Below are 72,089 nucleotides of genomic sequence, written 5' to 3' on the forward strand. Positions count from 1 at the left end.
GTTTTGTAATTCAAATGGTATTAGCCATAATTTTTCAGCACCTAGAACTCCTCAACAAAATGGAGTTGTTGAGAGGAAAAATCGTACATTAAAAGAAATGGCTAGAACCATACTTTGTGAAAACAATTTGCCAAAATATTTTTGGGCGGAAGCCACAAATACCGCTTGTTATGTTATTAATCGAGTAATGATTAGGCCTATTTTGAAGAAAACTCCATATTAACTTTTTAAAAATAAAAAGCCTAACATTAGCTATTTTCATCCTTTTGGATGTAAATGTTTTGTTTTAAACAACGGTAAAGAAAATCTTGGCAAATTTGATGCTAAAAGTGATGAAGGAATTTTTCTGGGTTATTCCTTAAATTCTTAAGCTTATCGAGTATTTAATAAAAGAACTTTAGTTGTATAAGAGTCTATACATGTTGTTTTCGATGATAATCTCCTTCTGAGGAAGGTTTCTTGTGTGAATGATGATGTAGGCATTATAAATATAACTGACGGTGGACATGACATTGGAGAACCATCATCAAAGGAAGAAACAAAAGATGAGGAAACTCATGATCCTCTCGAGAATCCAACCATTGAAGAAAGGGAAGCATCTTATCCGAGAGAGTACAACTATGTCAAGGATGGTGAAATTATAGGTGATCCATCCAAAGGGGTAACTACTCGATCTTCTCTTAGAAATATTTGTAATTATGTTGCATTTATTTCATTCATAGAGCCTAAGAACATCAAAGAAGCATTAAAAGATGAACATTGTATTATGGCTATGCAAGAAGAATTAAATCAATTTTAGAGAAGTAAAGTATGAACATTAGTTGAAAGACCTAGTAATAAATCTACTGTAGGTACTAGATGGGTATTTAGAAACCAGCTTGATGAAAGTGGTAATATTGTGAGGAACAAGGCTAGACTTGTTGCTCAAGGGTATACTCAAGAAGAAGGATTAGATTATGATGAAACATATGCTCTCGTAGATAGGATGGAAGCAATTAGAATGTTATTAGCATTTGCATGTTTCAATGAATTTAAATTATATCAAATGGATGTTAAAAGTGCATTTTTAAATGGTTTTATAAAAGAAGAAGTGTATGTGGAACAACCTCCAGGTTTTGAAGATTCAAAATTTCTGGATCATGTTTTCAAATTGACAAAAGCTCTTTATGGTTTAAAACAAGCTCCTAGAGCTTGGTATGAAAGATTGTCAAATTTTTTAAAAGAAAAAGGTTTTTCAAAAGGGAAGGTTGACACTACATTGTTTTTAAAGAGAAAAGGTAAAGATTTATTAGTAGTTAAAATTTATGTTGATGATATAATATTTGGTTCTACTAATGATGTTCTTTTCCAAGAATTTTCTAAGCTAATGCAAGGTGAGTTCAAGATGAGCATGATGAGGGAGCTCTCATATTTCTTGGGACTCCAAATCAAGTAAAGAAAAGATGGCATCTCCATCAATCAAGCTAAGTACGTCAAGGATATGCTTAAGAAGTTTGGATTGGAAAATGGGAAACCTCATGCCACTCCAATGAGTTCTTCTACAAAGCTTGAAATATATGAAAGAGGTAAATGTGTGGATGTTAAATTATATAGGTCAATGATTGGTTCTTTGCTCTATCTAACTACAAGTAGACCTAAAATTATGTTCATTGTTTGCTTATATGCTAGATTTCAATCATGCCCTAAGGAATCACATTTACTAGCTGTTAAGAGAATCTTTAGATACCTTAAGGACACTCCTAGTTTAGGACTTTGGTATCCTAAAGACTCTAGCTTTAGATTGCATGCCTTTTCTGATGCAGATTATGGAGGATGCAAATTAGATAGGAAAAGCACCTCCGGTACTTGCCAATTCCTTGGAAATATGATGATTTCTTGGTTTTCAAAGAAACAAAATTGTGTTGCATTTTCTACTACTGAAGCCGAATATATTTCAACTGGTAGTTGTTGTGCACAAGTTTTATGGATGAAACAACAACTTTTTGATTATGGAATTGAAGTATGTACCATTCCTACTAAGTGTGACAATACTAGTGCTATTTGTCTCACTAAAAATCCCATCCAACACTCTAGAACTAAGCACATTGAAATAAGACATCACTTCATTAGAGACCATGTCACTAAGGAAGATGTAGTTCTAGAATTTGTTGATACTTTGCATCAATTAGTGGATTTCTTTACAAAGCGGGTATCTTTACAAAGCCTTTAGACAAGGAACGTTTTTGGACACTTAGGAGAGAAATAGGTTTAACTAACCTATCTTCACTTAGTGCTTAAAATAATTTTAGAACTTTTAAGAATAAATGAAAAATGAATATAATAGTAATTTTTTATTGCATTCATTGCTTTTAGTTAGGAGGAGTTTATGATTCTTGGTGAAAATTAACTTTATGTTCAAATAATTTTTAATGATAAATTTGTTTGATTGAACATGATTAATTTTCAATATATGAGTTGCCAATACCACTAGAGAAAATTAATTTAGCTTTTTGAGTGTTTAAAATCAGATTTTATCAGTTTTGGTGTAGATGGAATCGATACCCCCTTGAAGGGGAACCGATTCCCCCTTTGAAGGGGAACCGATTCCCCCTACAGGGGGAATCGATACCCCATGGGGTTCTGGTTTTTAACACGGGCAGAACACCCCAAACTCTCAAACCCTCTCTTCTTCTCTCTTAGCCGTTTTTCCTCTCTATTCTCACCCTATCTCCATATTTCATCAAAACAACATTTCTAATCGAAATTCTCTTTAAATATCATCTCCTAAACCTATTAGAATCATAAAAAACGTGCAAACTTCATCTAATCTCACTCAAATCCGAAATTCTTCAAGGTATTTTTCTAAAACTTATATTTCATCAATTTTTGAACATAAAACTAGTTTTAATTAGTTCTAGGTTGAACTTTAGATCGGGCATTGATTGTTTAGTGATTAGAAACTAGATTCTATAACTAATTTCATCAAAAACACAAGAATTTTCAAAGATTTTGAAAATTTTTGAAATTTTTAAAATTTAAAAAAAAATTATATTTTCAAATTGTTGTGTTTTGATTTAATTATGTTTTTATTATAAAAACTATATGTATATTGATTCTCAAAACCTTATTTTTCAATAGTTTTCAAAAACTTTGCCCATTAGGATTGGTATAGAGAATCTTGAAATATTGAGGACTCAATTGAGTTTTGGGATTGATTATTTTGCATACATGTGTTTTAAAATTGCAGGTTATTCTTTCCATTCCGATTATCTTAAATCATATCTCATAAACGTTCTAGTGCTTCCTCTAGTCGTTCTAGCCAACCTCCAAACTCACCTCCAAATCCTCCACCTATCCAACAAATTCCTAATCTTAATCCCGATGATCCAAACATGACCATTCGCAATTCTTGTTTTAATGAACCCGGTCGAAAACAAAATCTCTACTTTAGGTTTTTTCAATACTTTGAGTCCTACAAAATCCGGGAAGAAAGAATCTCGTCTCTTCAAGCCATGTTAAACATAAATTTTCGTCATCTTCCTACTTTTCAAGAGTGGAAATTTGATAAACTCTTCGAGCTTGAACCTACAGTTTACCACCAACTCGTTCGTATCTTCTACTCTAATGTATTTTGCATTCAAAACCGAGATAAAACCTTAACCATAGGAATCCGATCCTATCTTCTAGGACGATTCCTTCATCTTGACTCGGAATACATAGCCAAAGCATTAGGATTAGATAATGACGGGTTAGACAATGAAAAACTAACGGTAGGATCTTAGTATAAATGAAGGGATAGTGCGAGTGTTTTAGATCTTCATGACCGTTTTCTTCACCTTATGATCTCTTGGTGGTTTCGACCATCTGGAGGCCGTTACTCTACTCTTTGAGCCTTAGATTTATTTTGGATACATTGTGTCCAATATAATCTCAAAATCAACCTTCCACATATTATCTTTTCTGAACTTGTCGAAACCGTAAATCTTGTTCCCAATAAAAAATTATGTTCTTCTTTAGTTTACGGTTGTATTCTTAGTAATCTGTTTAAAAAGGTTGGGCTTAGAGTTGGTCTTGATGCTTCCTTTCCCCTCAAAAACCAAATCAATCTATTCTCTTTAACCAAATCGGGATGGAAGTTCAATGAAGATACTGGTCTTTGGGTTCGTACCAGTGAACAACCTCTGGAAGAAGACGACTCCGACAATGAGCCAGAGCAGTACGAGGAACAAGCACCTACAGAGGAACAACCTCGTCCAGAGTATCAAATGCCTCCATACTTCCGATCTTTTATGGAGAACATTGATTTGAGGATTGCATCTATCGATTCAAATCTGACTGCTACCAACGAAATGATGAATCATCACTTTGATTCGTTGGACGAAAGGGTCGATGCACTTTCACGTGATGTGACCAATATTTGGCCACATTTATCTCCTCCTGATGCACCGATGGACGATTAGGCCCTGTTCTTGCTTAGTTTTATTGGATCAAAACTTCAAACTTATTGTTTTAACATTTTGGATATTTTGGAATGTTTGAATTTGTGGATTGTTTGACTTTGAATTTGTTTGAATTTATTGATGTTTGAACTTATATTTCTATATATTTGGTTTGTTTAAATTTATTCATTATTGCATCATTTACATCATGTTAGATATATGATCAATTTCACCATATCACATTGTTTATGAATATTGATTATGAAACTAATGGCTAACGTTTCTCTTGATTGTGATCTTAGCAGCTTAAGCTATATATATTTATCATCAATTGGCTAAATGATTTCAAAACCTTGTTTAAGATCTTTTAAAAGTCTTTTTGATTTAACAAAAAGGGGGAGAAATGTTAACGTGTTTTAAAGGGGAGAAGTGTTAGAGTAAGGGGGAGTAATTTCAAAACTTGATTTCAAAATCTTAAAATTACTAAAATGTTTTGTTATATCAAAAAGGGGGAGATTGTTGAAAACATTTTGATATTTCGATATAACAAATTAAGTTAAATGAATTTTAAGATTTTTCAAAAGATTTTCTAAGTATATTCGATATAATTATTCAAATATCAAAATATTACTCCAAATCTTTCAAATGTCATTTTTAATCCTTACTCAAGTGTAAAATTAAGTTTTAAACTTAAAATAATTTCAAAACAATTTTACAAAATATTTCGAACCATTTCAAAGCTAAAAATTCCAGATTGCTCAGAGGGAACCGATTCCCCCCAAAGGGGTACCGATTCCCCCTGTTCAATGGTCGAAATATTTGAATTTTACACTTAGGGAATCGATTCCCCATGAGGGGGTACCGATTCCCCCCACGCTCCAAGCTGTTTTATTAATTGATTTCACACTAAAACGGCTCTATTGACTCCACTAATCATCCCCAACGTTCATAATCATTTGAAAGTGTATTTAAACAAGCTTAGAAGCCATTGGTCAACAACAAGAAACAACAAACAAGAGAGAATCAAAGAGAAAGCATCAAACCTCAAGTTTGAGCAATTTCAAGCCTATTTTTCATTCAATATTCATTTTGCTTTCAAGAACACTACTTGTACTCAATTGTATTCATTTTTAGTGTTCTTTTCTTTGTTCTAGAATTGTGCAAACACATTTGCCTTGTGAGGTTTTTCATTAAGTTTGCAAATTTGTAATATTCTGTTTGAAAAAGAGTGTTCTCAAGAATTGGGGTATATTCTTGAGGGAGTTGTAAGGGGCATTTATCATTTATGTTTGTCACATATTCACATAGTCATATCACATAGACATATATTCTTATAACTTCTTATCATACCATTCACATCATATGGCTTATCTCTTGTGATCATGTAATCACGTCACTTATTTTCACATAGCTCATAGCACATGGCTTATCTCATAGGCATGTATTCACATACTTTTATAATCACATAGCTGATACCATTTCACACATAGTCACATAGGTCAATATTATTTAGCTTATTTCACTTTTCATATGTTCATATAGTTCTTTATCACATGATTTATACAATAATCACATAACATGCGTTCACACAGATCATATCACATGTACAATAACATATAACACATATACTCATATCAATCACGTGCTTATATTCATGACTTCATGCATTCTAATATAGGAAATAGACTTGTCGCAAGTCTTATTTCCATTAAACATCATATACTAACTAGCATGCACTCACCTTAGCCTCACTAGTCCAAATCGTACGCTTATTTCTTTCTTGCTTGATCTTAACTCGTTGAATCATTAGATACTCGTTTCCGATCAATATCTACACAATAATACAACTTACATGAATGTTGGAATTCGAATTACTCTAAAAGCTTCTTACCAATACAAACTAAATAAAACATTAATTTCTAATTTCCAACTTAAGTAGTATCGGTACTACAAGCACAATATCGATATCTCTATGCTTGTAGTATTGATATCCTCTCACGGTATCGATACCCTTCCTTGATTCTGTAATTTCATCGCAAGAATAGTACCAATACATCCACATTGGTATCGATACCCATGGTATCGATACCCCATGAAGATTTATCCCATTTTTGCCTTATGGTATCGATATTTTTTATGCAGTATCGATACCCTATGCATAATAATCACATATTTTGCCTTGTAGTATAGGTACTTACTCAACCAGTACAGATAATACTAACCCAGAATATACATCTTTAACCCAAAAATTACCAATACTTCACTTAAACTTCCTTTATTTAATTCCCTTCATATTATTAAACTCAACTATACATACTTAAACCATCTTTTAACACTATAACACATCATCATCTTCAATATCTCATTATAATTCTCGAAACCAAGAATCTTACTAAATTTTCAACATGTTCTTAATTCACTTCTATTACTTCTAACTTCTTAATTAGACCCTTGACAAGTAAAAAATGATCTCAAACTTCAATTACTAACTCTCTTCCAATAATTCACTTAAAACTCTTATTACTTAATCTCTTATAACTCATTCATCTTTGAGTTTTAAGCCATCTTAAGCATTCCTTAGGCTTATGTATCACCCAAAGACTAAAACCCAAACTTAAAAATCAAGGAATAACCAGCTTACCAAAAACTCACCTTTAAAATAAAGCTCACAGGAAGAGAAAAAGAGAATCAACACTCCGGACATTTCTTTCACTTCCTCACATCCCCACGTGTCTTATATCCCATAAAAGGAAAATACAAATCTTTCTTATGAAATGACCATTATACCCTCTCATCTTTCAAACTTTTCTACTAAATCCAAAATCAAAATTCTCCAATTAAATCCCTGAACTTTTTAATTTTTTTAAAATTGATCACCAAATTTCAAAAACTTCCATTTTAGTCACTAACCCGGTTTCTGGGATGTTACATTAAAGGACTATAAATACCCATTGGGTAAGCCTGAAAGTATATATCATATTAGCTTGTTTATTTATTTAGTTTTATAAAATTCTTATTTTCGTTTATTTCACTTTCTTTATTTTCAAGTTTTCCTTTAAGTTTTCTTTTAAAATGCTAAAGATGATTTCTATTATGCTTAGCTAAGTTTTCCATAGCCAAAGGTTGAAGCAATGATTCAATTCCGATCGTGAGAATTGAAAAGCACCTAATACTCTTCGGGTTACATTTTGAGTTTTCTGTAAAATTGGATTGACAATTGACATTTCCTTTAAAATAAAAAACACTTTCATATCAAAAAGTGCATGCTGGCTTGATTGTGGTTTTGATTAACAGTTGGGAGGAAGGATCATCTTGTAGCACATTTGATCCTATGAACACACTTAGCGGAATCCGCTAAGGGAAATTGAGATCAAATGAGATTCTCATCGACACACCATAGTCCGAGTCGAGTTTTTCCAAATCTTTTAATTGAGTTGGCACTAGCAACAATTATCGTGGTTATTCCAGAAAAGGAATGAAATCTAGAGATTGATTTTAGATTATCAGTTTACCAGAGAGAAAAATAAGTTACTGGGGTTGGGCCCTGTAGACTATAGCCGACATGAATCTGAAGCTAAAATCTTATTCAATGATTGACGGAATGTGATGAAAAGCGAAAGCCTGTGTGGCTGTTTCAATCATCTTGAATTTTAATCAATTTATTTACTCTATTTAGAATAAATTTTTACTTTTTTTGTAATTTCTCAATAAAATCCCCCTATTTATTTTCTTTAATTTTCTCCCAAATCAAGATCAAAGACATCTTCATCATCAGCTTCCTTAGTCCTTGTGGATTGACCCTTCTTCTCACTATTACTACTTTTTTTATTTCTTTCATTGAGATTAAGGAATTATTTGACAGTAAAACGATGATTGTCAAATTGATGCCTTCATATTGATAATATGATATACGTGGATTCCTATTCTCTTCTTAATTAATTCAAAAGCTTGTATGAAAAAGGAATTCTAAATGATAGATTTTGGAGTAATATAATATTTTTTTGGGCTTGAGGTGAAGCAGGTTGAAGATGACATCTTTGTGTCGCAAAATAAATATGTTGTCGATTTAATTTTAACATGATGAGTTACAAAACTACAACACCTATGTATTTGAATGAAAAGTTGAAGAATAATGATGGTACTAAAGCAACAGATGCAAGGAGCTTTAGAAGTATAGTTTGAGGCTTGATTTACTTGACTAATACACAACCTGACATTTCTTTTGATGTCGGAGCTATTTTTTGGTTCATGCATTGCCCATCAAGGCATCATTTTGGAGCTGCAAAAAGAGTCTTATGGTATATTATCGGAACTCTTGATTTTGGGCTATGGTATGATAATATTTTAGAGTTCCAGTTGAGTGGTTATACAAATAGTGATTGGGTTGGATGTTTGGAGGATAGAAGAAACACATCAGGTTATGCTTTGGTTTTGGATCAACTAATGTTTGTTGGAGTTCCAAAAAAAACAAGCTATGACAGCTCTGTCTTCATCAAAAGCTGAATATAAAGTTGCAACTTCATCATCTTGTCAAGCCCTATGGTTAAGAATGATCCTACCTGATGTTAACATGAAGCATAATGAAGCAATTATATTCTATTGTGACAATCAAACAACGATTTCCAAGTCCAAAAGTCCATGCTTTCATGGAAGAACAAAGCATATAGATATTCGGTTACATTTCATTCGTGATCTTGTGTCTGCTAAATCAATTATTCTGAAATATCCCAACACAAATGAAAAAAAATGTCAAATATTCTAATGAAGTTTCTCCCTAGAGGAAAACATGCTTACTTCAGACTTCAGCTTGGTGTTTGCAACTTTGAATCAAAGGGGTGCTGGAGAATGATTCAAAGCTAGTTTTCTAAATTTATATTTGACTATGTTGTGTTTAGTTTGTTGTTTCCTTATTTTTCTATTTTTTGTTATTACCGTGAATAGTGTTGTACATTTTATATTAGTTTGTTATGGTGTAAAGGGTATTTATAAGCCTATGTTTATTTCATTCAAGGTAACGAATATTACAACAAATTCAATCATTCTGAGTCCATCTTATTTTATTCTTAAAATTTTCAATTTAGTATTTTCCTTGCATACAAGTTATTTGACAATAGTTTTCTGGGACTATTTTTTCCTGCATAAAAAGTTCGAGATATTTGCAAATTGTGGATGCATTAGAAGACCTCTAAGACATAAGTATAAAAACATCACATATTGCAATAGTCATTCCCTGCTACACCCCGAATCAAGGGTTAAAAGCTTCTTTGAAATTTATTCAGTTAATCAGAGGATCAACTTAAACTTTGGAGGACTTAAATGTCCAAAATCCAACATTTAGGGATCCAATTGAAACAATAATGACATGATCAACAAATTGAAGTGAAATCAAAATTTAGAGAACTAAATTGAATAAAAGTATAAATTAGTGACTAAATTAGAAATTTTGAAGACTATTTTTAAACAAAAAATAAAGTTAGAAGCCCATTTCGTGAATCCTATAAAGTTTAAGGTCACGCCTTTATCCACTTTTCCAACTAAAGAGAACCTCAATCGTCATTTTCTTTTCTCTATTATCATCGTCCTCTCTTGCTTTTCTTTTCCTCGATCTATTATGAATAATATTGTGGTTGGTCATTTTTATCGGCAATCATCTTAGTTTGAACCTATCGAAGCAAACAAAGGAACGAAAGAACGAAGCTGCAGAAGCAAAGTAAAGCAAGGTGACGGTTGAGGTATATAGAGGTAAGTGTATTTGCCTTCAGTAACGTTTAGAAATGAATGCAGCTAGTTATAGTCAGTTAGGAAAACTACTAGGGGTGCGTTTGGTTCACGGAATGTAAAATTACCAGTGGGAATAAAAGATTACCAAGTAATAGGATTACTGGGAATGTTACATTACTGTGTTTAGTTAGTTTGGCAGGAATGTAAGATTACAATGTTTGGTTGAAGGAATAAAAGATTACTGGAATATATATTTTACCAAATTATCCTTGTTCTATATTTGTTTTTTTAACAAGTGAAATTCTAAATATTTAAATAAAAATTATTTATATAAAATTCTATTTTTTGATAATATATTACTTAAGTATTTAAATATATCATGTATTATTTTAATTTTAATTAATATTAAATTTTACATAATTTATGTAAAAATATATTAAAATGAGTTTTTGTTATGTAACAAATGAGATAATACTTGAGTAAGAATACAAATGTAAATTAAAATTCAAACTCTGTATCTTTATTTTGAGGAATTATGATTATCAGTTTTTATTTTATTATAACGAGAACCACATTACAAAATGTAGCTAGCTAATTCATTAAAATCTTCTTGAATGACTGTGTAATCCATAAAAGTGTTCACATGAATTTATTCGGTTGAACAAGATGAAAAATACAGTGTAATGAAAGTTCATAATCCTAATCCCACATGAAGATATGTGTTTTTGTTCACTTGATTCTTGGTTTGTTAAAATAAATTTATTTAACTTCCTGAAAGAAGGGAATTACTTTTGTTTTGTTTGTTTTTAGCTTTAGTTAAATGACTAAATATATAATTTACCGTTAAAAAATATACATGAAAATGGGGTGATTATGATTGATTATATTCACCGGGGAATGAAAAACCGAAGCACTCTTACAAATAATGGAACCAACAAAGGCAGCAACTAGTGTTGCTGGGACCATCGCATATCCTTAGGTAGGATAGAGTTTTGACCAATCAATGGCAACGCAAGTTGATCTGGATTAGCTTTTTATGCTTTATCTGGGAGGCATATTATTTAATCAAATCATTTAAGTATTGCTTTATCAACATTATTGAATTGAGAAGCCTGGACTGATTTAGTTTTCTGTCGACTATCGGACGTTTATATTAGTTTGATTTAATTGTTTGTTTGTTTTGAGTTGTGCATAATCAACCCTTCATCTGGTTCTGAGACTCCGCGGTGGCATTATCGAGTCTTCTTTGATGGCGTTGGCTCGGAAGTACAACCAGGACAAGATGATCTGCCGCAAGTATGTCAGCGTGTTATTATTGTCTATATGGTTGCTTGTTTAGTAAATCTTGGATCACGAACATCATTTGAAATTAGTAAATCTTACATTTAGTGTACGTCCCATTTTAAGTTGTTGAGCAGCAGCTTCAAATGCAACAGCATTCTGCATAGATTGCCTTATGATGCTAACAAGCACACCAAGATTTTGTTCCACATATGGGTGTTTAGATTTCAACAATCGACGCAATTTATGAGCAGTTGCAGGCATTTGCTTGGCTTTTAGCGGTAAGAAAAATAACTCAAGTAAAAAAACCAATAAGAAATACAGAAAAAGGAACAATATATCTACTAGAATTTGATAATAAACATGAAAGTTCCTACCGATTTCAAGAAGTGTTTTGTTTGGAAATACATAACCAGTACTTTCATCCTCTATACGGGCAATATTGTCTCGCCATTCGCAAAGCCCCTATATAAGCCAATAGGTGAGACATATAAGCTAAATAAATGGATATCATCTATTTTTGATAGTAAGACTATTGTACATCAAATAAGTTTATCTGAGTTGAAATTAGACATTTCTTATGGTTTAACAACCAATTTGTATGATATTTTAGAAGTAAACAAAGGGCCACAAATAGATATGAAAACAACAAAAACTTACAGCAACAATTGCTAGCTGCTCAGCATTGAAACCAGACACCTGCAACCTATATTAAATAGAAGAATAATTATTTAGTTGAAGTTTACGAAATAAATTTAAATTTTGTAGCCTGGGCAAGTAACAAACCCATATATATGGAGATATGAATTCTCTGTCAGGATCTTTTTCTCATACAGTTGCATACATACGTCAAAACTTTGCTTGTAGACCTGCAAATAAGATAACATTTGCTACTAAGACAATAGTCAAAGATAAATAACAGAAAGCAATCAAGTTCACAGATTCGGACATCCATTTAAACTTATTTTGAAAAAGAAAAATAAAATTTCAACGCAACCTCGACTAAAAGTTATACATTGAAGATGAACAAAATAACATGTCATGAGCTAGCGGAATGTGGAAAAGAAAACAACTCTTACATGAATGTAACTAAATATTAAGACAATCAAAATCTCTTAGCCAGTGTTATTCTAGAAGGGCCAATATATGATATGGGGATATGGCATGCTTTGTCAATGTAGAAAATGTTGTGAACCATGATTTAAAGCATCATACCTCTACCAAGAGAGCATCTAAATGTTCACCTTCCTTGGGCATTGATAGCAATTCGATTCTCATAAAATCATAAATGTACAACAAGTAGTGAGTGTCTTCTCTATCATATATGTCATAAAAACGGTAATAAAAAGGAACACTTAAGAAACAGACAACAATGGAAGTTCCCTCTTCAATAATTGCAATTACAGTAACAGGACCTTGAAACTTTCTTCAAGCTTGGAGAGAGTAGTATTTTACTACACAAAGTACAGTCATAAATAAAGAGCAATGTGTTTTTACCTCATATTGATCTAAAAGTCAAATTTAACTACTATTTACATCTTTTTCTTTGATTGTTTTCTTCTCATAAAAACATAAAATGGCAGTCTAGATTTGATGATTAAGTTTTTTTCCTTTTCCGATAAGTTTGAGAATAGGAAAAAGTAAAGATGTCACAGTTAGTGTAAAATTGTTCAAAAGACAGCAACCTAGAAAACAACAAATGTTTGATGCATAAACAATGTCAAATTCATAGGTGAAGTAATGCTTTGTTTTCTCTCTTTTTTCTTTTTTTTTTCTTTAAAAAAAGTGGGCAATAGCAATCAACCATCTACTTTAATGACAAATGTGAGTGCAACATCAGACATAATTTAACTAGCGAGGGAGTAAGAGAGTTGGCTGAAAAGTGAAAAAGCAATGTTACCTGAGCATTTCATCAGAAAGAGGACGCAATCTCCAATCTGCATTTTGGTACCTGCATTGTGTTGGCTAATTAACTTTAAGGAAGATGGCATAGATGATGATCAAAGAAGAGAGAAGAAGAAAGTAAAAACCATAAAAAATATCAAATTTAGATCAAAACCCACTCTTTGTTGGCTGTAACTCCACAAAAATGTTGCAGAAGATGCTCCAAACTATTTCTTTCCAATTTCAAGACCCTTGAGTCCTGAGAAACATGCAAAATCATAAGGGCAACATATTGACAGAAGTCCAACACAACTTTTAACTTCAAATTCAAAACAATCAATTCATGTGTATAGTAATTGCACCCAAAACTAGTTAACTAGATGCCAACTTTATCAATAAGTTCCTATGAGCTTAGCATCCTTATAATCATCCATAAAACAGTTTAGTTTAATCATCTAAACCATAAGTTAGTTTAATCATCAAAACCACAAGTAAAGTGTGTTCATATATAAACGTTGTACCAAATTCTTTTCCCTTAATTCATTGTCACACTGCTAATTAACCAACAAATAGTTTCATAAAATGTTACCATGGTCCACATAAACTTTTCTTCTTAACATATACCAACAAAATGAAATAAAAAAATTTCTTAAATTAAATCAACAAGTTCATAGAAGTGGGTTGATAGTATAAAACTTGTCCCGTGTCAAAGAGATTGCACACATATATGCCAAAGTCTCGTTGAAGCCACACAATATCCTTGTCTGCTCCGTGCATAGCCTATTTAAATTAAGGATATCAAACAATGAGTGTACCAGTCCATAGAAGAAAAAATTACATTAGACCACTTTTGAAGTTCCACTATCAAAAATAAATTTCTTAAGCTTACACACACACGAGAGAGAGAGAAGCACACAAATGAATTGCTCCTTAGTTTACTCGGGCAGGAGCTTTTTAAATTTTAACCCTTTGCACCTCAGTACAGAAAGATTATGAAATTATCCCACAACATACGAAATTCAACACTAGTTGAATTAACCAAACTAAACAAAAACGGAACATTGCGCGGTCATTCTATAACATAAGTAACCAACTAAAATTAGAAATATCATGTTGGCATTTACAAATCAACTGCAACATATTTCTACCCAAAAAGAGGAAAAAAACATAGAAGACATATTAAACAAGTAAAAACCAACCAGTGGATGAACAAAACGCTGCCCATCCTCGCTCCTCTGCAACCAAACATGTTCAAAAGGCTGATTCGAATTATTGACAAGTGTTATACTCTTCCTGAGGCTTCCGTATCGTTGGTATATGAAATGGAACCTTCGCTTTCCCTGTTGTCCCTATAGCCAACGCCCCTTGCTTCACCTTTACTCCAGAAGAACTCAAACCCCCACCTTCGATCCCACTCACTGACACTCCAGCCGAGTCACTCATTAACCTACCATCCACCTTCTTCTTCTTCTTCCCGTTAACCAGCTGAAACCCAATATTATCCGGATCTGATCCTATGAACCGACCCGATGCCTCTACTTTCTTTCGAATCTTTTGAAACTCGTCCATGGAAACATCGAATCGTTCCCAAATTTCATCGTTGATATCAACGAGCCAATCATAAGCTTCATCATCGACTATACTTTCAATATTGTTAGGCAAATTGATCACCTTGTTAGCGCCCCAGGTTTTAGCCGATGCGCCAATGGATTCAAGAAAAGAATCTGATATTTTAGCGATTTGATCGATCGTAAGCTTGAAATCGTTGAAGTTGTTGAAGAAATGAAAGTCTTGATTGGAAGGGAGGGTTCGAGAAGAGGAAGAGAGTGAAAAAAGAGAGGAAGAGAGAGGACCCGAAGCTAATTTTTGAATAACTTGAGAACTTTTCGAAGGTTGAGATTGGTCTTCCATTGTTATCTAATCGTTGTTGTCGTTCATCGTATTATAGGGTTAGGGTAAAGGATCCATTGTTATCTGATTTTTGAAACTAGACTACCAGGAAAAGAATCAAAAGCAAAGGAAAAGAATCAAAAGTAAAGGAAAAGAATCAAAATCAAAAGCAAAGTAACATTACTGGGAAATTAAAAGAAAATGAGTGGGGGGAAATCTTACCAAGAAAAATTCTCAGCAAAGGAAATTGGACAGAAGCGAGGTCACGGGGAGAAGATGAGAAGAAAGGGTATTTTAGCCTAAATGCTCGGGAATAAATAAATACCTATGTAATTTGCGGGAATGACATTTCAGTGAAAAGGTAAAAGGAAATTATTGTTGGTAATGAGATAATACCCTCAAGTAGGAATCTTTCTCATCCAAACGTGAATATAACAGCCCAGGAAAAGAAAATTCCTACCAATAAACAAGATTTCCATGATCCAAACGTCCCCTAAGAGTTTGTGTGCTGCATCGTTTCAACTGTTGGAGTTTGATAGAACTATTCTGATTAATTAATAGTAGAATAACCAATGTCATATTTTATTGTGATTTTTTAATTCGTAAATAAAAAATAATATAATATTTATTTTTTATTTTATATGAAGAAGAAATACATCAATTATGGTTCTTTAATGTCGTACTCAATCCATTTTTACAACTTTTGACTGACCCACTGTTACAAAGTCCCCAAGCTGTTGAACTCTTGCTTTTATGTGATGCACAAGTCTAGTTTTTCCTCATTCTCATAACAATTTTTTTAAAAAAAAAATTAATTATTATTATTAAAAACGATTATGATTTTAATTTGGAAAATTGATATTTTTAAATTTATTTGGATCAAATTGGATAGAGTCGTCATCGACCTTTGGGTTAGGTAGGTCGAATACCTAAAAACGTCTTTTAAAAACAATTTAAAAAAAATCGTTTTTAAGACAAAAAGTTGGTATGTGTTTACAAAGATTCGATTAAAACGGGTTCGGGAGTCGGTTACGCGTGGAGAAGGATTAGCACCCCACAGCGCCCAAAATTTGTACTGTGTCGCTTACACATCATCGTAAAGGGTGAAAATGATGAATCGAATATAAAGTTAACCTATGACCCGTTTATTGAGATTTAATTAATTTTCCTCAAATTATTTAATTAGGAAAAATTATTTAACTTGAAAAGAAACCTCGAGATTAGCAATCCTCCATCGGGAAAGTTATATCGTCTATTTCTTATCCGTAAAAAATATTCCCTCATCGATAAAAACTTGAATCGAATATATATAAAAAAATCAATGTTTACATATAATAAAATAAATTGATTAAAAAAATGAATCGAATATAAAATGTGAAATGAAATAAATTATTATTTAGAGGCGTTCATTTCAAGTTCATATTTGGTTCTAATGTCATATTGGATTACATCACTTCGATTAAGTGGTGTTTTCCACGCCCATTCTACAAATATTGTTCTCGAAACTATTCAAATAATATTAATATTTAAGGAAATATAATAGAAACAAATACGATATAAAATAAAATATTTACAACATAAAATAATAACATTTATTTAATGTTATACCTAAAAATATACATGTTAAATATATACATTCATAAGGGACTAAAACAAAACAATAAAAAAAGTAAAGGACCAAAATAGGATTAACAAAAACTTGAGGACCAAAATAGCAAAAACAAAAACTTTAAGGATTAAAATAGCAAAAACTAAAACTTAAAGGACTAAAATAGTAAAAATAGAAACCTAAGGGGCTAAATAGTAAATACAGACATTTAAAGGACTAAAATAACAAAAAAGACATTTAAAGGACTTATATAGTAAAAATAGAAACTTAAGGGACTAAAATTGTATTAACATAAACTAAAAGGGCTAAACATTAATTAAAAAATAAACCAGAGCTTAAATCAAAAAATGTTAAATAATACAAGTACCAGAAATGTAAATAACCCATAAATAATGTACATGAATAAAATAAAATAAACCAGAAACCTAAATGGTCAAACAACAATTAAACCAACTACCAAATAGTGACTAAAATACAAGATTTACAAATATCAGGACCAAAATCAAATATCAATAAAAAATATATACATCACATGAAATTAGTGACTAAAATAAACTAATGAAAACATACACAATTTAAGTATAAATAACATTAAAGTACAATAACCTCAACATAAATATATACATACACGTGCTTAAAGGCCAATGAGGACTAACTTGTAACATTTAGAAAACAAGTGTTCAAAATAAAAGAAATAAAATGTTCATCAATGACCATAATGAAATGTTACAAAATCATAAGGACCAAATTTGATATTACCCCTTTGAGCGAAAATACAAAACACGTCCCCCTCAAAACGACGCCGGTTGGTGTCGAATATAAAAGCCCAACTTCATGCCTAAAATATCATCAGCCTTCATTTGCCATCCCCATCGCCCGAATGAGAGAAAGGGGGGAGAGATAGCTCCAGAGAGCTCTCAGAAGCCGGCAAACAAACGTTGTATCGGCCGCCACTGACCGGCGGTGACCGCCGTCCGTCGACGTCGGAGGATAGGGAAGAAGACATCACCTAAAGTGTCTCCTTCTCCTTATCATGAATCCTAGGGTGGATTTTCGAGATAGGGGCTAGATTGGAGCAAATCTAAAGAAAAATACATGTTTTTTCTCCCCTTCTCCTCCTTTCTTTTGTTTTTCTTTCAGTTATTTCCCCCAAATGATTCACGGTTTTTTCTCTCTCTAGAAACTCTTTTTTTCTGTTTGGTTCGAATGGTTTACACTTTTTTCTCCTTTCTTCTACCTTTCACCCAATGCCTCTCGGTTTTCCCCTCTTTCTTCTTTTATTGATGCATGTCTCATGGATCCATTGCCGAGGAGATAGGATAATGATACCCTATCTCTATTGATTGACTAGATAGGATTTTGTTTGGATTTGTTTTCTGATTGTTGTCACTGTTGATGTATAACTGTCACTGTTCGGTGCAGATTTGTCGACGATTGTTAGGAAAGGCTCAACTTGAGCGGCTGGGAAGTTGAAGATTTTTTGGAGGCGGCGATAGCTGAGCTGGTGATTAAGGTCAAACCCTAATCTGGATAAATAAGGAATGTTGTATCTCCATAAGATCCAACGATTGGAAAGGTGTTGGCGCCAGACAGCAACAATGAAACCCTAGTCGGGTCTAAACCCTTGAGCTGGTTCAGGTCTGAAGCCTGTTGGGTTGCTAAACCGGGTAAGTTCGAGTCCAAACTAGGCGGGTCTTGGGCTTTTAATCTGCTGGGCCAGGTGTTTGTTGGGCCATTGGTTGATTTGGGCTTCAATAGAGACTGCAAAAATGTAATATGTAAATTAATAATAATAATAATAATAATAAATAAATAATAAGTGTAACACCCCAACCCGTATCCGACCCGGATACGAATCCGAGGTGTCACATTGACCTTTCAAAACATGTACTTGTATAAAATAGTGAGTAATTTAAAACTTTTATAACATATAAATGACTAATTTATATAAAAGAAAACATTTTCATTATTACAAAATCAATCAGAGCGTGTATATTTCGCTTATTTATTTACATATAACTATTCAAAACATTTATAAAACTGTTCATAGCTTAAACAATGTATTCTGTTGAAAACATGCCAACTAGAACTTTATATACTAAAATACATATTATTCACCTTTTTTCTGATCTGACCTTTAGTAAGGAGAACTGACCTGTCTTGCTCCACATTGCTCTTTACTCTTCTCGAAACCTACGTGTAGAATCGCTTGCACGCTAATTCAAAGACTTAGTGAGGCATATAAAACATATAATGTAAACGGTAACTAATAATCATACATAAACAATTACTATTATCATTTCATACAACTCATACTTTTATATGTAACAAATATATATATATATACATACATATATGTCCTTATCATTCATATATCTTTTCTCATGTTCCTATGATCTCTTATGTCCATATCATATATCTCATAGACTTATTATTATATCATCATTTCAATCAATTATACTCATTCACATATACCTTAACATGTACTCATGTATATCATATAACATATACCATATATACTAGCATGAAACACATACACCCAAGCAATTATATTATCATCTTCATTTTTATTAATATTATTTATTTAATAGCCCATGATACACATGTGAGAACTAAAGATATGTGAGTACATAGAGGTTGTGCACTAATGTTGTCACCACAGCTCGTATAAATGCACCGAAGTGCCACGTAGAATTGCACCGAAGTGCCACGTAGAATTGCACCGTAGTGCCATATAATAATGTCCATAAGGACCACATATCATTCCTTAAGAATCATACACATAGACTAGGGATCAAGTATCTGTCTCACAAGACTTCACACATGTTCCAAAGAATATATATATATATATCCCGAAGGACCACGTAGACCCTCTACCCTTGGCATGCCAACTATACCCCTAGCTATCATGACACATAACATGGGCATTATCATTTATATCCTTTTACATATTCATGTAACTATATTATACATTCATATATGCTCATGGTTTCATTCACATATACATGTAATCACGTAGTTCATGTCAATTCTCATATGAGTTCATATTCATATAAACATAGGATTCACCCTCATGTATCACATATACTTTCTCTTTCATATAGCTCATAACATTTCTCATGTGTTCATATGACATATAAATCATTGTCATCTTATCATGTTATCACATAAACATATAATCTTACAATACATACAAAAACACATCAATACATATATTCACATATATCTATCATTTCATTATCCTTATTATTATTATTCTTATCCTCGCCATTTATCCCTTTTTCTTACCATATTTATATCGATAACACATATACTCATGCACACATACAAATCATAAAAAACACATACTTCTATGAATTCAAGCTTTTCACTATTGGAAATAGACTTATCGCAAGTCTTATTTTCCATTGAACCTCATATACTAAATAATGTGCACTCACCTTAGCCTTGTTTGCTTTGAATCAATCTTAATCCTTAGATTGTTCTGGAACAAGCTTCATTCTATATCTACATCATAATAATACATTGATACAAATCAGTATACTAATTGATATCTTTTAAATTATCACTTCTTACGCTAAAAGAAAGCTATTTTCATCTTTAATGAAGGTATGCATCGATGCACTATACAGTGTATCGATGCATTCCCTATCGGTGCATCGATGCACTACCTGTGCATCGTTGCATAAATGACATTTGATGTTTGTTTAATTGAGAATGCATCGATGCACATTGAAGATGCATCGATGCACACAACCCAGAAATTCCATTGCAAGCACAAAATTCACTCTCTTTTCATCTCAACTCTTCATCTTTCACCTCCTTTAATATATCTAACTCTCATACACATGTTTAAACTCATTTATATTCATTTATCTCATCTTTAACCTTAATATCCTCTCTTCTTTAGGAACTTCAAGAATCATACCTATTTTCCACATGTTTCAAATCCAATTCTAACACTTAATACTTCTTAATTAAGCTGATGACAAGTCAAATTTAACTTCAAGTTTAACTTATCAACTCCATTTCAAGATTTCACTCAAGAACTCCAAATCTTTAATCTTCCCTAACTCATTTATCTTTTGATTTTAAGATAACTTAAGCTTTCCTTAAGCTTAAGTATCACCTAAGAATCATAACCCAACTTTTAATTCAACAAATAACCAACTATTTAAGAAACTCACCTTTGAGCTGAAGCTTCACGCACAAAGAAGAAAGGAGGAGAAGAGAATTCTGGAAACATTGTTTTTGGTTTCCTACACTTCCACGTGTAAATATATATCCCCCACTATCACATTTTTAATTCCTTAAATGATCAAATGACCATTTTACCCTTTAGTTCCTTTAATAATTACTAACAACTTTTAGGAAATACTTTCAAATAAATTATTAAACTAATATATTCTTCTACTTTAGTCACCAAATTCTGAAACTTTACAATTTGGTCACTAACTCATAGTTTGGGATGTTACAATAAGTATAATATTTTTTATACCCGGACAAAAACGGGTGTCTACAACTACTCCTCTTTGCACATTCTTGTGTTAAGAATAATAGGGGAAAGACAAAAAAAACCAGTTTTTGCCCAGTTCTTTTTTGGTTTTTTGAAATTTGATAGTGTATGTTGAGGGACGACACAACTTATACGTGATGAAAAGTTATGGTCGTCTAAGGGTGACATAACTCCTACGTGATGAGGATATCTGGTCGGGGGATGAAACTGCTCATACGTGATGAAGAGTTCTTGGCCATCTTTAGGGAGGGTGATAACACGGTTCCTACGCGATGAGGATGGTTGGTTATCTAGGGGTGATACGGATACTACGTGATGAGGAGGTCTGGTCGGGGGATGACATGGTTTCTACGTGATGAGGATGACAAGTTATCTTTAGGGATGATAACACAATTCCTACGTGATGAGGATGGTTGGTTATCAGGATGACACGACTTCTACGTGATGAGGAGGTCTGGTCAAGGGATGACACGGTTCTTACGTGATGAGGACGGGAGGCAACCTTAGGAAGGGTGATAACACAGTTCCTACATGATGAGGACGGTTGGTTATCAAGGGTGACACAACTCCTACGTGATGAGGAGGTCTGGTTGGGGGATGACACGGTTCCTACGTGATGAGGATAGCATACCATCTTTAGGGATAATTGTTTCAAGGGAAACTAACTTAAATATGATGTTTCAAGATAAACTGTCTCAAGAGAGACAAAATTTGTTTCAAGGGAAACGATCTCAAAGATGGGTTTTATTTCAAGGGAAACAATCTCAAATGTGTTAAATTTTGTTTCCAAAGAAACAGACTCAAAGATTTTTCTAAAAAAACTGTCTTAAGAGAGACAAAAATTTGTTTGCAAAGAAACAAACTCAAAGATTTCTTTAAAAGAAACTGTCTCAAAAGAGACAAAAATTTGTTTCAAGAGAAACAACTCAAAGGATACTGATATTGCTTGTTCCTGCTGGTGGAGGAAATGCCTTCAGAAGATCTGATCGTTCGCATCATGATGTTGAATCTCCAAAGATACCCCAACATTCAGTGTTTCTTGCTTCAGCACTGATTCTAAGCATGAGCTTTGTGTCTGAGATCCACATGTCAAGTAACAAGATCCACTCCAGAGAGATTGTCTTGTTTGAAATATGTTTTTCTTCTTGTATTTTCAAAAAGTCTAAAAATATCAATTAAAAGAGTTTTGAAAAATGTTTAATCAAATATTTGAAAATATTGTCCCTTTTTAGGTTTCACAACTGACAAATCATAAATCAAGAGTTCATTGGATATCAAAGAATTAATTACACTGCTAATCCTTCTAAATTATAGCTATTTGACAAGTGTCAAGATCAATGCTATCTTTTATAAATGTTTAAGTAATGAGAGGATAAAAAAGTCTCAAGTGGATATTTTTGGTCAAAGGTTTGGTATTCTCATTTAATTATTGTTCACTGATCTGATGGAGTAGCTTCTGTACTTATTTATTGGAAATGTTCTCTAACTCCCAACTCTCATGATCTCATTTGGGTTGTGCGATGCCTTATCAAGGGATTTGTACGATCGCCTCTTATGCAATAGTTGCACAGTCTTTATTTTCCAGTAGAGTGTACTCCTGCAAAACTCGACCTGAGACAAGTTGTTTCCTTGCCCCCATCAAATTTTGTCCAAAAAATTAGCTCCCTTTGCCCCAACTTCGATCTTGAGCTTCGGAGAAATATTCGTTGAATTCCAAGATACTTCCGGAGAACTTATCTTGTTTGAAAATGTTTTTCTTCCTTTGGATTTTTAAAATTTTGAAAAATATCAAAAGAGTTTTGAAAAATATTACCTCTTTATATGTTTGTTAATTGAAACAAATCATAAACACGAGTTCATTGGATATCAAAAGAATCAACTTCTCTTTTAATCTTTGATAGCTATAAATCTTTGAAAATATCAAGATCGAATGTTGGTTTTGAGGTTAGCTACCTAAACTCTAAGGTTTGTTTCATAGATTCAGTTACCTTGAAGATCATGACATGCCCCTCTTTCTTTGTTTGGCATTTTGATCGGAGGAGGACAAAATGTCACAACTAGCATGGTCGATTGCTTAGAACACTTTTGTTCCAGTTCTCTGAAATCTTCCATTTGTTCAAGCTTCGTAGACTCACTTAGTCAAGGTAGTGCAGAAATATCGGTCTAAAAATGAGATTTCTAAGTGCTCATGTGAATTTGACTATAACAGGTGTTCCTCAACTCTCTTAGTCCATATTCACCAAAACTCCTTATTTAGTAAATTTGATTTAATTTGCTAATGTTTGGCTAGCTGAATTCAACTTTATTGTGCATATATTTTATAATTGTCTTTATCAGGCTAGCTGAAGGATTTATGTCGTCACAAAGTCTTCGACTTGACAACCACAGTGGACCATACACCAGATTACCAAGTCCCCGATCAATGTCATGGTTTGAATGTAATCTATTCATAAAGTCAGGGCTTTCGATTTTCCTTTATAACCAATTGCTTTAGCGGAATAGCTCAGGTGCTTGTTGAAAGTTAGAAAATCTCATTGTTAGTATTCAATTTCCAAGCAACTGACCTAAACTAGATTTACCTACTTGACCATTCCATCTGAAAAGATTATGATCATCATTGAACGCCATTAACATAAATAAGAACCACTTAGTTATGTAATCTCATGTGCTAGTTGTCTCATTTTGTTGGCTCCTAACATATACCTGAATGCCAAGCCTTTGATTAGATGTACATGCGAGGAGATGATTAGCTCGGTCCCTGCAAGAGAATGATATATAGTCTAGTGTACACTTAGATTAGGATCAAGGGGTCCTTGTTTTTACTGGTGTTCAATCTTGTAATTTGTAAAAGATTTACAACCTCAATTATTAAAAAGCTTTTAATTAAAGTGATATTCAAAGAATTTCAAGATTGAAATTTGTTCATTGTTTATTTCCTAAGAATGAAGCATTTTATTGAAAATGTTCAAAAGTCAAGTGATTTATAAACATTTAAACATAGATAGAAAAACAAGTTCTAATAAGATGACATGCATGAGAATGCAACAAAGCTCGTGATGGATCCCCCAGCCGACTCCTGATCAGAATACCCTCATCACACATTTAACGTTAATGCCCCTGAATCATTCAGATCTTGGACTTTGCACTTCAATGCCCCACAATTCTCAGTGGTGTGCCCTGAGCTCCCAATATGATAGTTACATATGGCGTTAATATCATGGCCTTCAGGATATGGGGCCTCTTTTGGTTTGGATTGAACTGGAGTCACAATGTTCTTTTGAACTAGCGTTGGGAGCAATTCATCATATGTCATCAGATTTGGATTGATGTGAGATGCCCCACAATATTGCTTATTATAGTAGGAAGGTTCATATTCAAGTGAAGATCTTGTACTGAATGTCTTAGGTTTTATTGGTAGAAAAATGTTGGTTTTACGTCTAAGAAGACGATGGTGTGACTTTATTTGCTCAATGAAAGGTATGTGTATGACTTTTAGGTCTCAAAAAAATAAATGTAATATTTCAAGGTCTCAAAGATGGATAATGTCAAAATTTGGTCTTTGGTAGTACTCATGAATTATTTTGGGTAAAAATCGAGAGATTTTATTTTAGGTTTTAGACAGGATAAAAAAGGTCTAGTCTTGCCATTTGTCAAAAATTCATAATTCTTGAAGGATTAAAAGAATATGTAATTCATTTGATATTCGAAGAACTAAAGATTAAAACTCATTCAATTATTTAACCTTAGAAGGTAGCATAAGTTAAATCATTAAGATTAAAAATATTTAAGCACATATTTAAGATAGAACAAAAATGAGTTCAAACAACACAATGCTCTCGGTGCAAATGGTAGATGCAATGCCCATCATTCTTTGATTGTCCATGCTACCAAATCAATTAGGTTCTGGATCTTGCGCTTTAGTGCCTTACAGTTCTCAGTGGAATGTCTGGAGCTTCCTATGTGGTAACAGCACACAGCTTCAATATCAAAAACCTCAAGGATTGGGGACTCTTTCTCAAATCATCCTGGAAGGTTCAACACAACAACTATCCGAACAAGCTCCCATCGTACTGATGTCAGCCTATTGCTTTTATTATCAATGTGGTTAAGACCGCTTCATCGAATCATCCGAGGATTAATTCCATGTTTTTATGCATTATGCATGTGATAATGCTTAAAAAATGAAATACAAATGCAAAGATGCAAATACAGATGCAAAAATATTGATCCCAACGATGAATACCATAGAAAATTTCCACCATAGACAAAAGCCTTCACATTACAAGACATTCCACTTTACAGACATGCCTTCGCTTAGATGGTTGAGTCTGAAGTAGATCATTGCTTCATCTCAAATCTTCGTCCTCGAAAATGATGCCCCTCAATGCTTTGTAACCTAACTCAGTTGATGCCCCTGCGGTGTTGAAGTCACGTGTCACTCCTTGGTAATTAGTGATGAAATGATCACAGATAAGAATCTACTGCTGGATTAATCCTCTAGTTAGTGGATCATTATATCATTCTCGAATGTTGTACGATCTTCGAGCAAGTCTTGTTCTTGTACTCTGAACTTCTTTTAACCCTTGGTGCATGTCCGTATACGCGACTACTTGATTGAAAACTTTCACTTCTTCTTGTGACAATTTTCTCTCGTATATCCCCTTGTGGATCAACACTCTTGCATTATGTTATGACGATGCAATGCAATGCAAAAATGATGAAAAATGATATAAACAAAAGAAAATAAATAAATTAGTGTACACACACAAAAGAAAAGAAATTAGTTAGTACAAGTAAGATAATTGATACAGATAAAATATTATTCAAAGATGAATATAACACCTACACAGTCATGATATCTACCCAAGCATGCTTTAATTAAATAACATTCCTACCCGGACATGCTATCTACCCAAATTTTTTTCAAGAAATGAATTCTAACCGTATGGTATCTAGTTCGCATGACGTTATTCAACAGAATTTAAAACAAAAAGGAAAGGTTCAAAAATGCTCCTCCTTTGTGTACAATTAATTTGGGTACCTACTAACGGACAGAGGTTCGGTATAACTATACCTAGGGTATATGCATGGTTTCGGCTCTAACAGGAAAAGGGTACTCGAATTATCCTTGATGTCGATGCCCCCTTGGGCTGTCAGACCCTCGATCCTTACCCATTATAGGTTTCAAACGGAACGAATTCAATTCGAGTGGATTTACCGCCTTATACCAATACGAGGAATAAATCCCTACGAATGTACAAGGTATGTATCCCATGGGTTATTTGCTAAAACTCATACGAAGAATAAATTCTTACGAGAGTAAAGAATTCACCCCGACTAATTTGGATTGAAGCTCGTGTCTAGAGCTTATGTTATGTAAATGTATGTGATGTGTGTGAGGAAGAACGTACTTACCTTTGACTCAAAAACGAAAAAGACAAAAAAACTCGGCAAAAACTTAGTCAAAGTTGAACAGCAAAAATTAAAATGTTAGTATGACATTTAAAAATGAAGCAATTAAAAAATTCAATAAACGGATCATAAGTTAACTAAAGACTCGAACTCATAATTTAACACCCATAACCCGTATAATTATACCTATACAGATTATAGATGTCAACCAAATTTCAAAACCCATTTACAATTTTAAAAGTGATTAAAATTTATTTGCTTTAAAATGATAATTGATATTATAAAAATATCATTCCATATAATTTATATTTCGTTATAACAAATTTAATTCAAAAGATTTTTTATGAATAGTGATGAACAGTACCATGAACATTAATAAACAGTACTCGTGAACAGTGCATCGATGCACTGCTACAGTGCATCTATGCACTACAGTAACTGCTACAGTACTTTCGAAAATACATATAAATTCATAAAAATTTAACCTTTCATCATATAAAGTTTCCAAATTTAAACAACAAAACAAATTGAATATTATTATTTACATGCCACTATCTAATTCATATTCCATCATAGGATGTCTTACTGATATTGCAATTTACTCCTCGATGCTTGATTTACTTTGAACTCTTTATTCCAATACTGGCTTTTTACCTACGCGTGAAAATCATCACACTCTAAGTATAAACTTAGTGAGGCAATTAAAACATTTTACAGTGCAATACAATTCATGCATAATTTCATTATAAAAATCAAATACCTTAAAATCATATTATCATTATATCCAATATTTTACCATGATCAAAATAATATAACTGAGTATAAAATTCCTTACCAATATACTTGCCATTATTCCCTAACCATATACCATAGACAATAACCATAAACAATAGACAATAGTCCAATGTAAAACCCTGAGGACCCTAAGTACATGAGTCAAATATAAGCACCGTAGTGCTAATCCGTATGACACATAAGGTCGTGTCCACCATCTGTACTAGGTATCCTTAAGTACAGTCCTGTATGGCACATAAGGTCGTACCCACCATATACACTAGGTATCCTTTAGTGTATTCCTGAATATGCAGCCTGCTGCTGGACTCTATGGCATGCCAACTATACTCTGTCCCTCAATGGCTTACTTAGGCATACAATCTATTTTATTTGATCCATCCATGGCAAAGTATATTATCAATATTTAACAATGGGGTAGTTCATACCCGAAATAACATTCATGGTAAAAATCATATATGTTCATGATAACATCATATTCAAAAATCAGTGATCAATGCATTTTAATTTCATAATCTGACATATCAATGTCAATTTATAAAAATGATATAAAATCATGCCGATAAAAACAAGGTCGACTTATCGCAAGTCTTTCTGATGATGTATAAAACATCCATGTATAATTCCATGCATGTATTGCACTCACTTTGACACTTTATAATTTTCCAAATTTGTGCCTCACTATTGTCCACAATAAACTCTTTTTACACTTGACTTGCTTCACTTGCAAATCAATCATAATCTGTATAAATCACAAATTTCATAACAATACATATGTTAGTATTGTACTAACATAAACATATCCCAAAATAACTCCATAATTTACTTAAACTCGTTTTCATCCAAAATACTCAATACTTAATAATTCCTATTAACATTGGAACCAACTTTTCCAATTTACCCAAAATGGTCCTTCACCATTTTACCACTTAAATTCTTAATACCAATAATTCCAGCATAGTACATCAATTATATAACACTTACACATCAACCCATCAATTTTCCAGAATTCAGACAACTGGCACTACCTTTAAAGAATCCGTATATTGTATTGATATACACACTGGAATTCAATTTCGTTTCTTCCATTGAAAACTATACTCGAATATGAATCTATCCATATAAAAAATCCTTCTAATTCATTATGTACAATTTATGGTGAATTTTCAAAGTTGATAAACATAATCTGTTTTGCAGAATTTGCTGTACGATTTTTCTGACTTTTCCTTGGTTAAAAATTCATATCTTTTTTTATACACCTTGAAATTGATCCCCGTTTGTTTTAAAAAGAACTAGATCGATATATGAACACAATATATAAAAATAACCTCGAAATTATTTTTATATAATTTCTGGTGAATTTTCGAACCTACTGCCAGATTCAAAATCCAAACTGTTTTCTTTAATTTCATTCTTAGGTTCTTCATCAATTCTTACAACCAATTCTTTCAAATCACTTAACTCTTAAAAACCCATAAAACACAATAAATCAACCATTTAACATCTCTACAAGAAAATCCTTAATTAACTCTCATCAAAACACAAATTTCTCCAACTTATGATTTGGCCGAATTTTGAAGAAATAATTCTAAGAAGATTGAACATGTTATAACCATCAATCAAACTTGAAAATTAATCTACAACCTCTAAAACATCAAGATTCATCATCAATTTCATGATCCCTTATATGAACACAAACCCTTAGATTTAGGATCTTTGAAATACAGCAAAATTAAAAAGCAGTATTGGTACCAAATGATAGCGTTTTTCGCTTAGATCACTTTCCTATCTCACAACTTAACTCCAATTCCAAAGGAATTAGCTCAAAATTGAAAATGAAATATTTTCTTACCTTCAAGCTTTCTCACGTTCTTGTGCTGGAGAAGATGAACACTTTGGCATGATATGTTTGATTGATATCATGCTTATATCCTTTAATTAATCATTTAATGAATATTAAATTCAGTAAATTGGTTAAATACCAATTTAACCTTAATGAAACTTTATAATTACCAAAGAACCTAGATACTTATTCTTATCTCCTTCCAAATCAGAGAAATATCAGCCTTATCATCTTATAATAGTCAAAGATAAACAAATTAGTCTTCCACTTTACCGTTTTGCCCTTGCAATTTTCAAAAATTGTAATTCAATCACTTTAATCAAACAATTTAAGTTAAACATGAAATTAAACCATTAAATATTATTTTCCAACATTTTAAAAATGTGAAAATAATATTTTTATTTCTTATTTTCGTGACCCATTTGTAATTTTTCCAAAATTACATTTTGGTCCCTAAACTTTCCAAAGTTTATACTTTAATCACCAAACTTTAGCAAATTTATAATTTGGTCATTAAATAAATCCATTTATGAAATAAAATTCTTTTTTGGGAAAAATCACCACTTAATTCCTTAAACTTTTCCCAATTTTCTACTTTGACCATCAAACTTTCAAAATTTGCATTTTGGTCATTTTCTAAATTTTTGGGGTGTTACACATAACTTCCACCACTAAGACAATGTGTAAGCGACTTACAGCCTGACTCTCTAAAAAAATCCACAGTAGAGTCGTCAAGCTGTCATAACCATTTTTTTAAAAAAACAATTAATTATTATTTTTTAAAAATGATTATGACTTTATTTTGGAAAATTGATCGTTTTGAATTGATTTGGATCAAATTGGATAGAGTCGCCATCGACCTTTGGGTTAGGTAGTTCGAATACCTAAAAACGTCTTTTAAAAACAATTTTAAGAAAAATCATTTTTAAGACAAAAAGTTGGTATGCGTTTACAAAGATTCGATTAAAACAGGTTTGGGAGTCGGTTACATGTGGGGAAGGATTAGCACCCCCCACAGCGTCCAAAATTGGTATTGTGTCGCTTACACATCGTCGTAAATGGTGGAAATGATTAATCAAATATAAAGTTAACCTATGACCCATTTATTGATATTTAATTAATTTACCTCGAATTATTAAATTAGGAAAAATTATTTAACTTGAAAAGAAACCTCGAGATTAACAATCCTCCATCGGGAAAGTTATCTCGTCTATTTATTATCCGTAAAAAAATATTCCCTCATCGATAAATATGTGAATCGAATATATATAAAAAATCGATGTTTACATATAATAAAATAAATTGATTAAAAAATGAATCGAATATAAAATGTGAAATGAAATAAATTATTATTTATAGGCATTCATTGCAATGTTCGACTTAAAATGAAATAAATTAATAATTAGCAAAATACAATTGGTTTATTTCAAGTTCGTATTTGGTTTGAATATCATATTGGATTACATCACTTCGATCAAGTGATGCTTTCAACGCCCATTCTACAAATATCGTTCTCGAAACTATTCGAATAATATTAATATTTAAGGAAATATAATAGAAACAAATATGATGTAAAATAAAATATTTATAACATAAAATAAAAACATTTATTTAATGTTATACCTAAAAATATACATGTTAAATATATACATTCATAAGGGATTAAAACAAAATAATAAAAAATTTAAAGGACCAAAATAAGATTAACATAAAATTGAGGACCAAAATAGAAAAAACAAAAACTTAAAGGACTAAAATAGAAAAAATTAAAACTTAAAGGACTAAAATAGTAAAAACAAAAAATGTAAGGGGCTAAATAGAAAATACATACATTTAAAGGACTAAAATAGTAATAATAGAAACTTAAGGGACTAAAATGGTATTAACAAAAACTAAAAGGGCTAAACATTAATTACAAAATAAATCAGAGCTCAAATCGCAAATGTTAAATAATACAAGCACCAGAAATGTAAATAACCTATAAATAATGTACATGAATAAAATAAAATAATCCAGAAACCTAAAGGGTCAAACAGTAATTAAACCAACTACCAAATAGTGACTAAAAACAAGATTTACAAATATCAGGGCCAAAATCAAAATATCAATAAAAATATACAACACATGAAATTAGTGACTAAAATAAACTAATGAAAACATACACAACTTAAGTATAAATAAAATTAAAGTGCAATGACCTCAGTATAAATAAATAAATAAATAAATAAATATATATATATATATATATATATATATATATATATATATATATATATATATATATATATATATGCTTAAAGGCCAATAAGGACTAACTTGTAACATTCAGAAAACAAGTGTTCAAAAATAAAATAAATAAAATGTTCATTAATGACCATAATAAAATGTTACAAAATAATAAGGACCAGATTTGATATTACCCCTTTGAGCGAAAATATGAAACACGTCCCTTTCAAAACGACACCGTTTGGTGTCGAATATAAAAGTCCAACTTCATGCCCAAAATATCATCAGCCTTCATTTGCCATCCACATCGCCCGAATGAGAGTGAGTGAGTGAGTGAGAGAGAGAGAGCTCCAGAGAGCTCTCAGAAGCCGGCAAGCAAACGTCGTATCGGCTGCCACTGACCGGCGACGACCGCCGTCCATCAGCACCGGAGGAGAGGGAAGAAGGCATCACCTGAAGCGTCTTCTTCTCCTCATCACGAATCTGAGGGTGGATTTTCTAGATCAGAGCATATCTAAAGAAAAATGTAAGTTTTTTCTCCCTTTCTCCTCCTTTCTTTTCTTTTTCTTTCGGTTATTTCCCCCAAATGATTCTCTGTTTTTCTCTCTCTCTGGAAACTCATTTTTTTCTGTTTGGTTCGAATTGTTTACACTTTTTTCTCCTTTTTTTCTGCCCTTCACTCAATGCCTCTAAGTTTTTTCCTCTTTCTTCTTTTATTGATGCATGTCTCATGGAACAATTGCCGAGGAGATAGGATAATGATATCCTATCTATGTTGATTGACTAGATAGAATTTTGTTTGGATTTACTTTCTGATTGTTGTCACTATGGATGGATAACTGTCACTGTTCGGTGTAGGTTTATCAACGGCGGCGAGGAAAGGCTCGGCTTGAGCGGCTCAGCAGCTGGGAAGCTGAAGATTTGTTGGAGGCGGAAATGGTTGAGCTGGTGATTAGGGTCAAACCCTAATCTAGATAAATGAGAATCGTTAGATCTCCATACGATCCAACGGCTGGAAAGGTGGCGGCCCCAAGCAGTAATAATGAAACCCTAGTCGGGTCTGAACTCTTGGGTCGGTTCGAGCCTGAAGCCTGGTGGGTTGCTGAATTGGGTCGGTTCGGGTCTAAACTGGGCGGATCTTGGGTTTGTGATCTGCTAGACCAGGTGTTTATTGGGCCATTGGTTGATTTGAACTTCAACAGGGCCTGAAAAAATGTAATATGTAAATTAATTAATTAATAATAATAATAATAATAAATAATAATAAATATAATATATTTTACCCAGATAAAAACGGTGTCTACACCAACTTTTCATGTGTTGATGCTTACCAGTATCTTGGTCTAGCGGGGTCGATTTCCATGCAAAAGAGAAAGAAAACGAAAAGGATTGTACAAATACATGTACAAGTCCAGCTACCCGAAGCTGTCCTTGGTGATGGAATGGCTGGCAGTGGTGGAGTCACCTTTGTGTACAGGTAGAGACATTTCATTTTAGAACTCGATTTTTTTCCTAATAATTATTTCTTTTTCAATTATGTTCATCCAGATATGGATGTAGACTTTGTCTAGAGAGGATAAGTTTTCATCATAAAATTCGAATTTATTTGTTAGTTGTTCATTTTTCAGATGGTGTCTCATCTAAATATTTTTTTTACATACTTCATACAAAAAATTTATGTTATGAATACAAATGTACTCACATTCGAAAATATTTATTGACCGTAGTTATCTAAAAATTTTATTTGTGTTCACTCACAGATAAAAATTTATATTATTAATATTTATGTGTATATCTTTAAAAATATTTTTGACTCTGTCAATGATAATCGATACTATTATTATAAATAAGTTGATGTAAAACAATATTCACAAGGAAGATTACAGTTGTAGGAATTCGATGAAACGTCACCTTATACTTGAATTGGGGCTCAAAGTTTCACAGCAGGTGATCTATTATTTTCATTTTCAACTTATAAATGTTAAAAGTAATTTTCAAATGATCTTCATCTTCATTCCCTTTCAAAAAGATTATAAATTTATAGCGTACTAATTACCGAGTTTAATAATATTTTAAAAACAGTTATAGCACTTAAAATAAATGAATACAGCACTGATGTACGAATTACCGAATTTAATAATATCTTAAAAACAATTATAATACATGAAAATAATTGGATACAAGTACAAGACTGATGTGCTGATTACCAAATTGAATAATATGTCGTGCACGGTATTTTAGGCAACAGATAAAGTGTTTTGTTTATTTAATATTGGTTGTGTTTGTACTAACAGGACACAATTCTTGTCTGTTTTAAATCCTTTTGCAGATGTCCATAAGCAATTCAAAAAGCCATTGGGGTCACCTCCAATCGCACCGTTATGTTTTCATTTATTAACTACTAAATTGTGTGTGAGATTTCAATTCTGCGTCTAATCATTTTTCAAATTGTAAAATTATACAAAATTTAAAGCCATTGGGGTCACCTCCAATCCTTTTTCTCATGAGTTTTCCCTTTGGTTTGGTGAGAGAAAAAAAATCAGATTTCCCATAATTTAAAGCCAAAATATTATGGAATAAGCAATTCATCATCTGAGGAATATTATTTTTTTTTCTTATTGGATGATCTCCTTCCAAACATATCATATTGAATGTTGATTTCATGTTTATCAAATGTTTTTCTGGGAACAACAAATTGCAAAAAACGAATCGAAGTGCGTTAGATTCACGGAATATAACGTTACTCTGAAAATGTTATATTAATTGCATGGTTTGTTTAGCATAAATGTAATTTTTTAATAATCTTTAGTATGAATTTAAGTTTATAATGTTTGATTGAAAGAATACAAGATTATTTAAATGTACATTTTATCAAATCATCATTGTGATATATATTATTTTCAACAAGTTAAACTTTAATATTAAATTACAAGTTCTAAATAAAATTCATAGAAATATATTAATCGTTATACTATCTAACTTTTGACAAAAAAATACATTTAACATATAATTAACATAATTAATTTATCAAACTTATATTTTTAAATAATTTTTATATGTATCATATTTATTTATATTCAATACAATATAATATAAAAGATAATGTTGTGATCTCATGTGGGTAAAGATATTGTTTTTCAATATATAAAATTTATTTTTTTAACGGTAAAATATATTAATGATTACTTAATTATTTAGTCATTTTAGTTTTATCACTCATCTTTCAATTTTGTTAATCATGCCACTAAACTATGTAAATGCATTCAATCAATACACTAGTCCTTTACATTTAATAGATAATGTAACATGACAGTTAAAAAACTTAGTATAATTACACATTTGGTCCTCAATATTTATACATTATATCAATTTGATCATAATTTTGATCCAATTTAATAAATTTAATCTCCAATTAGATGGTGACACGTGTTACAACAAGATTGGATAATATTTTATTAATTTTAATTAATTAAATTTTAGTTATTTTATACTCAATCAGTTTATGACACATATCACCAACTGATTATGTACAAAACATAATAAAGAAATAATATGCAGCTAAGGGGATCAAATTATTGATATGGATATCCCCTAAGCATGCCTAAACCACTGGGTTAATCACTTCAATTGTTAATGGTTTACAACATTTTATAAAGAACTTATTAAAATTAATGGCCAAGAAAGAAAAGAAAATTAACATGTTTAAAAGGAGATTCAATCTTAGAAATTTAATAGGGAGTGCAAGCACCATAGCCATTAAAACCATGCATTTAATTAAATTTTATAAAATTATATATTTATTTATTAAATTTATTTTTTATAAAAAAGAAAAAAAATAAGATTTATTATTTTATATTTATAACTACAATTATTTTTATATATTTTTTATAGATAATAATCATATTAACTTTTTTAATATAATTAACAATTTAAATTTTATTTAATGATTATATATAAAGAAAGTATATATGTATATAAAGATTATTAATTATATTAAAAATAATAAAATTATTCTTTCATTATATAAAAGTTAAATATAGTTTAAAATTGAAATTCAAGTTTTAGTAAAATTATTTTCAAATTTTAAACTTGATTATGTTTAAAAAATTATATAAAAAATTAATATTCTTTTAAAAAATAAAATCTAAATTTTATTTTTTATTTAAAAAACTCAATTTAATGATAATATATATAACCTCCTTTACCCAACTTTCACAAAGTTCATCGGAAACCTTTTCCCTCGAAACCATGTTTGATTCAAAAATTAAAAATTAACATTTAATATTATGGAAACACCTCTCAGGATCAAACTTAATAATTTTATTAAAATTAAATACCCAAAAAATTGATATAAATAATAAATATTCAAAAGGCATGTATAAATAGTTCCAAAAAATAACAATAAATTCCAAAGTCCGTAATAATCCCAAATAATAAATAAAATAAATAATGAAAGAAACCGAATATCGTTCATATTGAAAAATAATTTTATTTAAAAGAAGTAACTCTCCAAGTATTGGATCGTCTAAGTCCGAGTATCAGAAAGATAAACTAAGAAGATGTAAGCTATTACGCTTGGCGTGTCTCTAAAGTGCAACCAAACACGTGTCTTAGATCACAAATCATATTCACAAACCAAATCATAATATTCAAGGCATGATTAATATGGAAATATAAATGCAGCCAAACATCTTACACCATTCGAAGAGTAGGTTCCCCAGAATCATCCTCTACAAACACCATAGAAGTCCACCTCGGAGGGAGGAGCCACTGATCACTGATAATATGAAGTAAAAATCATCCCGAAGGATGAATCCATTGAACTTCCTTGATCATAAAACCCAACCCAAAATGTCAAGATAACAATTTTTATCCAAATTTTGATCTAATCTAAATGTAAAGTTACATATAAATAAATATGAATGTATCGCATAATTATGTGTCTAACATATTAACATGAATCACAAAATATTTTTTATGAATTACATAACATACAGTAAATTTCCGCATCACCAACATACTTTCAAGTCAAACAATGATTAAACCAAGCAATCAGAACAACACATACAATCTATAACATTAGATAGAGACACACCTCATAAAATAAACTCAACAACGCATGTAACATTTCCCACACTCAACTCTAACAATGGGTCAAACCGAATCAGTTCGTATAGAATTAATTAATAATAATTAATTACCCTAACGTAAATAAAAAAATCAAATCGAAAACTACTGTACTACACTATAATTCACTATTAGTTATCGCAACACGAGTTAATTCAAAGTGATCAGGTAAAGGTGGAGGAGGTGGTAGCTCTATCTTCGAGTCAAAGTCTCTTGTAAAAATACAATGTTTGATTCGAATCCCAAATCACCAAATTTTTTAATAATGTAACATTAAATAGGACATTGAAATAATTTCCGGTTCGAAACAAAAGGAATTGGGTAGCAGCAATCCTCAACTCAAACTCCGCTGAAATCTCAGTCTCAACCACGGAAAGGAACGTTCGACACCATTCCAGACCGGTTCGACCCTCCACGTTAAACCCCGACCTCGGCAATGCCAATAACGATCATGGACATCCTTGAGCAACAATTTGTGTCTTACCAAAGTTGAGCGGCATTGACGATACAAGAAGAAAATGAGGAAAGGGGCCACGGTCGAACGGCTAACAATGACGACCTTGTTCGACTTTAAATGACGACGAGACGAGAGAGGCGAGAAGGGACGACAACGATCATGTAAGTTAAAGAAAAAAAAAACTGGAAAAAAAGGAACAAGGGAGGCCCGACCTGAAGAAATAGGCTAGGATTAGGTTTCATAAAATAACATGGATAAATCGCAAGGTTAGTGCCTACATTTCCATAGGGCTCTTGAAATAAGCCTTACGTTTTATCCTTTTGGCAAAATAGTCAATAAAATCAATTTAGGGATTTGAAGGAAAATTCCCAAATTTTAAGGTTTAAATTTGGGGAAAATTAGGGTGATACAATAGTATTATAAAATTTAATCAGGTATAAGTCTTGGTTTCATGGCTAAGGTTCTTGTACTCCCTTTTAAAATCCCAAGTTTGAATCATCTTTCAAGCATGTTACTTTCCTTTTTTTTCCTTTGACATTCAGTTTGTGACACGTGTCACCACCTAATTGAAGATTAATTTATTAAATTGAATTAATATAAAAATTAAAATGATATAATATATAAATATTGAGAACCAAATGTGTAATTATACCAAGTCTTACCTGCTACATCACCTCTTCCGTTAAATGTTAATGGCTAATGACTTGATTGAATGCGTTTAAATAGTTTAGTTTTCTTATTGATAAAATTGAAATATTTGTGGTAAATATAAAAGAGCTAAATAATTAAGTAATCATTGATATAATTTACCATTTTTTAATAACTTAAAGTTAGATATTGTTTTTAATAATTATTTTTACAATAATATCATTTTTCACCCAAAAAAATTATAAATAATAATTTTAATTACTCAAATATATTAATATTTTTATTAAATAAAACTCTTTATATATTATTATATTTATAATTTTGAGTAAAACATGAAGAATAAGTATGATTCATATGAAAATAATTCATTATTTCAAGGATATATTTTTTTTAAATAACATGAATGGTGTAATAACTAAAAATTGGAGGTAATGAGATTATCACATTTTTAACAACAAAAAAATCTAATGTATTGGTTTCCCACTTTCCATTGGTAAATTCCCACATTTTATCTTAAAAGGTACTTTAGGATCCTGTAATCTGAAATCTACAGAAGGGGTTCATAGGAGTTAGGCTTTGAATCTGAGGTCAGGTTTCAGAGAGTAGAGGATGTTGTAAAAATTGATGGGGTGAAAACATTAGTGAAGGGGAAGCAAAAGGAAAAAAAAATAACAGATGGTCTCTTATACGACACGTTGGAAAGGTTGATAGAATAGAATTTATAAACCAAAAGGAAAGTAGTTGCGCTGTCGTTTTGACAGTTTCTTTTCTGCATTAAACATGTTGCTTAATTTTATATCATGTTTGCAATGTTTTGTTCCCAAAACTCGATTAGTTGATCATAGGCTTAAATAAGTTGTTTTCTTTCCTTGGCATGTATTTTTGAACCACGCTTCAAACACAGTATGCTTGTGCCGTGACTACTCGAAATTGCATCAATGAACTGTTGTTATCAAAAGCGATTGAACACGGCTTGTAAACAACCATTCGAGTGGTTTGCCATTTCCATCTCGTTTGTGCTTTAACAAAATCTTATCCTAATTTGGATTTTGTTTCAAATTATGAACTGAATATTTTCAAATCTGTAAGAAATTGACTGAAATCATGCAAGTCTTAATCATCTTTGTTTGTGATGAGGCCAATAAACAAGTCCAAGATGTTCATCATTGAGATATTTGATGTGATTCAGTGGTCGAGGCAAATGAATTTTGCTTTCGGAACTCATTAAGTAATCTTAAATTCAAATAATTATATGTATATTGTGAATAAATGAAGAAAATAAAGGAACACAGTGCCGATTATCAAAATGAATAATATGTGGTGCACGGAATCTTCTATTATTTAATTCTAAAAGAAACCAACAGATAAGGTGTTCCTTTTTATTAAAAAAAAAATGCCTTGTGTTTATACTAACAGGACAAAATTCTTCACCCTTTTGCATATGTCCATATGAAATTCAAAAAGCCATTTGGGTCCTCTCCGAATTTATTTATAGAATAGTCTGATAGGACTATAAGATGATATTTTTTATAAAATAAATTAGTTATTTAATAATGTAAATATATCTTGCAAATATAGTTACTCGAATTTAAAATTTCTAAATAATTAATATTTTGTTTTACCATTAAAATTGATTAATGAATTTATATTATATTTAGTAACTACTAAATTATGCGTTAAATTTAATTCTGTGTCTAATTATTTTTCATTCATTACGAAATTTTTTAATTGTACAAAATTTAAATATAATTAATGTCATATGCCTTTTGTATTATTCAATGATTAGTTTATCATCCAGATTATTTTTATGCCCCAATTTAAGGCTTCTTTTCTTCTTTTAGAGATTCAATATATTTCATCATTAAAAAATGAAAGCATTGGACGTTTTAAATTGGCTTAAGTATATAAATGGTGCCCAATTTATACTTTTTTTAGTTTAGTGTCTAACATTTATTTTGTTTCAGTTTAGTACCTTTCCACCGCAACATGATCCACGCTTCCTACTTTCTCCATTCCGGCTAACTCAACTTCCTCTTCACCGCTCCTTACTCCCCTTCCATCGCCCTTTCCCAAAACATCTCCCCCCAGTTCACTGCCTCCATCCTCTCTTTCGACCACGCCTTTTGCTGCTCCTTCTCCGCCTCCCACGGCTTAGCCGTCCCGTCCGTGTCATCGCTCTCGAAGTCGACGACGCCGAAACGCCTTCTCCACCAGTGTCTCCCACGGTGCCTTACCCTCTTCCCCTCCGATCACCCTCAGCAACAACAACGAGGCTACCCTCTCCGAAGTCAAACACTATGGTGACGTCGTTTTGCGTTACATAAGTTAAAACAAAAACGCCAACTTTCAACGCGATCACGTCTTGCCCGACTTCGAGAAAATAGAAGACGAGTTTCTTACCCATTGGATTACGGAATCTGAAGACTCGATCACGCGGTCAACAATGTCCTGGAGCTAGGTCCTGCTGTTTCGTACGTTAAATCATTCACCGGCTTCCACAAGTTCGTAGAATTTACAGTTGAAGACATGGGGACCAGCGAGATTGGGCTAAACGCGATCATTTTAGCCAACAATGATGAAATGGTGTTGTTGCCGATGAACGAAAGGTGTGAGGTAGGGTTTTAAATAGCGTTTGCGGTTACGTTTTCGGTCGTGTCGCTTTTATCACGGTTGCGGGCATAAAAGATGTCATTGCGGGTATCGCGGTCGTGAATTTTTTAAATTTCGCACAACTTACCCCTAAAATGACTAAATTAAATATAATTAAAATAAAATTGTAAAAATTTAGATGGCTGAAATTAAAACTAAATTAAATAAAAATTAAAGTTTACATTTTAAATTAGGGATTAAATTATAATTTCTAAAAGTGTGAGGGATGTAAAATTAATATATCATTTTAAATTATATTTTAAAAATTATTAAAAAAAATAAAGCAACCCCTCTCCATTCCTTCTTCACAGTTTTTATGGCGTTGAATTTGGTTTCTCCTCCTGAAGTCAAGTCCATCTCCTTCCTGGGTTCCACCAACTCCAACTCATTCCCCAAGCTATTCCCAGGTCCCCCGGTTTTGTACTTGGGTTCCTAGAAACTTGAACCATTGTTTCTTTTTGTTTAAAACCTTGAAAATGCTTCTGTTTTTTTTATTGGGTTTAGATTACGATTTTAAAGATAGTTGTTTTGTGAAATTTTAAGGGGGTCTTGTTCTGAAGAACTATGGAACCACGTTTTGGAGGAGAGTTCAATATTCAGTTCAGTCTCAACTCCCCCTCCCCTTTCCTTTTCCCCGACCTTTCATTTTTTTGAATAAAAAAATTATGGTCGGAAATTAGAATCACGGTTGTAATAACGGTTTTTGCGTCCCGTTATCGGTGTAATAGACCGTTTCCCGTTAAATTACGGGCGCGACATTCCGAGATTGGTGTGAACCCGTGACCCAATGTAAAAATCAAAAATTGGTTTCGGACGTGGCGCTACCATAATTTCACGGCCGTTATCACATTTTCGGTCCGCAATTTGATACTCTGATGTGGGGGTTCAACATTTGACGTTGGTGGGTGGTTTCGAGTTCATGCCGTCGCGGCCGCCCACTTACTACAAGAATTTGAAGCAAATGGCAGGCGATATCTCGAGTGATGAACATATCAAAGAATGCGACCCTGCTTCAGATTTTCACTATGCCCCGCTTCAAAAATCATTTTTAATATTAAAAGTTATGCCAGGAGGCATACCAGAATAAAATAAACTTTAGACACTAAAATGAAAAAATGAACATAGGTTGAACACCTTTTGTATACATAATCCTTTTAAATTTACATGAATATTAGAATGACCATTCATCTTCGAAGGTGTGAACTTATTTATCCCTTTAATCATACAGTCCAAACTTTGTAGTCCAAGCTACTTTTTCACACAAGTTTTCCGAGAGAAAAAAAAAATCAGATTTTCCATATTTTAAAGCCAAAATATTATGGAATGAGAAATTCATCATGTGAGGAAAAACATAAGTTTTGTTATATTATATTGGAATTGTAAAGGGATTCTTTATGATATGTGATTTGCTGGTATAGCGTTCCTTCCGCTCAGAAAAGTCCTGGCTCACCAATTGGTTAGGCAAATTGATGAGAGAATAGTTGGCTTGTTTAACCACAACTTCGCAAGCACGAAATGACATATTTCAATCCTTTCTGAGAGTTTTTTTTTTCTTTACTGAACGGTAGACTCCGATATTCATGTTTATCTCTCGTTTCCTGGGAACAACAAATTGCAAAAACACTTGCAGCATTTCTGGAATGTATTGGTTTCCCACTTCCCATTGTTAAATTCCCACATTTCTATCTGAGGAAGGTAGTTTGGATCATGGAATCTGGAATCCACTAAAAGGATTCATAGGTGAAGGCTTTGAATGTGAGGTATGGTTTCTGAAAGTAGACAATGTTGATGAGTTGAAAACATTAGTGAAAGGGAAGCGAGAAAACAAGAAAATCTCATTACAAAAACAGATTTTCTCTTATACGACACGTTGGAAAGATTGATAGAATAGCATTTTTGAAGCAAAAGGAAAGTTGTTCTGCTACCTTTTTTGACTTTTTTTTTTCAGCATTAGACATGTTACTTTATTCTTTTTAACAATTTAGAAACTTAAGAACGGGAATTCAAAATTTTAATATACTTTTTCCTAAAAAGTATTCCAAAATAATGAGGATGAGCTTGTTTCTCTATTGTTTCTCTAGGAACTCGGTGCATCCACCCTAGAGGTTTAGTGCATTTGCCCCTATTTACAATGTTTTGGTCCCAAAACTCAATTATTTGACCATGAACTTAATTTAGTTGGTTCCTTTCCTTGGCATTTAAAATTGGTTGGTGACTGATTCTTTCTAACTCTAGTTTAAATGAAGAATTGCAATCGATGATTCAAGTAAACTGAAAAAGGTAATAGGCAAAGAGATCCAAAGAGAGAAAGAGTTTAAACTTTTTTTTGACTTATATATTGAACTTTAGAAATGGTGTCAGACCTAAGATTATTATAATTACTAATAGATTGACAAGACAAATGGATTTGACTGTTTTACAATAGATTTGTCTCTGATAAATTAATGAGTCCACTAAACATTATGTCAAACAATTATGATTGGTCGGAGAATGAGAATCTCCTAAGACTTTGATTAGCGAAAGAATTCTTTCAGAGATTTCTATACCGATAGACAAAGAAATGACAACATACATATAATTTATGAAGATGATCCGAAGAAATAATAACAGACTTAGTTAAGTTGTTTTCTGTCCGTGGCATCTAAAAGCAGTAATAACTTGAGCTGCTCTCTTTTTGAACCAGTTTGCTTCAAGTACCGCATGTCTGTGCGGCGACAACATGAAATTGCATCAATGAACTGTTGTTATCAAAAGCGATTGAATGAATACGGCTCGCTTTTCGGTTGCTTCATGAAACGAAATTTCAATAGTTAGATATTGATCCAAAGATTTGCTTTTAGTTGTATAACTTCAAACTTGAAAGAGTTTGAAGACCAGTTTATGGACATGACAAACATCAAGCTTTGTACTTGGGATCAGTACATATCCCGCAAAAGCAACAAAGGTTTGTCGAAATTTTCCTCTAAATCATCCTTTTTCAATCTCTTTTAGTCTTTACTAAAAATTGTGGAATAAATAATCTTATCCTAACTTGTTTTTCGTTTCAAATTCTGAACTGAATATTTGCAAACCTGTAAGAAAGTTAATGGCTGAAATCATGCAAGTCTTAATCGTTTTTGTTTGTGATGACGCCAATGAGATATCTGATATGTTTCAGTGGCTAAGCCAAAGAGATTTTGCTTTCAATGTCCATATCATGCATGCTGAATGAGAAGCAACAACTGATAGAATTATTAAGAGCTAACCATAGTTAATCCTTTACTAAATTTTTATTTCTTCAATTATAGCATTAAACTTTGGTTGTAACTTTAATTATGCCAATGGGTTGTTAAAATCAAATGATGTGATGATATGGATAAAATAATATTATTTTGGTGCGGTTATTGGTGCATAAAACAATGTCGTTTTAGGCAACTTTAGGGATGCATCAATTTTGCCACAAAACTTTTCAATAGTTTCATTTTGGCACTACACTTCTCCGATAACTGCAGATAATCAATCACCGTCCATCATATTTTAAGTCTTTCCTTCTATATTTCCATTAGAAACTTTAAGGATTTAATTGAGATAATCCTTGAGAAATTGCTAAGTTTGATTATTGAATAAATTTAAAGTGTTGACTTGTATGATTCTAGAAATTTTGGTGGTCACGTTAAGTTAGATTTAAGTGATCAAGAACCTTGTTAAGTTGGGTAAATTATGGATTATCCCCTTAAGGGTGCGTTTGGATGGGGGGAAAGAAAATTATCGGGGGAAAAGTTTTTTCCAGAATGTGATACCCATGTTTAGATTGCAAAGATTCCCAATAAGGGGTAATAAGTCATTTCTAACAGTGGCATTTTGGGGGCTTATTACTGGGAATGTCATTTCCCCCAATCCCTTAGGTATTAATATTTTCCCATAACTTTGGACTAAAATGCCCTTAAAACAATTTTTTTTCAAAAATATCCTTTTCCTAACTGTTAAATAAAAAAATTCTATGAAGGGTAAATTGTAAATTTATCCTTAAACTATTTTAGACTTACAAAAAAAATCCATAATTAGAATTTTATATGAAGTTCAGGGGTTAAAATAAAATTAAACCCTTTCATTAAACTAATTTATCTTTTAAATTTTGTCAAAAACTTTATAAATTTTATGAATTTAAATTTTTTAAAGAAAATATATAAATTGAAAATAATTAAATAATATATTTTCTACTATCTTTTATACAAATATTTTCTTTTGAATATTTAGAATTCAACTTGTTTAAAAAACAAATATATAACAAGGACAATTTAATAAAATATACATTTCGGTAATCCTATTAGGATTATTAAAGAGGCTCAATGGACAACCAAAACAATGCAAAGGTGTTTATTTGATAGAATTGAATTTAGGGAGTAAGGATAACAAAAAGATAAGACAATTTGGCACAAGGATTTAAAGTGGTTCGACTTATCAACCAAGTCTATATCCACTACCTTAGCTCCTCACTAAGGATTTTGAATTATTTTTTTAAACTTTGAAAAACTTAGAATAAATTCAATTCAAGTCAAAAAAACATTTTGCCATCATTGTTATATCAAAATATAGTTCAACAATCTCCCCCTTTTTGATATAACAAAACATTTGAAAAATTGTTTTTGCAAAACTCCCTCTTACTAAAATGTTTAATAAAAAAGGTTTCAATTGTTGGAAAATTAGCTCCCTTTTTCATCAAGAAATTGAATTTTTCAAACCAATACTTCTCTCCCTTTTTGTTAAATAAAAAAATCAACTTTAAAGTTCAAACATAACATTGAAGAGTAAGTGGTAATTTTTACATTAAAAACATTTGAAAAATCAAAGCTCATCCCTCAAAAAGTGCATTCCAAACAAAATTTAGCTTTAAAATCTTGACACTAAAACAAAATTGAATTTCGACAAATAGTAACAAAAATGTTAGTATCTCATGAAATTCAATATATTGAAATCTAAAATACTTTATGCAATATCAATAGTTGAAATTAAGTACATATGCATAAAGTTTTTCAAAAATGTTATGCATTTGAAGAATTTGATATCAATTGTTAGAGAGATATCTTTAACATTTTAAAACACATGCATAAACTTTTAATTTTAGGTCAAAAATTTTAAAATTTGTAAAATTAAAGCATTTGAAAAGTCAATATCAATTGTTAGAGAGACGTCATTTGCATTAAAATCAATTTTGACCAAATTTCATTATGATGAACAAAAAAAAATTATGAAAAAACATTACAACTTTAAAATGTTCATCATAACATCTTGTTAACATACATGAGATGAAAAACATCAAATCATTAAAATCAAAACTCATGCATGTTTAAATCAAAAGCATTAAGCTTAGAGGTTACCCATTCCTTTTTTAGTGTGACTAAATCATCTTGATTTCTTCATTTTCATCATCATTACTCCCACACACCTAAAAGAGACATTTAAGTAGATTTTGGTATCCAAATTGCTTTGGATCCTTGAACGTTAGTTTCAATGCCCCTTGATCCCTTAGGAACCCATACTTGTCTAGTTTTAAAAGATTTTCTTTTCTTTATGGGACAAGTATGTTACTTATGACCATGGAAATGACAATGTGAGCAGCTTACCATTTTTAAACATAATGGGTTGTTTTGAGAAATTAATCAATTTTCTTTTGTTAAGCTCTCAAGCTTAACTTTTAAATCAAAATTTTCTTTTTCTAAATCATTGATTTTGACTTTTGAAAACTCTAATCATTTTTCAAATTTTCATTTTGATTTTCAAAATCAACTTTGGCTTTCAAAATCAAATCATTTTCAACTTTAAATTTTGAAATTAATTTCTTATATTTGGAATTCATGGTCTCAAATTCCAAACACAAATCATTATAAGCATCTTGTAACTCATTAAAAGAATGTGAATTTAAATCATTTGAGTTAGAAGATACCTCGGAATCATCTTCGATGGCCATGAGGCATAGGTTGGCTAATTCATCTTCATCACTCCAAGCTGCTACAAATGTCTTTTTCTTTAATGATCCTTTTTTCTTTAGAAGTGGGCATTCATACTTGACATGCCCTTTTCTTTGACAATTGAAGCACACCGGGGGACCCTTATTTTTTGGTTGATTCATAATTCACTTCCTTGGAAGACATGAATCTTTTGAACTTTTTGAAGAGCTTGGCCATCTCTTCTTCTTCATCATCGTCTTCATCCATATCTTCACTTAACTCTTGATAGCTCTCATTGGTGGACTTGAAGGCAATGACTACATCCTCCTTCTTCTTCTTTTGCTTCTCGCCATTTTCTTCCTTTTCTTTCACCATCAACTCATGGGTAAGTAGAGAACCAATTAGCTCGTCAAGAGTGAGAGACTTTAGGTATCTAGCTTCAATAATCATCGTCTTCTTCGATTGCCAAGACTTTGGAAGAGAGTAGATCATCCTCCTCACTAAATTCTCATTGGAGATAACTTCTCCAAATCCTTTAAGACCGTTGATAATCACGAAAAATCTATTCGTCATAGCTTTGATGTCTTCATCGGGTTTCATCTTAAAATTCTCGTAGCTATGGTTGAGAAGACTTATCTTGGTTTACCTTACTTCATTGATTCACTCATGAGTGACTTGGAGCTTATCCTATATCTCCTTGGCATTGGAGCAAGAGGAGACTCTTCCGTATTCATCTGGGCCTAATGCACAAAAGAGGATATGCATTGCCTTGGTATTGCTGGAACTTCTTCTTCTTTCTATCACTTCAATCGTCCATCTCACTGGTTGGAATAGTGTATCCTTTAATGATTGAATCCCAAGCTCCTAGATCGTTAGCTTGAATGAAGAGCATCATCATATTCTTCCAATAGGCATAATTTACTCCATTGAAGTAGGGTGGCTTGTTAACCGGTTGTGAATCTTCAATGTAGTATGCACCGGAGGTTGAAACCGTTTTTTCTCGGTTGTGTCAGGAATTAGTAAATCTTCTTCTAGGAAGTCTCAAGGTGGTTAAACCTTCTAAATGAGTTAGGCTCTGATACCAATTGTTAGGATTATTGAAGAGGCTCAATGGACAACCGAAAAAAATGCAAAGGGGTTTATTTGATAGAATTAAATTTAGGGAGTAAGAAGAACAAAAAGATAAGACAATTTGGCACAAGAATTTAAAGTGGTTCGACTTATCAACCAAGTCTACATCCACTATCTTAGCTCCTCACTAAGGATTTTCTAACAAATTTACTAATTTGTTCTTTCTTTTTCAAGGATAAAGAGATAACATAACATTTACACTCCCTATCTTTTCAATTGGATAAGATATAACCAAAAACCCTTTACAAGGAAAAAGAATGTAAACAAATAAAACCTCTAAAAAAGAAGGTGTTTACAAGAATTTAGCTCACAAGAACAAAATATTTACAAGAGAATTGGAATAAAGAGTGAAAAGCTCTCCTCTTGTGTTTGATTGCTTGGATAGATGTTCTAACCCTTCTTCAAGTGTCCTCAACTTGTATAAATGTGTTGAAATATTGTTATGGTTGTTTCTAGCCGTTGGAAGTGGTTTGGAGCCGTTGGGGATCAATTTTCGTGCAAAATAAAATTTCTCAGACCAAGGGGTATCGGTACTCCTAAAGGTAGTATCGGTACTACCTTTGTTATATTTAAATCAACTAGCCGTTACTAGCCATTGGGGCCTAATGGTATCGATACTATAGCAATGGTATCGGTATTACTACACATAGTAGTGTCGGTACCTCTTTGGATATCAGTACCATTTTTGCATTCTGGAATTTGAACAAAGCTGGTAGCATTGGTACTACCTAGTGAGTATCGATACTCCTCTTACCTTTGATATCGGTATCATATGAACAGTATCGGTACTTGTTCAATTGGTATCGATATTGTAAGAACAGTATCGATACTACTTGTCCAAAAATTGTTTTGTGCTCAATTACAAGTTTTAAGGACTTTGAATTATTTTTGAAAGATTTGAAAAACTTTGAATAAATTCAATTCAAGTCCAAAAACATTTTTCCCTAATTGTTATATCAAAATATAGTTCAACAAATCCGTTATTCCTTTAACTAAACATTGTAATCTTATATTCCTGCTAAACAAACCAAAGACAACAATGCAACATTCTCAGTAATGTGTTAGGTAATGTTACATTCCGGTAATCCTATTCCCGGAGGTAATGCTACATTCCATGAACCAAACGCACCTTAAAGGTGATAACTGAAATAATTGTGCATACATGTGACCAATTTAAGAAATTCAAAAGGTTTTGTACTAAATTGGAAAAATATATGTATGAGAAAGTTGCTCAAAATTTAAATTTACTGAATATTTAAGCTTAAAACAAGAGCAAATGCTGTAAAATTTTAGGAATTTGGCCTTAGAGTGAAATTAGTCACAATTGTTGCTATAGATCGATTAAGGACTGTTTTGAACAAATTAAGGAAATTTGGGATCAAATTCGACAGAATTAAAGATTTGTAACGCTAACTAAAAAATAGGATAGAGACTGAAAAGAATGTAAAATAAATTGTATAGCTTAAACTATAGAGGAATTGGTAGTTTGTGAATTGTACATTAGCAAAATAGGTAAAACTGAACTGTTTTGAAAAATCTGTTAATTGGAGGACTTAATTGGAATATTAAAGGCTAAGGTTGATATGAAAATTCAGGGAAAGGATAAAAATAAGTAATGGTAAGAAGAGTTAAAACAAATTTATAAGAATTCTAGGTGAATTAGTTCACCAAAGTGCATCGAATTGCAAGAGTGACGGATTGGTCATTGAAAAATTGTCTAAATTCAAATGAAAAACTGCAGTTTTATATAAGAAATTAAAATACAAGTCATACATGGTTGAAAATATAATTGAATTATATTTCTAAGGGTATAAATAAATCAAAAATCCAATGAGTAAATTAAAAGTTACGATCAAATTACTGCAAGGTGTACAATCTGTCAAGATAGAATCTGTTTAGTGTCAACTAATTAATTGAGCTGGAATTTCTATTGTATTGATTCTAAAACTTCCTTGTGTTGTGTATAAATTGATAGAGCAATGAATAAAGAAAGTGACTGAAGGAACTAAGGGAGAATCTACCAAAGATAAGCAAAAATACAACACCCGCTGGTGTAAGAAAAAATATAGTAGACACGGCTAAGACAATTGTATAGTCCTGATAGGCAGGGTGTATATTTTTGTACAGTGTCTGAGGCATGAAATGATTTTATCATACATGGAACTATATGGCATGTCAATTATATTTTATACTTATTAGTCAAAGTTTCGTTAAGTATTTCATTTGAAATGTGTTTGATAAATTTTAAATTCGATTCTAATTTTATTTAAAAGGGAATAAAAGGAGAGGCTCAAAGAAAGGAAGAAAAGTGTTTCTGGTGAGTCTATGACTCATGACTTAAGAATACATGGAAAAATAAAGATGAATAGATGGATCAATCACCCAAATAAATTTAATGGCATTTCAAATTATATGAATAGACATAATTATGATTTTAACATATAAACATAAACAAAATGGCATTAGTAACATCTCGAAATGGTCGATAAGACAACAAAAGCATAGAAATGCATAATTCATCACGTATCTCTGTCTCATGAACATACTTTAACATGGAAAATGACAATTGTAACATGTTTTACATACCTCATATGGTTACGGATCGTCCATAATGGTTTATAGCATTTGTAAACATACATCAGCAAAGCTGGAACACAATAGAGACATGTAGGGGTGATGGTCTCCTAAAAATTTAAAAAATTTTAACTTAAATTTTGAAATTTTTCAAAAAAAATAATTTTACTCTCATAAAATATTTTAAAATTCAGATTAAGCTTTAAATTTTTCGAATGTTCTTAATTAAATCTCTCTTATAATTTTTTAAACTTCTCATTAAGTCTCTTAAAATTTTAGTTAGATCCTAATTTTCTTGAAAAAAATATAAACTGAACCCATCCAAATTTTTAAAAATTTTCATTTAAACCTCTAAACTTTTTGAAATTTTAAATTCCCCCTTCCTTAAATTCTATAACCAAGTTCCGCCACTACACATGAGAAAAGTTTCAAGCTCTACCATATAATTACGCATCAAGAAAACATAGAAATACGCTAACTTCTACGTCAAGCTATTCAAAATATGGCATTGAAGCTTCAAAGACTCCAATCTTATAGTTTCCCTTTTCCTTTGGATGTTCCACCTTGTACCTCCTCCTTTCCAGCTTCAAATATCAACATGAACATAAGGATTATTACACAACTCATTTTAACTTCCATATAACAACAAAAATTAGATACCAATCAACATAGTTAAACATTCAGATCAATTTTTTTTTAAAAAAATAATCCGTAATACAATTTTTTTAATTTATTGTTGATCGAATGAGTTTTGACATAAAAAAATTGAAGGTAATATAGAGGTTGTTTAACTCTTTGGTCGAAAGTCCTTCCACTTGGTCGATACTGAAATCTCTGTTTAGTGAGTGAAATAAAAGAGAACAAATTTTAGTTTGTAAATTTGTAATTTATCTTTTTTCTAATAATAATTGATATTTCTGTTTTATTTTATCTTGTTCTTAACTTTTGTTGTTCTTGTAGAGAATTCTACTATTTTTATTATTATTTTAATTTAAGCGCGAAATCCATTTTTGGTTAATCAGATCATTTTCATAAAAAAAAGGAAATAATAACTTTTTAAAAGAATGAACTTGAGAAAATCACGTGGGTGGAGTAAGGACAAGAGAGGTAAGGGTAATGGAGCGTCGGTGGTGATAGTGTGTGAAATGAAGTGCCCTTCCAAAGGGGTAGTAGCTACTGTGGGACACATCATCAGTTTTCTTTTTCAATTATTATTATTTATTATTGTACAACGAACTTGACAAGGTGGATATTTTTGCGAAAGAAATAAAAGAGGAAAATTACGAGTGGGCCAATAGAATCTTCAATTACCCACCGACATCTAATAGGAGGAGGGCACACCACGCAAACAACCTCTCATCCAACACGTACTGACCAATCCAATTCAGAGGGGCCAAAAGAATATACAATGAGTTTGTGAAGAATGCTTATTGTGCAACTTAGTTGTGCCAGTAATCAAGTTAATCGAAGCTCGATGAACGGCTCCATCGACCCTTGAGGTACTCCTCTAACGACATGGATTGCTCGATGCTGCTCATGGAGACCGAGTCTTCCTCGACATCGAGCAATGCTAGACTAAGATGAGATTGAAGGTTTGACTGAGGACAACCTTCATCATCCAGTGTATCATATCCTTCCGAGGCATTCACTTGTAGTCTTGCCCACTTGGTCACTTCAGCATCACCTTGTAGCAGCTTCACAACCTTTGGTAATCACAAAAAAAACAACATTAATCATCCATTTTCACAGCACAAGTGCAGCTGCAATCATTCAACAACACCCTTAAGAAGGCCAAAGATGGGTTACAACGCTCATTTGAGGTCTAGCCTGAGGGGCACGCCTAATGCAAAGCGTGGCAGCAAGAATCATTCTCTCCATCTGGTCACTGTCATAGCCACCAGCCAAGCTTGGGTCTAAAAATTGGAAAAACTTCCCACCCCTTAATATTGGCTTCGCCTAGACATGGTCAAATTTTTATTTTAAAAACGAAATTAAAAGATGGATTAAAGAAACTATAAGAGTCAGACGGCATGAGCAAAAGGGACTTACCCACATGACCAAACTCTCTTGGCCTTTTGGACAGTCGCTGCTTATTGGTTTTCTTCCAGAAAGCAGCTCAAGCAGCACGACCCCGAATGCATAAACATCGATTTTGTAGTTTACTTTACCATACATGAAGTACTCAGGAGCCAAATAGCTGGAACAAATGGTAAAAATATTTATTTACAATTGGTTTAGATAATGGATGAAGCAAGGATTGTGAGACAGTCTCTGCTACAGTTAGTAATCTTAAGGGGTCTTTTCATCTTGAAGTGAAAATTACATACCCAAAGGTCCCTGCAACATCAGTGCAGGTTATATACGAAGAAGTCGTTGATGCCCATTTAGCAAGTCCGAAATCTGAGAGCTGCATAAACCAGCCAAAAAAAAGAACAATGACATTTTGTTATCGATTTCGAAACCAAATATATATATATGGACACCAAGAACTTAAAGATACCTGAGGCTCAAAATCATCAGAAAGTAATATGTTTGAAGATTTAACATCCCTGTGGATTACAGGGTGGTCACTGTTAGTATGCAGATAATCTAAGGCTTCTGCCAACCCAGTTGCAACTTTGTATCTTTCATTCCAACCAAATGCATTAGGATTCTTCTTATTACCTGAATTATAAATAAGCAACTTCAGAAACTAGTTTCTGATATCAAATAACATAATAATAAGATCCAAATATCTTTTTCCGATATTGAATACGTGCCGTGAAGGTTTTCTTCGAGGCTTCCTCTTGATAAGAAATCATAAACCAAGAGAAGATTGTTATCCTCATAGCAGAATCCCAAGAGGGAAATAATGTTCTTATGATGCAATGTAGTAATAATCTCGATTTCTAGAACAAACTCCTTCAATACTTCTTCAGAAGGCTTTAGGATTTTCACTGCGAGCTCCTTGCCATCTCGAAGGCAACCCTTATAAACCCGACTATTGCCTCCTTTCCCAATCAAATTATCTGCAAAAGAAACAAGGAAATACTTAAGTTTTACGAGAGGAGGGAGTAAAAGTAAATTGTTGTAGAGGAATTATGAATTTAAAACATACCAGCCAAGAAATTCGATGTTGCTGAAACAAGTTCTTTGTACTTGAACAATCTGCAAGTTGCAGAGTATTTATCATGAAGACCCTCCAATTCTTTTGGCAGGTTTATTGAGTTGTCGTCAGGAGAAAGTGGAGCAATGGCATTCTCTTTACCAACTGGAACAATTGCACCACTTTTGCCATCGAAATTATAGGACTTAAATTCAATTTGCTCACACCCTTCTTGTTTCTGATATGAATTGGTTATTGAAAGTGTAGGCCTAGAGGGCAACTGCATCAACCACTGAACCACAGATATCTGCCTCAAGGAAAAACGGTCAGGAGCTTGCTGTTGTCGATCCGATAAAACCACACGCCGAAGTAAAGGCCAACCGGGTCTGATTTCAGGCAATTGATTGATCAACATGGAAATCGAGCATGATGCAGCCTCAGTGTTTTGCACGGGCACTATAGCCAAGGACTTCTCTCCATCATTAGCATCATCGCCACAACTAGACTCATTTGCAGATTGGTGGCAAGAATTACGCAGCAAAAACTTATTTCCAGATCCACAAACGAAGCAATTTTGCTTTCCGTCACTCTCGGCGTTACCTGAATTGGCTTTCAATAAGGCCTGGTGGAACCTTCTGTCCTTGGATTCGTCTGAATTCATTTTGGTCACGGCATTGGTAATCCCTTCACTTAGTACTTTGGAATTCTTTTTCAATGTTATCGTTCGTTGAAGCACATTAAGCAAGCTATTTCGTTTCTGATCTTCATTCCCTAAAAAAGAGAACAAGACACAGATTTTCCTTAAATTCCACCAAAATCTTACATGAAATCCAAGAACTTGGAAGGCAAAACAAAATCTTTACCTTGAGAACCAAAGGTGGTCCCTGGAGAACCCTCTTTGTGGAACACAACTTTGCCATTATTAACAGCAAGAATAGAACACTTCTTGGCTAGTTTCTTAGCACAGTACTTAGCTACCGATGTCGATGATCGGATTTTATGGGTTTTGGCTGCAGTACCAACTATAAGCTTTGTTGCAGAATAAGATTTTGCTTCCCTCACTAAAATTTTAGAAATTGAAGTACCTCTGCATATCTTATGTTTGAGATCCACCTGCAAGATGATTACCCAAAATCAAAATCTATCTTTTGACATTAATTTGATATGGGGAATGTTCAATCAATTGCTCTTTGCTCTTTGCAATGTAGATGTAGCTAAATTGAGCAACCAGGGAAAGATCAGCTTTTCCAATTGACCAAACAGAAAGAAAAATGAGATTAACAAATTCATCATTGAAAAAAAGAAGTAATTAACTATAAACAAAGGAGGGAAAAGTACAGAAAGAGAAAAAGGAGATCATGAAATTAAACCTGTTTCAAATTGCAGAAGCCTTCATAAACAGCAAGAATAGGGTCGAACGCTTTGACAAGCGATAAAAGTGAAGATTTTCCATCTCGATCCACAATTTCTACATACACAAAAGAAAAATCCAACTTTAGTAAACGGGTCAAAAATTCATACCCCAAAAATATTTTCAAGAAAAATGGAACACCAAAACATTTCACTGACCGTTGTTACCAAGAACATGAAGAGCAATCACACAGTCACCAGGCTGAGCCACCTTAACCAACGCCCATGTCAAAAGCTCTCTACTTGGCGAATCAAACTTCACCCCAACAACCACCGTCCCTCCTTCACCACCACCACAAGAAACCGTCTCTTTGTCTCCAACAAAACCATATTGTAGCATTTTCATTTCAGCGTTTTTGCTGTTCTTCCTTGCATAGACCAAAGTTCAGGCTCATATTACGGCTTATATATGCATATGTAGAGACGGAAGTGTTAGGTTGATTATCAAGGAAGATAGGAAAGAAGCATGTGCTTCCGTGCGGTTTTTTAGGCTCAACTGTCCAACCAAACTAGAAAGAGACGGAAGGAGGGAGTGAGAGAGGACTTCTCATAGAAACAATCTCAGTTTTTACATGTTTAAATTATTAAACAATTCATTTGCATGTTTTAAGTTTCTTTACTTGTTTATTAAAAAATGGTCCTGCCTTCTAATATATATATATATATATATATATATATATATATTCATTCTTAGATTTTACATAATAGTAAAAAAAATTTAGTTGATCATATTCTCATATGTAATAGGGTGAGGGGAGGTAAGGTAATAGGCTGCCCCCAACGTCATGGGGAGAGCAGCTTCCATGGAAGACCTCCGGCAGGAGGAATTATAAATTATCCACCGTGAGACTCGATCCCACAACCACAAGATTAAGAGTCTTGTGCTCTACCAACTTAGCTGGACGGACAATTCAGATTTTACATAATAGTGAATTCATTAAATGAGCATGGACACTAAAGTGCTAAACACCAAGGCAATATTTTCAATAAATCACCGGTGATCGGTATATTTACCGATCTAATACCGGTCAGATTATATTTCCCGATTTAACACCCGTAGCAATAAAGCGCGCCCTCTGAACCGCGCTATACGCTGATTTGGCACCACGTGGGTATAGCCCGCCCCCTGCCCCACGATATACGGTGATCTGGCGTCACGTGGGTATAGTGCGCCCCCTGATCCACGTTATACTTGGGTATCTGACACGTGGGGTATAGCGCGGTGCAGGGGGCGCGCTATACCCCTAAATACCCAACCCTTCACGTCTCCATCCTCCCTATAAATACCTCATCCTCAATCACTTTTATCACACCAAATTATCTCAAATTCTCTAAATTTCTCTCAAATACTCTATCTTTTTAAGGTATATTTTATAATATTTTTACTATTATGTATTTACTTTATTTAATATTTTACTAATATAATTCTTTTACAAAAATATAATGGAAGGTAGTCTACTTCGCTCAGATGGAAATCATATATCTCTACACTTTGTTGATACATTAACATTTTAACGATTTAATTTAATTTAAATTATTAGTAATATTTAGTTGATTTATTTAATGCATGATTATTAGATTAAGAATTAAATATCTCGACACTTTACTGATACGGTAACATTTTAACGTTTTAATTTAATTTAAATTATTATTAATAATTAGTTGATTTATTTAATGCATGATTATTAGTTAAGAATTAAATATCTCGACACTTTACTAATACGGTAACATTTTAACGTTTTAATTTAATTTAAATTATTAGTAATAATTAGTTGATTTATTTAATGCATGATTATTAGAGTAAGAATTAATTTTTGTAATTATTTATTTTTAGGAGAAGGACCGTGTATTAGATCCTTTTATTAGGAATCTTAAGTTAGTGATACCCAGCCGTGTCTTGCCGTATTTAGTACAAGTTGGATTCGGTTACATAGGTAGATATCAGGGTCACTATAAGATAGAGCAGACATGATTTCTGCCTTAGTAGAGCGGTGGAGGCCGGAGACCCACACATTCCATCTTCCGTGCGGAGAGTGCACGATCACGCTTGAGGATGTTTCTATGCACCTGGGGCTTCTGGTGGATGGAGATGTGATATCGGGGATAGCTTCCGGTTCTTGGACTACTTTGTGTCGGGATAGTCTAGGACGTGTCCCGGAAAATTTTATCGGAGGTAGGATACCGTTAAATTGGTTAGATGCCAATTTTCGGGAGTTGAACGCAGACGCCTCTAAGGATGAGATTAAGATGTATGCACGGGCATGCATACTGCAGTTGATAGGAGGGTTGTTGATGCCGAACAAATCGTGCAACCTAGTTCACTGCATGTGGTTACGACATCTTAGCGACTTTCGTCTTGTCGGATCATTCAGTTGGGGCTTGGCAGTTTTGGCTTTACTGTACAGGGAGATGTGTGGAGCCACTGACTATAGACGTAATACTATCGGCGGATGTCTCCTGCTGCTGCAGTCTTGGGCATGGTATCGATTGCCCTTTTTATGTCCTGTTGTGGAGAACCCATTCGTATTTCCACTACTTCTGAGGTAATTATAAAACTGATTTTTTTATATTAATAATTTTATACAGCGTATAACAAAATTTTTTCCTTGAATAGGTGGTCTACTGATAGAAAAAATCATCAGGAGCTACCTGATGATTTAGAAAAAATTAGGGTGCTAATCGATCAGAAGGCTGGCACATAAGTATGAATTTTAATGTTTAAAAATTGATTTTAGATTATAGTTATATAATTAGATTATTATTTTGATAAAAATTATATATTATTTGTTTTAGTTTGAATGGGTGCCATATTCTACTGATGATGTGAGGGCGGTGATCCCATCTGAGTTGAGGGGTTCATAAGATGTTTGGATGGCGATGGTCCCTCTGATCTGTTATACGACCGTCGAGTGGCACTCCTCTGATCGCGTGCTCCGACAGTTTGGTTGTTTTCAACCAATTCCGGAAGCACCTCGCAATATGGACGAGTTGCATAGCTTAGATAGACGCAGCAAGACAGATACAAATTGGCTGGTGAGGCATCATGGGTGGGTCGTGTTGTGGGAGGATCGACATCGGTGTCTTCCCCGTAGAGAGCCCATTTTTGATGACCTCTTGATGTATGCTGAGGATTATTATGAGTGGTTCAACAGTAACGGGAAACCGTTTCTACTTCCCGATGATGCACGAGGGAAGACCTTTTCACGACGTCGGCAGAGACGTTCACCGACACAGCACCATCGTCCCCCGACTCATGGACGGAGAGCAGGTGCTTCCGGTTCATACTCAGCTGCACCAGCAGGACCTTCCCAGCAGCCATCGCAGCCATATATGATGCCGCCATCGCCTTTCCATTACCAGATGCTTCATTGTCATCAGCTCCTCATCAACCTAATATACCTGCTCAGGACGACGACGACGACGATGGTGACGATGACGACGACGACGATGACAGCGAGGAGTCAGAACCAGTGATACGAAGAAATCCTCCTCGAGACCTACAGCCACCGCCCTGCGGAACACATTCGCGACGCAGGCATCGATAGATTTTTTTTATTATATTTGTATTTACTTTATTTTGTTTAATTGTAATTTTTTTATTATTTCTCATTTAATACTTACTTTATTTTGTTAAATTTGTTGGGCTTTTTTTAATATATTTCAGTTAATTTTGTTTATTACCATTTAATATAAGTTATTGTAATTTGGTTATCATTTACCATTTAATTCTTATTGTAAGTTTGTTGTATTTAAATACCAAATTGTTATTAGTTTGATAAAATTTAATGATTGTGTTCATTTTTTTAATCTTCATCAGCGATTATCGAATGACATTAACTTGAAGTAAATGCAAATTAAAATACAAGAATTATTATTTGATAAACAAATACATCATTTCCTCATCAATTGTTACTTGATGACAACAGAAGTGGACATGTTTTTCTAGTGTGTCCTGGGTTTCTACAATGACCACATTTTCTGTCTTGTCTAGATCTTTCTCGAATATCCATATCGCAATGAATTCGATTGGATTTTGGACGACCACGCTCTCTCAATAAACTCGGATTTGGTACAATCGGAAGCTAATCTTGAACCTCATCAGGGTCTTTGTCATTACCTATGGGGGGAAACTCAAATTCGTACACCTTAAAAACTTCAGATAGTAGGTATACGGGATCCACAAAATGGTTATAGTCTTGACGTGTATGCGAGCAAGCTGCTATCACATGAGATCATGGATACTTCAGAGCTTGAAAAAACCCGCAGTCGCACGTTCTGTCCCTTAGATTTACTCTTAACGACACATCTTCAATCCCTTGAAGAGTTCGCGGTAACTCTATGACACAAAACATTTCATGCCTTCTTGAGAAGCTTGTTACAGACATTCCATTTGATGCAGTAATTTGTTTCTGTAGATCTGCAACTAATCTAGGGTGATAGACATGATCGCCTTGCATCCAGGTTTGAGCTTGTCCCCCGAGCTTTGCAAAAAGCACCCCCAAACGAAAATATATAGTTTTTACCAAAGCCGCTACAGGTAAGTGACGTGCACCTTTTAAGGTTGAATTGATTGCCTCAGCCAAGTTGGTCGTCATGTGTCCATATCGATATCCACCATCATATGCGTTCGTCTACATTTTTTTATCGATGAGGCTGATGTAATCGTATCCTTCCTCGTTCTTCGCCCGCAAATCTTGAAGCATTGATTCAAACGTTCGAGGAAGTAGTTCGTAACCTGATCAAAAAATGTATAACTTACTAACTTGCTTTCACTTACCCATGCGCACAATTAATTGACGCTCATCATTCTTCTTGTACCTTCCATGATAGTTTGCAGCAATGTGTCGGAGACAATACCTATGTTGGACAAAGGGTGGTTGCCACATTGGACCCAAAGACTCCATTGCTGCTTTGATCCCAGCTCCGTGATCTGAAATAACACAGATTTTTTCCCTCGTGATAACATGTGCACATAAATTTCGGAGGAAAAAAACCCAAGAATCTGTATCTTCTCCTTCGACAAGAGAAAAAGCAACTGGAAGAATGTTGCGATTGCCATATTGAACAACTGCCAATAATAAAACTTGCTTGTATTTTCCATACAAGAAAGTCTCGTCGATCTGGACCACAGGCTTGCAATATTTGGCAGTATTAACGCACTGTGGGTAACTCCAAAAAACCCAGAAGAATTGGCATCGATCGCGAAGAACTCGATCATTATGGTATGTATAGGAGGTTTCGAAGTCCACAATTATCTCAGGATTCAACGTCCGCACCAGCCTAAACCAACCTGGAAGTTCGTTGTAAGATGCATCCCATTCGCCATGAAGTTTGACAATAACATTTTGTTTTTCCAACCAAGCTTTTTTATTGGAGACGGTGTACCCATACTGCGATTGTATAGCTGAAATCAACACTGTAACAGCTATATGAGAGCTTGTTTTTACCATGGGCGTGATGGCTTGGCATATCACTTCAGAGTCCAAGTTGGGATGATCTTGGTTGACCCCTCCAGCACAACATATGTGAGGACCGTTGTATACTGTTAGTTATCATATGTTGTTTTTCCTCTTCATTTTCGATACGCGAACCATCCAATTGCATCCATTTTCGCGTCGGGCACAGTAGCATATATATTTTTCGGTCGTCGATCGGTTGACTCTAGACTGAACAGAATTAAGGATATTATAATTTTTGATAGCCATCATCGCTTCTTCTTTGCTTGAAAACTCCATGCCTAAAGATAACTCACCATTATTTATTGAAGAGTAATATCCATAGTCACCGAGATGAGGTATATCCGCAAATTCTGGCCTGTACATTGCACTATAATCAGCTTAATACATGTGTGCAGGAGGGTCAGTTTGTGCCACATTTCCTGGAACTTCATCATCATCGGAGTTGAATTGCGGTGATTCTGGGTAAATGAATAGTCCAGTCTCAGCACGATCCGCACCATGCTCACGAAGTGGTTCTTCTGGTGGAGATGATGGTTCCTCCATGCTCTCCACATTTAGGTCGAATAACCTACTACTTGCATGTCTTCCCCTTGAACTGGAAGGCATATCGACATTGAGATTGAAAAATCTCGCAGTCGAATGCCTCCCCCTGGAGCTTGAAGCCATCGTGTCAAATAGAAAATGCACAGATGGTTGCGTCGATGACATCTCCATATGGTCAAAGAAATTTGCAGATGAATGCATTCCCCTTGAACTGGACGCGGTGTTACCATACGGATTGTTCGTGGACCCACCTCGGTACATATCGTAAGGAGTTGCGGATGAATGTCTCCCCATTATGGCATTAAAATCATTACACATTACTGTAGTCGGGCTGTCAACTTGATCAACTTGTTCAGCCAGCCCATAGTGTGAGCTTAAAGATTGACCCCGAACAGCACGCACTTGAACAAAATATGCATACATCTCAATAGCGGCGTCTGAATAATTACTTTGAGCTTCAACCATCATTTGAACATCATCATTGTTCGAAAGTTCGAACGCTGTATAAGTTAATGGCAACAATGATGTTGGAAATCTGTACTGCAACGACGACATTCTTCTGTTTCTTCCAACATGAATCTTCCTCGAAATCTTCGTTATCAGCTCCTCAAGAGTTATGTTTCTCTTGAATGATATTTTAACACGTTCATTTGATACGAAAACAACGCCGGTTTCATCTTCTCGAATTTCACCATCATAATAAACAATAGCTAAAAGTCGTGCCATTCTTTGAGTTTAAAAGTGCGGCAATATTATATCTGCAAAAAAATAACTTAAACAAACATGATTAAATAAATTATATATGAACGAAAATATAACACAAAAATTTTTTTACACATCAACGTAAATAATTTAAATAATATAATTTTATATTATTACCTGCACCGCAAAACTATTTCGACGTATGCTCTCGCTTTTCAATTTTACAAACATAAAAATTAATTAAAAACAATTAGTATAATATTTTTTTCAAATAATGATAATAAACAATAAGTATAATTAACAAATTATAACAAAATTACCTTATAACGAAAAATCACACGAACTTCTAAATCAAATTTAAGAAGATTGCCAGAATTATTACTCGTTGATGGAATTGTTGTATTAATTTATAAAAGAGGAGAGATGCGAGGAGATGTGAGGAGAGATGTGAGAACCGGAGGTACTTATAAACATATAAGGCGCGGTACATGCACCGCGTTATATGTAATTATATAGCGCGGATTAGGGACCACGTTAAATATAATTTTTATATGGCGTATAGCGCGGCCCCTGATCCACGCTATACCCCTACGTGGCGTATAGCGCGGAGCAGGGGGCGCGCTATACCCACGTGTAGCCTAGTCAGCGTATAGCGCGGTACAGGGGGCGTGTTATACTCCACGTGGTGCCAAATCAGCATATAGCGCGGTTCAGGGGGCGCGATTTACTGCTACGGGTATTAGATCGGGAAATATAATCTGACCGGTGTTAGATCGGTATATATACCGATCACCGGTGATTTTTGGGGAAAATGGCCAAACACCAAAGCTTTGCATCGCACAGCGGAAAAACAATAATATATATATATATATATATTTGAGATAATATATTTTTTAATAGTTTGATATGATTATAAGATAATATACAAAGTTATATAGCTAACAAACTGGAAATATAAATTTACTCTTTACTGCAAAAAGATATAAATTTACTCTATGGAATAATATTAATCACCGATATATTTTACTTAAATATTTTAGGAAACAATGTTAATCACCACATGGATGGACATGGAACCTGAACTCGATCGAGTCTATTTTTTTACAAAAAATTCATGTTTGGGTTGGATCGGGTTTAAGTTTAGGGTAAAAAATATATGATCCGATCCGACCTAAAAAATTGTAATTTTACATTATATATTTAGGAATAATTATAATAATATCACTCAATATATTATTTTCTTTCAGTTAAATCCCTATTTTATTAAATAAAACTAATATTTTTTAATAAATATATTATTTTGGGATGAGTCAAGTCAGGTAGACCAAAAATTAAATCTAACCCGACCCATACCTATCTCTAATCACCACAGTATTGTACCTAAAATATAATGATGTTTTTTATATTTTATATTTTTTTAATTGTCAACACATCTTTTCGTCCTACTAGGATTCAAACTCCTAAAAATAGGATAGAATTTTGCTAGGATTCAAACTCCTAAAAATATGATAAAGTTCTACTATGATTTAAACTCCTAAAGATAGGATCAACAAGCAATATAAATAGCCATTGTAACTCACTATTGTGACACACGATTTACAGACAAAATACAGAGGAAAGCACGGAAAATACAAAGGCAAAACTATTGTAAACGATTCGAAAAGGAAATAAAATGTAGTATTTTTTTATTCGTTCATTTCTCGCATGTGCACGTTATTTTTCTTGAGATTTGGTTCGAATAACCCAAAACGTGGGTTGCGCCGATGATCAAAAATGGGTGGGGTTTCGAAGTTTCGAACCTAGATCTACACCGAGGCGTGTTCATTTTTTATCCCCCTAATGCGCAATATCAACGTTAATTGTCTTTTAAATTTGGCCCCAATCTTTATTTTTCTTCATATTAGTCCTTTTATTTATTGTATGGATATTTTTATTTATTTATTATTTACATTATTGTCATTATATAAATATATATACGTATGTTTTTTTAAATGATTTTCAATTGATTTTTTTACACTATATATTATTATTATTATTATATATACATATATTTGTTTTATTTTTTTATATTCATTTGATTATTTTTTAATATTATTATTTATATATATATACATATATACTTTTTTAAAATATTTTACTTATAAGCGTATTATTACCATATATATATATATATATATATTGTAATTATCTTTATTTAGTTTTTTTTACTTTATCATTATACGTATATATGTATGTTTTAATAGTTTATTTATAAGTCAGTTATTATTATATGTATACTTTTATATGTGATTTATATATTTATTTGTTTTTGTTTTTGGTTTTTGTTTTTTTTATTTGTTTATATTATATTATATTTTCATATTACTATCATTATTGTTATGATTATTATTTTTCTATTTTACTCATATATATATATATATATATATTAATATTTCATTTATTTATTTATTTATTTATTTTTCCTTTTATTTTTATTTTTTTACTTATTTTTATTCTTCATTTTTTTTCATTTATTCATTTTTCCCTCTAACACATCTTATGACTTTTTAAGGGTATTTTCGTCAATTAATCAGAGGTAAGTAATTCATGATCAAAATTTTACCTTTTAATTTAAAATTACAATTTTCTTAATTAAGACAACTGGAAATTACGTAGTACCGAAATGGCGGTTCAAGGGTGCTAATCCTTCCTTGATCGTAACCGACTCCCAATCCCGACATATTTCTGGTAAGATGCAGATCAGGTAAGAAATAGGGTATCCGATCAACCCATTTATTTTTAAATAAATGATCAGTGGCGACTCCAATCCACATATTTCAAGTCAAAGCCCAATTCCGGGCCCAACCGAAAGACGGTTACGACAGCTTGACAACTCCGCTGGGGACTTTCAAGTGAGTCAGGCTAAGGTAATTTTCAGTTGTCTTTTTAACGAAATGGTAAGTTTAAATTTTAAGGTAACATTTCGATCCTTATTGCTTACTTTTGATTATATTTTTTCGAGTAAATAGTTGTACTAACCGTTTCTCAATGATTTCAGCCCTTAAAGTCTTTTTTCATCTAAGGCTCTAAACCCGAGCTCCGAATCCGTTTTAAGTGGGGGTGAAAGCGACGCATTCGTGTGAATTTATTCACCGCATATGCCTAGCAAGTAGCCTTCGGGATTCATATACCTTATGTCTTCGTGTGAATTTATTCTCCGCATAGACATAAGGGAATGTGTCCTCTCGAGTTTAACTTAGTCCACACAAGCCTATGATGAGTTTAGGACTAAGGGTCTGGCAAGCCCAAGGGGGCACCAGCAATGAGAACTTGGGTATCGTTTTTTAGAACCTAAACCGGGAGACTTTGAAGAATTAGAGCCTACCCCAAAACCTCATTTCAAACCCTAGGATGCCAGAATTATTTCATGCTTTACTTTCTGTTCAAAGCATGCGAACTAGACAAATATGCAGTTAGGATTTGTTAGAAATTAGCATGCGGGATAGAGATCATGTCTGAGTAGGATTATTAAGCATGTTCGGGTAGATATCATGTGAGGTAGGATTTTTCATTTTATTATTTTGATTTACCTCACTAATTTTTTTATTTTGTCCTCTTTTATTTTGTTTTCATCATTTGCATCATAACAAGAGGCCATTGATCCCTAAAAAGGTGTTTGTTACACAAAATAATCTGAATTAATGGATAAAGGTGTTGTAATACAAGAGATTAAAAATCCCGAGGTACAACTATGGTCTGAGAAGATTCAGAAGGAAAAGGGAGACAATCTTCAAGGAAGCTATGTGTCAGAACTGGTTAGCTACACCTCTATTAGCCGAAAGCAGAACGACGTGCAAGAGCTTCGGGACATCTGGGGCAGTTGGAAGAATGATTGGAAACAGAAGTTCAGTCGGCGGTATGGTGACATTGCACTTTTGCTTCATGTTAAGACCGATGAGCCCTTAATCAGAGCCTTGGTTCGATTCTGGAACCCGGGATACAGTTGCTTCACTTTTAACCAGGAGGACATGGTACCTACCATCGAGGAGTATACTACACTATTGCACTGTGAAAGCATTAAACTGGAGCGAGCCTACATCAAACACATCAAGAGTCAGCCTTTCAAGAACAGACTGGCTAAGATTGCAGGAGTTGATGAAAAGTGGGTGACTGACCGACTCCGAAACAAAGGTAACGGGCTGGGAATTGAGTGGATCCACATAAGGAAACTAATGAATGACCACCTTGATGAATGGAAGACTATAGACCTTTTTTGCACTAGGTCTGTATGGCTTGATCATCTTTCCGAATATTTTGGGATGTATTGACGTAGCCGTGGTGGAACTGTTTGAGCAACTTCCGAAACGGGTCAAACCAACACCAACCATCTTAGCCGAGACCTTTCAGTCTCTCAACCATTGCCGAAGAGCTGGCGGAGGTAGATTCATTGGATGTGTTCAGCTCCTTCAAGTCTGGATTCACAGCCACTTCTGGAATACTAATGGGGTTGTCTACCGCCGATTTAGCACTACGTATTCACCTTTGAGAGAGTTCATCACCATGAAATGGCATGAAGGAACTTCAAAAGAGAAGTGGATGAAAGTCTTCACTCATTTATCAAGACCGAGATATTACTTAGAGAGCCCCCTGGTTGTTCCTCAGTGACATTCTTTTTCGATGTGGGGACTCCGACACTATGACCTTACTTGGACTTTGGGGTGCAGTTGGGTATGCTCTATTGTTAGCACTTAGATAGTATGGGGCACGTCAGTTTGTCCCAGCAACATGCGAACTAGATAGATCAGAGTTTGAGTATCACGGTCACAGCTATAAGAAGATGATCAAGGAAGCAGTCGATTCATGGAAGAAAGTATTCCGGATGGATGTTGTAGCTGCCAAAAACATGCTTACTCCAGACTATGTGGAGTGGCAAAGATTGAGAAAAAATGACAATATCCTGGTGCCAGACTGTGAGGACACCCGGACCATGGAAGAATATCTCAGGCCTGTCCCTTTTGAACTTGAGATAGCCAAGAGAGAGTTTGAAGCTATAAATAACGAGCTGAAGTAGAGGATAAAGGAGCTTGAAGCTGAGCGCTATCAATGGAAGCTAGATGTCGACTCTCAGAAAGATCGAGCAGGCAAACTAGAAAGAGAACAAAAAAGAGTCTGTTTAGAGCTCGAAGACTTGAGAAAGGGGTATCAAGATAAAGTCAAGGATAACTCCAAGTTGAAAGTGGCTTATAAATACTGGAATGAGAGAGTTTGGAAGGAACAGATGAAGACTACCCAGAGGCGTTTAGCAAGCAGTCAACATCAAAACCAATGCTTGAGAATTCGGATGGCTGATCTGGAGAAACAACATGAGAGAGATGGCAAAACAATAGCTGATTTAGAAGCTATTGTAGATGGGTTCAAGAAGCAAGCAAGGAAGCTTCAGATAGTGCCCTTCAACGGATGTTTACAATGGCGTTTCCGTTGGGAGCAAGCACAACAAAGGGTGAAGGCCAGAGATACAGTCATCCGAGACTTCCTGGATCAAGTACAGAAGGCAGCTCGTCATCTACACGGCCTGGCAAGGGAAGCTGGAATGGTCCGACAAGGCATACAACCAGTGACAGATGAAGACAGAAGACTTGTCAACCTACTAGAAGTTATTCGGGGTCTAGAAGATTTAGTCTGAATTTACCTTTGATCGTTTTTATGTCTCTTACAAGATAAAACATTTTTGTCTAAGTAAAGATTATTTATAATAATGGACACTTTTCTAGATCAATGCCTCGAACATTTCATGCATTCTTGCATTTTTGCCTTTTTGCATCTTCATCTACATTTTTAAGCATTTTCACAAACATGAAATTAAGTCATGAAGGACTCGATGAAGTGGATTTAACCACATGGAAGCAAGATTGTAACATTAAAGAGCTTGATTAGCTGATGGTAGGACAAAGCCTGTCAGGATGATCTAAGAAAAGAATCCCCATATTCTAAGGGCTACGATGTTGAAGCTGTTAGCTGTTACCACATAAGAAGCCCCAAACATTCCTTTGAAAACTGTAAGGCGCTTGCCGAAGAAGGGGGCATGGCATATACCATTTGCACTTAGAGGATTGTTTTGTTTGAACACGTCTTTGATCTTTCATGTTTGCTTAATCTTTTAAAGGATTGAATTTATGCTACTTTTTAAAGTGGAGCAATTGAATAAATTTTAATCTTTAGTTCTTCGAATATTAAATGAATTAAGGATTCTTTTAATTCTTCAAGAATTACAGATTTTTGACATATGACAAGATTAGACCTTTCTTATCCTGTCTCAAACCCCAAAATAAAATACCTCGATTCTTTATCCAAAATAACTCATGTTCATTACCAAAAAGACCAAATTCTTGAACATTTCCTTTATCTTTTCGATACACCCATACCTTTCTTTAAGTCAATAAAATCACACCACTGTCTTTTTAGACTCAAAATTGACATTTTAATATCATTAAAACCCAAGGCATTGAGTTGTTCATCTGAACATGAGCATTATCCTAAAGACAAAAGTTGGGGCATCTCGCGGGGAGCTTGAACATTGAGACATCTGGGGAAAAAAGAAGAAGAATTCATCCGAAATAATTCTATCATGCATTAACTATATTGTTTTCATGTGAATAGAACTAATCCTGAAAATATATCCCCCTGGGGATACCTCTTCTGTGAAGACTTACATGTATGAAATGATGAATGGTTTTCTTTCTTTATCCCTTCACAACAGGAGAAAATATATATCCCTTGTGTCCCATTTTGAGCCTATAGTATTTTTTCTTCTGATTCAACCCTAACCAAGGATCACCCTCCACACTGGGGGGTAAGGTGGAAGAAATCTGGTCACATGAGTGAAGACATCGATCCAAAGGTGGACCAAATGGCAAGTGCGAAGATCCAATCAAGAACAAAAAAGAAAAGAAGCAAAAAAACAAAGAAAAAAGAGAAACAAAAGAAAAAAGAAAGAACAAAAATCAAAAAGAAAAAGGGACAAAAAGCACATGCAAAGATTCCCTAAAGACAAATGGCACATCAAGCTTCAAACTATGAGATTGATCAAGCACAATCATTCCCGAATCACTGAATCACTTCACTCAAAGATCATAGAGCATCAAGAGAAAGAGACATTTTGAGCAAGACAAGATTGAAGGCATCAAAATGAATTGATCCTTGGTTCAAAACCCTGTAGCACTTGTTTGGGCCTATTTATCCTTTTCTTTCATAACCATGAGCTCTGACCTAGATTACGTGCCTTAAAAGTCCCTTCTAATCATACATGGATTTCTAAACAGAAGAGACTATCTTCAGGTTTCATCCCGCCCATCAGGATTAATCTTTGTTTACAAAAAAATCAATGTAATTAATGCATGGTATAGAAAAATAACAAAGGGGGGTTCAAGACGTAAATCCTGAATAATGTCTTGAAACCAAAGGAGGGTTCGAATTAAAAACCTGAAAAAGGCGGCTCGAATATAAAAATTATGCAATTGAGGCGATCACACAAGTTCCTTGATACGGCATCGCACAATCCAAGTGTGACCACTAAGGTTGGGAGTCAGAGAACACTTCTAGTAGAGGATCATGTAAGATACCCCATCAAACCTTTGAGCATCAAATGCCAAACCTTTGACCAAACACAATAACCTGAGACTTTTTTATCCTTTCCTTACTTAACCACTTCCCAAAAATAGCTTTGATCTTGGCACTTGTCAAATAGTTATAATTCATTGAAGGATTAATAGTATAATTAATTCTTTGATATCCGAAGAACTCTAGTTTATGATTCGTCTCAATTGTAAAACCGTGAAAGTGACAATATTTTCAAAACTTTGGATCAAACATTTTTCAAAACTCTTTTAATTGATATTTTCATAACTTTGAAAATAAAAGAGAAAGAAAAACATTTTTTTCAAACAAGACAGTCTCTCTAGAGTGGATCTTGGTATATGACGTGTGACTCTTAGACACAAAACTCATGCTCAGAATCAATGTTGAAGCAAGAAATGAGGAACATTTGGGGCATCTTTGAAGATTCAACATCAAATATTGGGGCATTTTTGGATATTGGGGCATCATTTGGGGATTCAACATCCTAATGCAAATTATCAGACCTTTTTCAGGAGATAAAATATAACCAATTCATGTTACATGCATCTTATGCATATATTTTAGAGCATCATATTTATCATTTTCCATATACATAATTTTTTGCAGCTTTTAGAGTCAAGTTTCGACTTCAAGACGAAGGATACTCGATTCAAAAGCACCTTTAAAGATTTATGTTGGTTGCTTAACTCAGCAGCAAGAAGCTACACTTCGACCAACTCGACAGATTGAAAGTTTCTCTCGAACTCACAATTTGCTCGAGAGTAGATTTCAACTTCACAACGAAGGATATCTAGCTCGAAGCCAAACATCCACGATTTCAAATCCACGACGGAGGATATCGTGCCACTCAAGACAACACAAGTTCAACTTCACAACGAAGGGACAACTGGTTGTCAACAACAATTTTCCAATTTCGGAGCCAATTTCAACTTCACAGCGAATGATATTGGACTCCAGACAACGCAAGTTCAACTTCACGACGAAGGGACCGCTGGTTGTCAATAAACAATTTCCCAATTTCATATCCAATTTAAACTTCACAGCGAAGGATATTGGACTCCAGACAACACAAGTTCAACTTCACGACGAAGGGACCGCTGGTTGTCAATAAACAACTTCCTAATTTCAGAGCCAATTTCAACTTCACAGCGAAGGATATTGGACTCCAGACAACGCAAGTTCAACTTCACGACGAAGGGACCGCTGGTTGTCAACAAACAACTTCTCAATTTCAGAGCCAATTTCAACTTCACAACGAAGGATATTGGACTCCAGACAACGCAAGTTCAACTTCACGACGAAGGGATCGCTGGTTGTCAACAACCAATTTCCCAATTTCAGAGCCAATTTCAACTTCACAACGAAGGAAATTGGACTCAAGACAACGCAAGTTCAACTTCACGACGAAGGGACCGCTGGTTGTTAATAAACAACTTCCCAATTTCAGAGCCAATTTCAACTTCACAGCGAAGGATATTGGACTCCAGACAACGCAAGTTCAACTTCACGACGAAGGGACCGCTGGTTGTCAACAAAAAACTTCTCAATTTTAGAGCCAATTTCAACTTCACAACGAAGGATATTGGACTCCAGACAACGCAAGTTCAACTTCACGACGAAGGGACCGCTGGTTGTCAATAAACAATTTCCCAATTTCAGAGCCAATTTCAACTTCACATCGTAGGATATTGGACTCAAGACAACACAAATTCAACTTCACGACGAAGGGACCGCTGTTTGTCAATAAACAACTTCCCAATTTTAGAGCCAATTTCAACTTCTCAGCGAAGGATCTTGGACCCAAGACAACACAAGCTCAACTTCACGACGAAGGGGCGGCTGATTGTTAACAAAATTTCATTCAAAGTCAATTTCAACTTCACAACAAAGGATATTGGACTCGAGACAACACAAGTTCATCTTCACAACGAATGGACGGCTAGTTGTCAACAAACAATTTCTCGGTTCCAGAGTTAATTTCAACTTCACGACGGAGGATATTGGACTCGGAACAATACTACTTACTTGGATTTCAACTTCACGATGAAGGATATCCAATTTCAGGCTCAACTTCACGACGAAAGGAATCGTACACACAAGCATCATCCATCTTTATATTGGATTTCAACTTCACGACGAAGGATATCCAACTCAAAGAAGGAGTATCTGTCAACAAAGACCTTCGAGTTCGACTACGCTCAGCTCCAAGGCACATCATTTACAGCATAACTCAAGGCTAGAAGGGTTATCTGCCATCAAAATTGTCGAGTTCGATTCCATTCAGCTCGATGACACATCAATCGCATTACTTCCCGGTAGCAGTCGAGGTTTTCAAGTCGAGAAGAGGACCTGGGTTAACCGTGCTTTAGTGACAAACAACCATTTTCAAGCAAAAGCTATCTGTCAATGAAGATTTCTGAGTTCGATTCCGATCCAAGGTCTTTAAACCGAGAAGAAGACCGAAGGGCAACGAGAAGCCATGTGCTGATTCAAATTTCGAACTACGGCTTCAATTTCATATCATTTCAAGATGAACTCGGCTTCACGACGGAGGAGTCATCCGTAACTCAATTCGACAGGGAGTTATTGAAACATCAAAGTCAATTTTCAACTCCACCGAACGAAAAGTGTGTCTTTTAATCTTTGTCCTATCCTCGTTACACGACTATGGGCAAAGAGGGGCAGTTGTCAACACACCTTTTCGTCCTACTAGGATTCAAACTCCTAAAAATATGATAGAATTTTGCTAGGATTCAAACTCCTAAAAATAGGATAAAGTTCTACTATGATTTAAACTCCTAAAGATAGGATCCACAAGCACTATAAATAGCCATTGTAACTCACTATTGTGACACACGATTTATAGACAAAATACAGAGGAAAGCACGGAAAATACAAAGGCAAAGCTATTGTAAACGATTCGAAAAGGAAATAAAATGTAGAATTTTTTTGATTCGTTCATTTCTCGCATGTGCACGTTATTTTTCTTGAGATTTGGTTCTAATAACCTAAAACGTGGGTTGCGCCGATGACCAAAAATGGGTGGGGTTTCGAAGTTTCGAACCTAGATCTACCCCGAGGCGTGTTCATTTTTTATCCCCCTAATGCGCAATATCAACGTTAATTGTCTTTCAAATTTGGCCCCAATCTTTATTTTTCTTCATATTAGTC

General features: G+C 33.5%; 1 protein-coding gene and 2 pseudogenes across 1 annotated transcript; 1 reads left to right on the forward strand and 2 right to left on the reverse strand.

The window, feature by feature from the left end:
• Nucleotides 1–11,010: 11,010 nt before the first annotated feature.
• LOC120113580 lies at nucleotides 11,011–15,374 on the reverse strand (annotated as a pseudogene).
• A 17,196-nt stretch (nucleotides 15,375–32,570) lies between these two features.
• Nucleotides 32,571–40,556, forward strand: LOC120113581 (annotated as a pseudogene).
• A 10,785-nt stretch (nucleotides 40,557–51,341) lies between these two features.
• On the reverse strand, nucleotides 51,342–57,560 carry LOC120113615 (probable receptor-like serine/threonine-protein kinase At5g57670). The gene is made up of 11 exons (XM_039134707.1): nucleotides 57,557–57,560; nucleotides 54,760–54,964; nucleotides 54,561–54,658; nucleotides 54,054–54,303; nucleotides 53,203–53,961; nucleotides 52,865–53,113; nucleotides 52,606–52,769; nucleotides 52,433–52,512; nucleotides 52,155–52,302; nucleotides 51,912–52,061; nucleotides 51,342–51,808 (listed from the first exon to the last, which is right to left on the reverse strand). Exons 2-11 carry the CDS (start codon nucleotides 54,944–54,946, stop codon nucleotides 51,566–51,568), a joined length of 2,328 nt encoding a protein of 775 aa, XP_038990638.1. The 5' UTR covers nucleotides 54,947–54,964; nucleotides 57,557–57,560; the 3' UTR covers nucleotides 51,342–51,565.
• Nucleotides 57,561–72,089: the final 14,529 nt, after the last annotated feature.

Source organism: Hibiscus syriacus, unplaced genomic scaffold (genome assembly GCF_006381635.1).
Source record: "Hibiscus syriacus cultivar Baekdansim isolate YM2019G1 unplaced genomic scaffold, ASM638163v2 tig00110210_pilon, whole genome shotgun sequence".
Lineage (NCBI taxonomy): Eukaryota > Viridiplantae > Streptophyta > Magnoliopsida > Malvales > Malvaceae > Hibiscus > Hibiscus syriacus.

Excerpts from the sequence above, each read along its gene's own strand:
- LOC120113615 (XM_039134707.1), bottom strand. The coding sequence starts at position 54,946 with ATGAAAATGCTACAATATGGTTTTGTTGGAGACAAAGAGACGGTTTCT. Across the intron at positions 53,114-53,202 it reads AACATCGAATTTCTTGGCTG|ATAATTTGATTGGGAAAGGA; the intron begins GTATGTTTTAAA and ends TTTCTTTTGCAG. Across the intron at positions 52,062-52,154 it reads AAGAGAGTTTGGTCATGTGG|GCGAAGCCAATATTAAGGGG; the intron begins GTAAGTCCCTTT and ends GACCATGTCTAG.